This window comes from Peromyscus californicus, unplaced genomic scaffold (assembly GCF_007827085.1).
Source record: "Peromyscus californicus insignis strain IS unplaced genomic scaffold, ASM782708v3 Scaffold_20__1_contigs__length_68692818, whole genome shotgun sequence".
NCBI lineage: Eukaryota > Metazoa > Chordata > Mammalia > Rodentia > Cricetidae > Peromyscus > Peromyscus californicus.
Genome location: NW_026294503.1, coordinates 38,909,347 through 38,970,294, shown reverse-complemented (window position 1 = coordinate 38,970,294; position 60,948 = coordinate 38,909,347). Strand labels below are relative to the sequence as shown.

Genomic DNA, 60,948 nt, shown 5'->3' with positions numbered 1-60,948 from the left:
CCCGGCTGGGTCATTCTTATGCAGTCAGGGAGTCTCTCCCTCTTAATCAGAGAATGTAGTCCATGTACACTCAGTATGATTCAAGGGGCCACATCCCATGGGTTGGGGCCCCAGCTGAGCACCAGCATTCACCCGTCTCCGCTCCCGCCTGTGGTTATAATGTGACCATTTCGCTCCCTCTCCTGCCACCATACCTTCCCCACTAGGATGGACTGTCCCCTCAAACTGCATACTAAAATGAACCCGTCCTTAAGTTGTCTGGGGCAGGCATTTGTCACAGCAACAAGAAACATAACTAATATCACCACTGAGCTGCACCCCCAGCCCCTCTCCACTGAGTTGTCAGGTTGGCTTTGAACCCAAGCTACCCTTGAACTTGTGATCCGCCAGCCTCAGCTTCTAGTGTTAGTGTTACAAGCAAGCACCACTGTGCCTGGTATATATATATTTCCCCCAAGTTTCTCTGTATATCTCTGGCTCCCTGGTTGTCTTGGAACTGGCTCTGTAGACCAGGCTGGCCCCAGACCCACAAAGATCCGTCTGCCTCTGCCTCCCAAGTGCTGGAATTAAAGGCGTGCGCCACCACTGCCCGGCCTGGTAGGTCATTTTGTAAGCATTTTGTTTTGTAGCTATCCACATGGAGATGTCAGTAATGCTCAGTTGACTACACCACGGTCCTGCTCACCGCCTTTGAGCTGGCCAGCAACCGCCCAGCCTCTGGTTGACCACCATCAAACCCTGCAGAGCCATAACAGGCATACTCCTTTTGAGATGTGGTTTCTGTATGTAACATGCCTCAAAACACCTGCCTCTGCCTCCCGAGGGCTGGGATTAAAGGCGTGTGCCACCACCGCCCAGCCAGAACACATCTTCCCTTTAAGGAAAGATCTAGGGCCAGGGAGACATGCTCTTCACCATCAAGATGAGTTCACCCTTCCCTTACTGTAGTGCACTGGCTGTCACATGTCTTAGCCCAAGCTAGCCTCCAGCCTTCAGCACCTTGTTAAAAGCTAGAAACCAGCTCCTGTAGAGCAAGGCTAGCCCTTGAGGGCCTCTCTGGGAAAACTGCCTGACTTCTTGGAAATGGAGAGCATTCACACCATGGATGTCACCTTCCCTGTGCTCAGCACTGCAGCCAGAACACCCTGATTCTTGGGGATGAGGGGGACACTTGGCTGCGCTTCTGGTCTCTCAAGTGTTATGACCAGACACAAGAGTGTGCCTACAGCTTACAAGCACCAGCCAGAGCATGCCCAGTAAGCGGCAGCCATGTGAGTGTCCATGGCCACTGTAACAAGTGGTCACAGCCGGAGGGCGGAGGCAACAGAAGCCGCTTGCCCACAGCTCTGTGTAAGTGTGGAATTAAGGTGCGGCACGGCTGCAGTCCCTCTACAGCTCTGGTGAAGACACCTTCCTGCCTCTCCCCACTTCTGGTGGCTCCAAGCTTCTCCTCGCCTGCAGCTGACCTTCCTGTCTTCGCCCCATCTTCATATGACTCCTGTGCAGGTGTCTCTGCCTCAGGACATCGCCAAGGACCACACCTCAAGACCTCCAACAGCACAGCTACAAAGACTTTCCATTTAAGGTCATGTGCATGGATCCAGGGGGTTAGGGCATGGACAGAACTATTTGAAGGCCACCATTCAATCCTCTAAGGTAGCTTGCACAAACTTTACTTGCTTTTTCTTCATGTTCTCAAGAAAGCCCAGGGGGACATACCTGCTGAGCAGTTCCTGGGTGCCCAGCCATGTCCTGCATCTTCAACATGACCAGCCCTACACAAAGGAGCCAGTACTGCTACACAAGGTTCCGGTCTCTTGGCCAGGTCCCTAGCAAGCCCGAGTCAGCCTGGTTCATCAGCCATGCCCATGATCCAGGCTGCCCCTCTTAACAACACACAAACCCAGGGCTTCCTCAGCCTGACGCGTGCCTGGGGCGTAACACAGCATCGAGGAGCCGCATGGCCAGAAGACCCAGTTGTGTCCAAGGTACAGAAGAAACCAAAGGCACCAAAGTGCACTTTTTCATCTCAGCAATCCTTCACAAGGCTCTGACACAAATACAGAGCCGTGTGCTCACTCCAGCCCCCACCACTGTTCACTGCTTCTCCTTCTGATATAAATGGCTCTGGCTCTTGGTCCCAGTGGGTTGTCCCGCGTGAGGCCTTAGAAATTATCACCGCAAATGAGAGAGATGAATTCTGAGTTGGAACAACTTGACTGGTGCTTAGAATGGACAGAGAAACTGAAGTCCCCCATGTCTGCTAGGTATGGTTGGTATGCCTGTCAGCCCAGCACTGGGGTGACAGGCTGGAGCTAGAGGTTGAGGCCGTCCTGAGCTACACAGTTAGACCCTGTCTCAAAAGTGAAAATGATCACCTTCAAGGCATCTCCCAAGCTGAGAGGGTGTAGCTCGGTGCTAGAACCCTTGTTTGGTAGGAAGAGACCCCGGTTCTATCTCAAACACTGCAAAGAAAAAAGAAAAACAGACTTCCAGTCTCAAGACCTCTCTGCCAGTTCACAGCTGCCAAATAAAGCAAGCAGCAAGTATTAACAAAAAGGATTTATTATATTAATCCACACGGTGTAAATACCTGGTCCCACATGGACTGGCATTAAATAACTTAGAATCCATTGATGATCGACTTTTACAGCAGGCTTATCGTATTTACAAAGACAGGTTGAGCCTGTGCCCTTGACGCTGGCCACATTGTCTCTCTGGACATGTGAAACACCCCTCAGGGAGCACAGACTCTAGGGAGGGGTGTGGCTCTGAGGGCTCCTCTGCACTGTGTCCACGGGAGCCACACCTCAAGGGAACCAATAGTCAGGGGCACAGAACCTGCAAGCCTGGACCCACATCTTCGCTGGCATCTGCTCAAGTACCTCTGGACCCTGACCTGGTCTCAGAGACCGACATAGACCATTGGCAACCCCTTAGTGACTGCCTCTATCAGGGTACACATGGAGTCCTGAAAACCTGAGGCAGGGGATCTAGGGGGCTCCATGCAGAGCTCACAGGAGGATACATAGGGAACAGGCCTTATCCTGTCTGTGCCCAGCATCTGCACTGAAACCCACTGCACAGAACACTTCCAGACTGAAATAGGAGCAGTGTGGTGCAGAGGCCTCTGAGCAGACAGCTACCTACAGTTCAGTAGAGAAGCTCCTGTGTGTGCACATGCAGGAGACACACGAAGTGCAGGTGCATTGTGAGCCAGTGAGGCAGTTACGCATGCGTGTGCTTCTGGGACAAGCTGCCTGCCTGCAGTCATTTGTTTCTTCACCATTAAAACTCTAATGCAAAGACAGAGCCGCTCAGCTGCCCAGTTTCTACCCAGAGAAACCTGAGCAGTACTGTCCCCTCCCTGGGGCGGGCCTCGGTCACGTGCTCCGAAGGAAGATAGCCTGGCCAGTGCAAGCCGGTTCTGTCCATGTTTACCCTCAAATACTCAGAAGCCTCTCTGGAAGCCGGAAGTCAAGGGAAACGTGCAAGGCTCTATGGCTGACTGCCACATACCAGCCGTTACCATACGGCTGAAGCCCAAGGGTTTGCAGAGTAAACAAATGAGGAGTGAATGAGGAGGAGAGGCCAGGCAATGAGGACTACAGGTCACATGCGATGCAGCTAAACTGGCAGCTGTGGTGCTGGCTCCCAGGTGTAGATTCTGGAAGTTTCTAGGTAATAATGAGGTAACTTCATGGTGGAGGTTATCAGCAGTAAGATGTAGCTGCTCACCTAAGGGAGCAGTCGGAGGTGAAGGCCCTTGGGAGCAGACGACAGGCCCCCACTGGCCGCCGACACCGCTGTGGTGGGGGGCGTCCTCTCACAAGGCAGCATGCGTGGTCCAGCACACAGCTTTCACTCGACTTTCCAGATGGCGATCTTGCCTTCCTCGCGGCCTGCTCCACTCAGCACATAGCGGTCCTCGGCAGAGCACAGGGTCTTCACGGTGTCAGAGTGGGCCACCAGCTCCTTTTCCACTGCCATCTTCTCCACGTCCATCACGAAGATTTTCCCTCTGGGTTTCCCCTGCGACAGCCCCCTGCCACCCACCCAGATCTGTAGGGGAGAAACAGGGACACTCCTTGAAGCGGAACGATCGGTGACAAACGCACCCCCCAAACTCATGTCCTTCCTGCTGGCCAAGAGGCTGGGCTGCCTGGTGGGCCTAGGACAGACCTTCAGGTCACGGAGGTCTAGTCTCAGGCTTGAAAGGCCAGGGGACAGTGTGGTCATAGCTAACACTGTCTCTTGAACTTGAGATCTGCTGAGATCAACCTCAATTCTGAGTGTGAGAGGGCTGCCAGAGCCTGAGTGCTGAGTGTGCTGAATGTCTCACACCATCGAGGTCACACACTGGAGAACATTGACTCACCAGTGAAGCGTCCATAAAACGGAGCCACACCACTGTGGAACTTCCTCGTCACATGTTAGGCAGGGCTGGGACCTGTCACCTCTTTTTTTCATTCCAATTTCTCCCTTTGTGGACAGGACTGTCTACTCTTGGCAATAATACTCTTACTGTATTTCAGAGGCGGGGGGGGGGGGGGGGGGGGAGTGTCCCAGGACGGACCAAGTACACAGCCTTAATACAGTTGGAATGAGTGTTCTCCAAGACCCTAGCTTGGCTCTCCTGGGGCATGCTAAACCGTGTAGGAGGTGGGGCTTTGTGGGAGGTTTGAGGTCAGTGAAGGTGCCCTAGAGGGGACTGGAGGATTCCAGTTCCTTCCTGCTGTTTGCTTCCTGGCCAGAGCCTGAGCAGTTTTCTCCCACAAACACTCACCCACAGTGTTCCTCACCATAAGCCCCAAAGTCGTGGGTCCAATGGCCATAAACTAGAAACTCCAGGACAGCCACAGAAACCTTGTCAAGCTCTTGGCTGCAGGCCTTTGCTGTAGTGGTACAAGACTGACGAGGACCTGAGTCCCTCAGCTCTCCTCAGGTAGGGCATGGACCCTTTTGAGTCAGTGACAGAGTGGCCTGGAACTCTAGGGGTCTGGGGATGGTGTGGCTGTACTTTGTATGTGGGGAAGCTATAAACGGTTGAGTAGTGTCTCCCAGAAACTCACATCCTTTCAGAATGGGAAGTGGCTTGGAAATAGAGTCCTAGGTGACATGTGGCCAGGCTTCAGTGGACTGGGCCCTTAGGAGACACAAAGGTGCCACATGAGGACTAAGCCAGATGAGAGAGGCATATCCACGACCAGGATGGTCAAGCATGCCTCAGCCCCTGAAGCTGTGTGGAAGGCAGGTCTCCACTGAGAAGGAGCCACCCTGCCAACACCTGGGATTGGCACTGACTGGGCCCCCTGTCAGCTCTGGTGGGAAGTAAGGCTGTCATTCTCCAACTGAGCACTAGGAAGCCTGAGGCCCATGATAGTCTGCATCCCAGCCAGCCTCATATTCTACTCCTTCCCATTAAGAAGGGATGGAACCTTGGAAGAGGAGGCAGAGCCGCAGGGACAAGGCCAGAGGAACCCGAGGGGATGTTCCCAGGTGACTAGACACCTCCGTCTCACCTGCCTCTTCACACGGATCATGCAGCTAACCTCAGTGCAATCTCGCAAGTGTGTCTTCTGAGGAGGCTGGTCCAGGTCCTTCAGGTTCCAGATATACAGCTCACTGCATTCGGCAGAGGCCGCCCACAGCTGCTCCTTCTGGGATAGAAAGCACCGTGAGACAATGGCACTGTGACCACGACAGCCCAAGCCTGGACTTTAGCACACAGGCCTGGAGTACCTCAGGCAGAAGCTGGAAGGCCAGCAAGGGGGTAGGTGCCTTGTTCGAGTTGTTGATGCTCAGCTGCCGACGATGAAAGCCCTGCGTTGTCACCACCATGACGCTGTGGCCCGTACCTGTGGGAGGAAGAACCGAGAGATGGGCAGAGCACATAGGAGATGCAGGGAGACGCCCTGCTCCCTAAGACTCCCTAGAAAGGTCCTGGCTGCCCAGCCGGGGTCTCTCCCTGGGACCGCCGTGAAGCTCGTCTCCCAGTTCCCATGAGATGCTCCTAACACAGACAGGGTACTTCCCATTCCCCGGCTGTCACTTCCCGGTGATCAGGAGCCCAAGCCCAGTCCTGGGAGATGCTCTTAAGCATAGCAAGCAAGGAGGAACCTGGGTGGTAGGACTCACCAGGAATGATAACACATCCTGGCAAAGTAAGTTTTCTTAATTTCTTTGAAGGCCTGCTGCTGGCTGCCCAGTGAGGTGAGGCCGCGCAGTACCACCCTTAAGAGCACCCACGCGAAAGGGAAGCAGAAAGGGAGGCTGGAAAGAGAGCGGAGAAGATGGAGCTGAATTAAAATACTCAGTAAGGACAGCAGCAGGCAGGCAAGGGGGGGGGGGGGCAAGCGAGCAGGCCAACAGTCCGGGTGTGGTGACGCCCTGTGATCCAGCACTGGAGGTAGAGGCAGGGAGATGACAACCTGAAGAGGAGCCACAGCCACCTAGTGCCTATGAGCCCAGTGTGGTCACCGTGGGACCCTGGGAAAACAGACGAGACGGAAACGGAGGAGGAAGAGAGGGAGACAGAAGAAGGAAGAGCATGCAGAAATGGCGCGCTTAGGCCCAAGCCCATTGCTGGCAGCATTCAAGAGCCCTCACATCTGCTTGCAGGGAGGCCTCACACCACAGGCAACTCCGGTACCCCAGGATGTGCCGAAACACCCTGGAACGCGCGCGCGCGAGCCCCCAGCCTCGAACCTCCCCCTCTCTCATCACCTCTTGGCAGACTGTCCGACTTGGCTCTAGACACTGGGGTTCCCGGGATGGACCAGGAGCGGCACACGCGACAGTAGCTCAGCCTGGACAGGCTTACCCCTCAGAGGCAGGTGTGGCACACGCTCAAAAGAGGTTGCAGAGGGCAACCCAGGGTCACCGGGCCAGGCTTACCCCCATCCCCCAAGCAGGTTACCAAAAGGGAGCCGGGGAGTGACGGGCACATAGCGGGATGGTAGCCATCCACCAGCCTGTCAGGGAGGGATGGAGAGGAAGCCTGGAGAGTGGCAAGCCAAGCCACTAGGGCAGCGCGGTTGCTGGGAGAGGAGGGACCGTTTCAATCAAAGCTGGAAACGCACACAGGAAGGAAGGGAAAGGAACTTGACCCAGAGCAGGATAAGGGCGCCATGCTCACCGGCTGATGCCCTGAAAACTTACAACAGTACAGGCGGCCGCTGTGCAGGCTGATGGACGTGAGGTTCCCACCCGGCAGCTGGAACCGGCCGGTCACTCGCAATGTGCTGACATTCCACGCCAGGACCGTCCCATCCAGGCTACAGGAGTAGACCTCACTGAGGGATCAAAAATACATGTAGGCGCCTAAGAGGCCACGTGGCGCCGGGCCTCCAGACCTTGGGGGTAACAAAGCCACCGTCCATGATGGAGATGATGATAAGTAAATGTGACATACCAGGACAAGGATAGGGTCTTGGATGCCGGTTCCCCATTCTAGCCCCTGTGAGCTCCATGGGGTGTCAGAGCGCAGAACCCCCAGGGTCACCGTTCACGGCACCAAGTCCTAAGCAGGGCTGTCCGGCTCAGAGGGCCCGGGAGGGCAGGCTCACCAGCACCCAGGGGAGGTCATCCACAGTAGCAGGTTGGGGTGGGCAGTGGCCAGTGCTACCTATGACTCCTGCACCTTCCCAGCTCCTGCCATTCTCAGGTAAGCACTAAATGTCCAACTTGACCTGGGCCTGGGGGAAGAGGCCCCTCTGGCACCATTTTAGGGAACAGGGACAGGGGGTGGCATGGAAGAGGCTAGGCAGACATTGCCAGAGCTGGGGCTCCCCACACAGCTGGGAGACCCTGCCTTGCTCTTGAGCCTTCCTTGGGGGTTACTCTGTCAGGCCTGACCTCGCTGCAAGGCACAGTAGATAAAACAGCTCACTTGGAAGTTGGCATTCTTTTTTTTTTTCTTTTTTTTTTTTTGGTTTTTCGAGACAGGGTTTCTCTGTGTAGCTTTGCGCCTTTCCTGGAACTCACTTGGTAGCCCAGGCTGGCCTCGAACTCACAAAGATCCGCCTGCCTCTGCCTCCCGAGTGCTGGGATTAAAGGCGTGCGCCACCACCGCCCGGCTGGAAGTTGGCATTCTTAAAGTAAGTAAAGACAGCGTGACACAGGCTGGTATCATGGGTTGCACTGTGTCCCTGAGAAATGACACAGTGGGATCCTTGAACCCAGCACCTCAATTGGAAATAGGATCTCCGCAGATGTAGCCAAGTTGACATACCATCATTACAGTAGGCCCTGGCCTGATAGTATTGATGTCTTTACAAGTGGGAAACTTGAGCCCGGAGATGGCCACACACTGTGGGAGGCTGTGGTCAGATGAGGTTGGAATAATGAATCTACAAGCCAGGAGACCCCAAGGCAACCAGTATATCTGGGGAGCCAGATGGAGCTTCCCACCCCACTGCCGTGACTTTCCATCAAGGTGGTTTTGGGGAGACCGATACACGGGGGAGGCTGTCCCTCAGGATGTGACACGGACAAGTGAGGCAAGAAGCAGGTGGCCTTGGGTGACCTCCATGGCTTTTCCAAACCTGCCTCTGGATGCTGGCTCCACTGCGGGGTGAGTAGATGGGGGAAGCCTCGGGCTGAGGGCCATACCCCAGCTCCCATGTGTCCTGGGCAGCACCCTATACCCTCCCTGTACCCTCACACTGGCCAGGATAATTTGAGAGTTTTATGGGTCAAATCTCTCCCATGATGGCTTGGCCTTAGAATGGGGGGGGGGGGGTCATAGAGGCAGGAGCACAGGGGTGAAATGAGGTTCACATGTGACAGGAGAACTCTTACCTATCTACCCTCCAGTGAAGCCCAGAGCTGCCTGCCACGCATGCCTTTGACAGGGAGGGTAGGGCCCCCTAAAGCAAGCTGGATGGGTTTGAAAATGAAGGCAACTGGGTCTCCAAACCCACCCCAGGACACTCACAACACTAGCTTAGAGATTCAGCAGGGGAAAGTGCCCCCCTCAGCCTGCAGACAGCTGGCCTTCTGGTGACCTTCAGGGGCTTGGGGGAGGGATGTCCCACAATGTCATTTTAGAGATAGCCAACACCAAGAACTTAGGTGCTCTCTCATACAAGGCCAGATTTCTGATGTCCGGAAAAATGAGAAAGCCGGCCATAACCAGCACTGGCTGGAGGGTGCACACTTTCCAGTTTCTGCCAAAAGCATGGGCTGGTCTAAGTAATCTTGGCTGTAAGGCCGAGAGCCAATGGTCCCCATGCTGCTTCTGTCTCTTAAGAGGCTCCTTTCTCTTTACCCACAAGCAGAACCAGACCACACATGTCTTGTGTCTACTCCCCTTCCAGACACTTCTTGCCTGGCCAGGCCCAGGAGGCCCAGGCCCCCTTACCTCCCGCACCCCTGGGGGCCAAGCGTCTCCCTTCCCTACCCCATCAGGCCCTGGTACCTGGGCTTCTTTCCATTCTGCACCACCAAGCCAGTGACGGCAGCACGGTGATCCGTGAGCTGTTTGTTGCACGACATGCTGTGGACATTGATGATGTAGATGACGGAGTCCTCGGAGCCCACCCACACCTGGCTGTGCTCTGCCATCACCATGCAGTTCTAAAGGGGGCCACGACGGGAGGGTGCGTGAGACGTGCAGACCAGGTTCACCGTCTGCACAGCTACTACCAGCCCCCAATCAGCAAATACAAGCACTGATCCCCGCAGGGTCTTGTAAGGCCCAATCAGAACCTCGTTTAAGTCATGTGGGTTCCCATTTAAAGATGCCTTATTGAGTACACAGAAGTATAAACCATGGCGGAAAATACAGTCGGGGAAAGGATGGTGGTCCACAGTGGGAGCTGTAAGTGGCAGTGTGATTGCCCTGCCTCAGCAGGAACACACACACACTGGCCCTGACACTCCCACCGTCTGGATCACAACGGAGGCACCGTGAGCATTGATTTGGGGGTCAAGACACGTGTCAGCAGGTGGCTGGATTTGCCATAATGAAGATGGATGGTAGGAACGGCCAATCAAGCCGTCGGGGCCTCTGCAGAACGGCATGTTCTTAGGGGCTCTGGTGCCTCAAAGTCAATACTCGGTGATGCTAGGGCACGGACTGTCCGTTGAATCTCTTTGAACAGCATGCTGGGTTCAAAGCGCTGCACTCACCACTTTGGAGGCGCCCAGTTTAAAGCGGTGCTGGTGGATGGTCCAAGAGGAGGCATCGAACACGACCACTTTGCCTTCATTCAGGGCGCACCACAGCTTGGGGTGTGCATCTTCAACTTTCTCTGCAGGGTCCAGGCGCCCTGAAGAGGAAAGTAGCCCCAAGGCTTTTAAGTCTGTCAGATCAGTGACGGCGGGAGGGGCCTGCCTCCGACCACTCAGTTCTCTACCCTCCAGAACACCAGGGCAGTGCGAAGTGCTGGGAGAGTGGAGATGTCAGAATGCCACCCTCCCTGGAGAGTCTAGGCTCTCGTGAGCTAGAAGGGGCAGACAGAACTGTGTGGATCCACCAGGATCCACAGGTAAGCAGCAGTATGAGGACAGCTGGTGAGCACTCAGCATCAGAGGAAGAGGGTCAACCGGAGAAACCCAACTATGGCGTACCTACCAACTTCCATGGAGCGGGGTCACTTCGCTTCAGGTTGTCACCCACATTTAGTGGGTGGTATCAATTTATTTATTTAGGTTCATCTAGAATCCAGTCCACTTGGAACCGGTGTGGTGACTGACTGAAGTGGGTAGGGTTCCAGCTTCCCATATGGAACTAGGCTGTCCCACTACCCCATGGCTATACAACCATTAGCCAAGAGCAACCCCTTCAACCAAAGGCAAGAGCTGACACATAATACCGGAAATGTCACATACTACAGAGGGCAGGGAATGAGTATTCTGGGTCCCCAACAAAGTTATTGCCTAAGTATAGGGTGGTACAAGGCCAAGTGGGCAGAGTGGTCCTGACAGCTTTGCCCTTGTGGCTCAGGACTCTATCCTACAGACAGAAAGCACCCTCCCTGTTTATAGCCTGGGGCTTTCCCTTCACTGCCGCCAGGTGGACCTCCAACCCAAATCTAAGTTCATCACAACCAAAAGCAGTGAGAGGTCACCTTACCCGGAGTATACAGCAGGAAATCAACAGCTTGAGGAGCGGTCTCTCCGGCCGAAGGGTTAATCTTGTGTTTTAGAGTCTCTGAGGTTGTCTTTGGGACTGCCATGGGCACTGAAACACAAGCACATGAGTGAGGTTACCAGAGTCAAGGACGGTAGGACAACAGCGGCATCCGACTCACAAAGCTCTCCTGTTAGGAATTTGTTGTTTCAAACAAACAAACAAAAAAAAAACCCCACATGCGGCCTGAAGGGGGCGCTTTTGGAAACGAGCGTTAGAGGCAGTACCACCCAAGATGCCCTCTGGCTTCATCCCTGATGGGGAGCAGGGCTAAGAAGGCAGCTGTCATATACGTTTTCCTGGTTGAACAGTACACCACTGTGTCTAGGTCACATTTTCTTTGAATATATATATATATTTTTTAACATTTTGTGTGTGATGCGCACACCACAGAACACACGTGGAGGTCAGTGGACAATGAATGCGCGTCAGTTCTATCCTTCAACCATGTGGATCCCAGGGGTAGAGCGCAGATCATCAGACTTGGCAACGCGTGCCTTTGCACAGTGAGCCATCTTCCCAGCCCTAGGTCACAGTTCTTTACCCATTCATCTGTCTAGTTCCGTGACTAAGACTCTGCAAATGGTACCAGGATAAACGCCGGGTGACCCTTGCCTCTCTTTCTGCACAGTCCAACTCTTGATTCTAGGCAGTGCTGAAACCACCTTCCCTGGGGGTTTCTGGGACCACCTGCCAGGTTGAGGGACCCTTCCACTAACCCCCTGGGCTACCTCCTAGCCTCCCACCCCCATGGATCACCTGCCCTGCAGAGGAGACTATACCTTAGGGACTTGCTGGTGGCTCCCCCCGCCCTTTTTTCATTAAACTTCACATCTGGTGCGATTGCTATTGTCCTCATTTCTCAAAAGAAACTGTAACAACAGAGTTCCGAGCTCCAACCACGCAGGAAGCAATGATGGGACCCTCTGCCGCTGCCTCTCCACCCGCTCCCTAGGTGCTCCTTTCATTTTGTGTATTTTCAGACCTTCCCTCACAAGCGCTTCTAAGTCAAGCGTGGGATCTCCCGTCTCGAGTCTTCACTTGGTTCAGCCCTGCACTAGAAGGTACTTCTGGATTTCTTAAAATCAGGGTTAGGAGCTCAGCGTGACCTGAGCTCAGATGGCGCCTCCTGCGCCACAGGGAACAAGGTGACCAGGATAGAGCCTGTGCTGAGTGTTACCGTGGCGACTCTGTAAACTGTTTACGGAGGAGCTAGAAAGCCCTTCCATAAGCTGCTGGCAATGAGAAGGGCCTTTGTTTAAAGTTATGTAAACAGCTCAAGTGCAGTGTTTATTTGATTTTACTCCCATCTCGGGAAAAGAGCAGTTCTGTGGAGACCCAGGACGGTCAGCTAGAGCTGCCGGAGGGCTCGGTGGGTCTCCAGGCAACGTGGGGGCCCCTGAGCCTCCTGGCTGCTGTCCCAGCTCAGGCAGGAGCGGGTTCTATGACCAGAAGGCATCAGGGCCACACAGTCAGTGACAGATGTTACAAAGGGCAAGATGAAGATGGGCCGAGGTGAGTGAGCACACAGCCTGGCGAGTTTTCTAATTCTTGGACAGCTATTTTTAAAACCTGACGACACACCCAGGAGAGATTCCACGAACCTGCACAGGCATTCACAACCGCCTTTGTCAGTCAGGAGGCAGATCCAACTTAAACGTCCACTACAGAAGAAGGCTATAGAAAATGGACTACTGCCAAGGACACAGTGTTGTAGCCACTAAAGAAACGGAGGACTGGGAGATGGCTCAGTGGGTTATGTGCTTGCTGAATAAGAAAGAGGACCCGTGGAAAGCTGGGTGCAAGGATGTACCTCTGCAACCCCAGTATTCCTGTGGACAGACAGAGGGCAAAGACAGGAGACACACACCCCCACAGAAGCTTGGGGGACAGCTGGCCTAACGTACACAGCAGTAAACAAAAATGAGACGGCCCCCCCACCTGAAGCAAGGTGGAAGGTGAGGACCAACACCTGAGGCTGTCCTCCCACCTCCATACACATGCCATAGTTAGCATGCACACACACACACACACACACACACACACACACACACACACACACACACACACTTACTCACAAATAGATATGCACACCACACACATCATACGAAGTAACGTTTCCTTAAAGAAGCGAAGTGGTAGCACCGGCCGGCTCGTGAAGGAACTGAGGAAACACGGTACTGAGTGTAAGGATGGAGTCAGGAGGGCTCCCGGGGATGGGAAGCACCCGGGACAGACGAGATCACAGAGATCGTGAGCCAATGGCCACCAGGAGCACAGGGGCGACGCTAAGCAGGTGTGGGAATTCCTCTTGCAGAGTGCGCGTGTCTCAGAGCCGTCACAGGGAGGGTGGCACCCCTCTGTGAGACCTTAAACTTAGTAAGCCACATCTTAAAGGGGTCCAGCCTGACAGGGACATCTCAGTATCAACAGGACCTGAATGGCGTTTGCAGACAGTCCTGCTCCCTCAATCTGTGTTCCGAGGCGAACTTGCTGTTGTTTAAACGCCACACACTCTCTGTGGCCTCAATAGGTTCCGCCTGGGCGAGATACTGAGTTCCAGGGTGGCCTACGCTAGATCGACTCCCTGTCTCAAACAAACAATAAAAGGGCGAATACGAGAACAGTGTCGATGCCCAGAACAAATTAGGACCAGTGAGCGAGACTACTGCTCAGTGTTTAGACACTTTGCCCCCAAGCTTGACAATCTGAGTTCAATCCCGGAGACCCACGTTGTGGAAGGAAGAGAGAGCTGACCATCAAGTTGTCTTCTGACCTCCACCTCCACACACATGATGTGGCATATGTGCCCACACATCTCCATCTCCCTCTCCCTCTCCCTCTCCCTCTCCCTCTCTCTCTCTCTCTCTCTCTCACACACACACACACACACAACAAACAAACAAACAAACAAAAAACAGAGACAAAAACAAAAATATCAAAAGAACTCCAAACCAAATCACAAAACAAATGATAGCTGGGTGTGTAATCCCACCGTTCAGAAGACTGAGGCAAGGGGACCGTGAGTTTGAGTTCAGGTGGGCTACACAGGAAGACTCCCCCCCCAAAAAAACCCGAAAAAATAGCAGAGCAAGAAAGTTTGGTAAATGCCAACCAGAGGAAAAGCTTGAGGCACAGGCTTACAACAGACAGAGAGAGGCAATGGCCTCTCAGAACTCACTCTCCTTCTTCATCTTGTCAAAGTAGGCCAGCTGGGAGGCAGCGAAGATGGCATTATGTGACTGCAGGGTGCCAACCACGGCATCCATAAGCAAAACGTTGGTCAGTGCTTGCTGGACGTACTGCGGGTCCTAGGACAGAAGCGGATGTGTGTCAGCCCAGCCCAAATCCTGGACGTCTCCTGATTTGGCTTCCCTGAAGAAAACAGCACTTCTCAAAGAAGAGTGAACGCTGAGGGGTCTGGAGTTTGGGTCGCACAGTCTTTTGCTCTGAGTTACGGTAAACTGATTCTTGACCCCTGGAGCCAGCACATTTTCTTCTCTAAATGAGACAGGCAGGGACTCATGACTCCTCACCCCTGCCCCAGCCACACTAAGACAGCCACGCTGTGGCTGTACCCAGTGACAGGTGTGGGAATAGCCCCGCCATGGCCTTTCGCCATGGCCTAGCAAATGTGGCTAGGCCAGAGATCACGGAATATGGAACCTTGGAGAGGACAGAGTCCACTCCCAATCCATGACAGGGAATAACCCATCACAAGTGGTGGTTCCCCGCACCCCTGCCACCAGCCAGCCTGTTCCTTCTAAGATATTTCTCTGGCGACTGGTGAGGCGGTAAGTCTCTACATACCCTTATGACCAGTTCCTTTGTGAGTGTCCTCTGATCGTGGCCTTGGTCCATTGTTTCGGTTTGGTTATGTAATGGTTTGAGACATGGTCTTGCTCTATAGCCCAGGCTGGCTTCAAACTCCAGACCTTCCTAGCTTAGCCTTTGAGTACTAAGACAACGGGTCTGTGCTAGCACACCTGGCTCGCATAGCATATGGTTTCCTCGCCATTTAGATGGCAGGAACACGTCTCCCAACCCTATCCACCATTCACTGGGAAGACACCAGGGCGGAGGATGCACAAAGGTAAACTGAGTAAATGTGGGCTGCAGCCTGCATGTGCTCCTCCTCACACCAACCCCAAAGGCCACATGGCCTGAGGTAGGGTCACAGAGCCACAGCCGATTCTCCGTCCCTTCAGACGGTAGAACTCCCCTGCCCAGTGGTACCGGGCCTGAGCTGCAAACTCTGGGTGCCCGCTTCAGGACCCAATGCCGCCACCCGTGCCCACAGGACCACCCCCACTTCAGACCTTGTGGTCGTCCGCCAGCTTCTTCCCAGCCCACATCTCCTTCACCATCAGGTGCCAGACGTCACATTCAGACTTCAGGTTGGCTTCGAAGACTTCTTTCTTGGCCACCGTCTTGATCTTTAAGGTGGGTATCTTCAGGAAGAGAAACGCCACTGTGGTGTTTCTGACTTCCTGCCGGAGGAGGAGGAGAAGAGGAGGAAGGCTCAGAGAAGCAGCCTGGGTTGGTGGCAGGAGGGAAGCAGTGGCCGGAAGGCACGGCGGAGGGCAGGTTTTGCCATGCTGGGCACATGTGCCCCTTACAATCTTTCACTTTCCCTGGAGGACTTCTGCAGCAACCCAGCCAAGCAGGCAGGGACTGCAGCTGCAGGCCCTGTGGGCATCCCAGTGGCCACTGGGCCTGGTCCTTCTCGCTGTGACCTCTCAGGAGTTGAGAGCACATGACACCCCCAACTCACCTCTCCTAGGCCTCAAGTTTGGGACAGTGATTGTAAATATAAGGCACAAAATAATATCATCCGGGCTGGAGGGATGGCTCAGGGGTTAAAAGCACTGGCTGCTCTTCCAGGGGTCCTGAGTCCAATTCCCAGCAACCACATGGTGGCTCACAACCATCTGTAATGAGATCTGGTGCCCTCTTCTGGCCTGCAGGCATATATATAGGCAGAACACTGTATACATAATAAATAAATCTTTAGCCGGGTGGTGGTGGTGGTGGCGGCGGCGGCGGCGGCGGCGCACGCCTTTAATCCCAGCACTCGGGAGGCAGAGGCAGGCGGATCTCTGTGAGTTCGAGGCCAGCCTGTTCTACAGAGCGAGATCCAGGAAAGGCGCAAAGCTACACAGAGAAACCCTGTCTCGAAAAACCAAAAATAAATAAATAAATAAATAAATAAATCTTTAAATAATAATAATAATAATAATAATATCATCAGGGTTCCAATTCAGACCTGCTTTTGGGCGGGGGGGGGGGGGTTTGGTTTTTTGAGGCAGGATTTCTCAGTGTAGCCCTGGCTGTCCTGAAACTCACTCTGTAGACCAGGCTTGCCTCGAACTCACAGAGATCCACCTGCCTCTGCCTCCCAAGTGCTAGGATTAAAGGTGTGCGCTGCCGCCGCCCCCCAGCTCCTTCTTTTTTTAGAGACAGGATCTCACTATGTTGCCCACACTAGCCTCAGACTTGCAGAACTCCCGCCTCTGCCTCCCGAGTGCTGGGATTAATGAAACAAACCAGTACACCTGATTCAGACCTCCTCACTTTGGAGTAATGTAATGTGGCTGGGCATGGTAGCATACGCCTTTAATCCCAACACTCCAAGGCAGAATCAGGTGGATCTCTGTGGGCACTGCACAGTTCCAGGACAGCCAAGATTACATAGAGAGACCTTGTCTCAAAAAACTGACCAACCAGGCTGGAGAGATGACTCAGAGGTTAAGAGCACTGACTGCTCTTCCAGAGGTCTTGAGTTCAATTCCCGGCAATCACATGACTCACAACCATCTATAATGACATCTGGTGCCCTCTTCTGGTGTGCAGGCACATATGCAGGCAGAGCACTGTATATGTAATAAAGAAATAAATCTTAAAAATAAATAAATAGGGGTTGGGGATTTAGCTCAGTGGTAGAGTGCTTGCCTAGCAAGTGCAAGGCCCTGGGTTCGGTCCTCAGCTTCGAATTGAAAAAAAAATAATAATAATTAAATAAATAAATAAAATGTGGCCAGGTGTGTGGTAGCACATGCCTATAATCCCAATATTCAGGAAGCTGAGGCAGGAGGATTGCAAATTCAAAATCATCCTGGGCTACATAGCAAGACCCTGTCTCAAAAAAGCCAATTAAAATATAGTATGAAAACTGATAATAAACAGTACGTGTCCAGAAACATGCAGCCATCTCCCTGAGATGAATTCATTCCTAGCTTCCCGTCTCTGGTGAGAAGGTCATAGCCAGCCTTACCTTGTTCCTCCATACATGGTCACCGCAGTGGAATTGGGTGAGGAGTACTGCCCCAGGGGCGCCACATCACCCCCACTTGAGAGCTGAGCAGGTTGGGGTAGAGGAAGAAGGCACACAGGTGCCAACGATCACCTGAGGTAAACAGCTCGGGGACCGGCTGCCTTCTGCGCCTGGCACCAGGGCAGTCTCACCTCTATGTTCCTGAAGGTGGCGATCTCCACGTAGCCCGGCCGCCCCTCGGGGAGCAGGAAGAGGCGTTTCTGGGTCATGGCAATCTTGCCAACTCCACGGTTGGTCTTCACGGAGCTGGAGAGCTTGTACACGCATTCATTCTTATCCAGATGGTCCATCAGCAGGGCAGGCAGGCTGACCTCTTGTGCCTCTGCCTCCGTCTCCTTCCAGCAGTTGTAGAAATCTCGGAACGTTTCGGGGTCGATCTGCTTCTCGTGGCCTGAGTTTCACAAGAGAGAGAGTTCATGGGGCCTCTCACGCCTCACGCTCGCACTACCCAAGTCAGACAGCAGGTGGCACCAGCTCCCGGGACTCTCTGGATGGACCGTTTAGCTGAGGGCCTTTGCCTGCCCCAGCTTGTGGGGCGGAAGACTTAGGTAGAGGCCACCTGTCCCTTCTAGCCCACAGAGGAATGATCACCTGACCTACCACAGGTAGTCACAGTAACTGCCACAAGGGGACCTTTCTTGTGAGACAAAGTTGTACTGTTTCTGAGGCTGGCCTGGAACTCACTGAGCATCAGTACTTAGTTTCATGCGTGCTGAGAGTCTAGCCATTCTCCACTAGAGAATGCGCATAGAAGGCGCTTTCTTCTGGGATACAGCCCTTGCTCACACTCGCCTCTAAGACTTAGCTCCTCACGGTCCATGTCTAGCTTCTCACTGTCCACGTCTACCTCGGCCTGGTCCTGCCTGGCTTATGTGTCCTGAGCCTATCTGTTGCTCTGTGTCCTCTAATGGGTCCAGGCCCTCCGTCCTGCACAGGCCACGCTCCTCACTGCTGCTATCGCCACCCCACTGCTGGGCTGCTTTCCTCGGGCCCCACGACTGCTTTCCTGAAGCATATGCGGACCTTCCTGCTCCTCACTCAAACCTTTCCGGACTGTTCAACCGTACAGACCCCAAGATCCCCCAGACTGTCCCCTTTTCCCTTTCACGTCCCACACTCCAGCCATACCAAGCACTGCCCCCAAGCAGGCCACGTGGTTGTGTGCCTCCCTATAGACTCATCCTAACCGTCACACCAGAACACCCCACCTCTTCCTTCAACACCCAGGAAAACAGCCCCATGCAGCCTTCCCTAACAATGCAGGGAAGAACCCCATGCAGCTTTCCCTAACAATGCAGGGAACAGTCCATACAGCCTTCTCTAACAATGCAGGGAACAGTCCATACAGATTTCCCTAACAATGCAGGGAACAGCCCCATGCAGCCTTCCCTAACAATGCAGGGAACAGCCCATACAGCCTTCCCTAACAATGCAGGGAACAGTCCCATACAACCTTCCCTAACAATGCAGGGAACAGCCCATACAACCTTCCCTAACAATGCAGGGAACAGTCCATACAGATTTCCCTAACAATGCAGGGAACAGTCCCATACAGCCTTCCCTAACAATGCAGGAACAGCCCATACAGCCTTCCCTAACAATGCAGGGAACAGCCCATACAGCCTTCCCTAACAATGCAGGGAACAGTCCATACAGATTTCCCTAACAATGCAGGGAACAGTCCATACAGATTTCCCTAACAATGCAGGGAACAGCCCATACAGCCTTCCCTAACAATGCAGGGAACAGCCCATACAGCCTTCCCTAACAATGCAGGGAACAGTCCCATACAACCTTCCCTAACAATGCAGGGAACAATCCATACAGATTTCCCTAACAATGCAGGGAACAGCCCCATACAGCCTTCCCTAACAATGTAGGGAACAGCCCATATAGCCTTCCCTAACAACACAGGTCATGTTGGCGCACACCCACCAACTGCGCACATACCTCCCTCGGCACCAGTGAATTCCCCCAGCAGCACAGACCAACACTGGCCCTCCACGGCACACCGAGGACACCAGCTCACCCTCATAGCCACAGTCTGTGGCAGCCACACTCTGCCAGGCCTGTGGACAAACTAGGAAACTGACGTAGGAATTACGAACCCTGCCCGCTGGCAGCTGGTCCCTGCTTATGCAGAACCTTGTGCCCCTGTGCCCAGCCTTCAGAGGCCCAGGTCTCAGCTGGACGAAGTCCCATTGGGTCCACATCACCAGTCCCAGGTGGTAACAGTGTCACGGTGACAAGTGCCTGGTACGAGTTTTGCTGCCACAGTGTGGTGGGTGAGCACACAGCCATGTGTAAGGGAACAACTATGTGCAGACTGTGGAGGATGGGAAAGGTTCCGGGGGAAATTTCCAAATAGCAAGGGCAGCTGAGCCCACGGGAAGGAGGCCCAACAGGAAGGTCAATCATAAAGCTGTAAGGAAGCACAGAACAGTCTCATGGGGATCTCCACCAGGTGGCGCCATTTTCATTTTTTTTTATCTGCTTTCTCTTTCAAGGTAGTTGAATAACATGTATTTTAAATTCTTTTTGCTCTTCTTTTGCAGAGCTTGGGGTTGAACCCAGGGGCTTGCCCATGCTAGGCCAGTGTTCCACTGCGCTACACCCCAAGCTCCATGTAAGCCTTGAAGTCACTGGCTCCAGTGGAAAAATAATTTCACAAGGGGCGGAGGTATGGTACCCATCTGTATGACGTGGGGGGTGACCCCATGCACAGGACAAGCCTCTGCAGGCTCCTGCACCGGACAGGGAGTTCAGTGAGGTGATCGACAGCTTGAGTCATCCCCTGCCTCATAAAACTGTGACCCAGAGTCCTCCACCTTACAAACACTGAGTTCTTCAGCCTGTTGGGGTTCAGACTGACTGAGCCGGGGTCATAAGCACATGTTCTTCCCATCAGACATCATGTAAGACAGGCTTGCAGTCACACAGGGTGCAAGGAAGCACCCAGAAAAAAGAACAGGGGAGGTAGGGGCAAGAGTGGCAGGCCACATCATTGCTTGAGAGAGCGAAAGAGCCAGGGATCCTTCATGGACATCCTTCGGGACAGACCCTCTGGGCATCCACACTACAGTGGTCATCAGAGCCGCACACAGTAAGGCCTGTGCAGCCAGCACCCGAATGTCCTCGCATAGACAAGTGGCCCATCCTTGGAGGTGAGGGACTAATGTGCTCTGGACATGCTGAGTGGGAACAGCAAGACTAAGAACAGACCTCTTGCACCTGCAGCCAGCACCCCATTGAGCTATGGTTACCACACTGCCAGGACTACAGCAGGACCCAACTACAAGCAAGGGTGCCTCCCTACCGCTGTGCACACACCCACAGCCACTGTGTACACACATGGACCCCCACACGCTCAGTTGTCTCACAACCCCCAATAGTCTTCGGGCGCATGACCGTCACGCCCACAGACAGAATGCCCATTCCCTGTCTCCAACTTCTCCCAAGGGCGCCACTGTGAACCTCCACCCTGTCACCCACCGACCTCGAGAGCCCAGCCCCAGCTCGTCCCAGCATCACGCAGGCAGCGTCCCCATCGGAGCTGGCTGCAGACACTCCACGCTGAGGCGACACACTGAGGTGGCCCTCCTGTGAGCTGCCGTGCAGACTGTGCGCTCCTGTCAGCGGCGGACTTCACAAGAACGAACGTGAAAATGTGAATGATCGTTTTAAATACAATCTCAACTGTATTTTTTTTGGGGGGTGGGGGGGTCCAGTCACTGGGTTTTGAATCCAGGGTCTTACTCACACCAGACAAACTCTCTATGAAGCTATGTCCCAGCCCTCAAGTGTACTCTTGTATCTTACAAGTTCACTCCAAGATGGGAACATTCAGTGTTGCCAGAATTTTGTCTTTCAGCTCAGCCACTTGACTGAAATACACAGACAGTCACAGTAGTGACAATGGGGTCCTGCCCCCGTCCTGGGGCACTTCTCTCCCTAAGGAACCACATAAGGAAAGGCCACTGGACAGCTCCTCACGGGCCAGGCCCAGGGTAAAACAGGTGCCCAGCTGCTACTCACTTCCCAGGCTCTCTGGTAGCGAGGTGGCGATGTCACATGCCACCACTTGCAGAGGAAGAAGAAAGGCCTTAAGAGAGAGACAGGTGCCTGGCCGTGGTGGCGCACACCTTTAATCCCAGCACTGGGGAGGCAGAGGCAGGCGGATCTCTGTGCGTTCGAGGCCAGCCTGGTCTACAAAGTGAGTTCCAGGACAGCCAGGGCTACACAGAGAAACCCTGTCTCAAAAAAAAAAAAAAAAAAAGCAGACTCTCTTCCCTCACCAGCCATTGAGTAACTAGGTGACCAGACCAGACCAGGGCTGTGAAGGAGACAGAGGCATCACCAGGCATGCCCGTCTTGCTGCCGGGTGAGAAGAATAACCCTATGGGTCTGAATCACCCCATTTCAGGCCACTGTGCACCCACCAGACCCCGCAGTGTACAGGGGGCCCTTGGGGCATTCACATCCTCATGAGGTCACACAGTGGGAAGAGGAAAAGTACACAGAGCCCTCAGAGTCTTCCTGTGAAGGCCTTGTCTCCCTTCACACACTAGCACACCCATAGTTTATCTGCAGCCCCTAGCTCCCAAGCAGTGCAGGCTACCCCACAGAAGCCTACTGCACCTGGCTAGTGACAGGTGGCCCGCCATCTCCATCTCCTCCCCCAGACAGTTATTCCTCAGACCTGTGTGTATCAAGTCTCTTCTATAAGTGACATGGTGTTAGCACCATGTACACCCTCCCGTGTGCTCTAAGACCTTTCAGAGTTGTGTGCCCAACACCACGGAGGTTCAAGTTTACTGCTTGAGAAATGATGAAAACATCTGCCTGCTGGGTGGTGGTGGCGCACGCCTTTAATCCCAGCACCTGGGAGGCAGAGGAAGGTGGATCTCTGTGAGTCTGAGGCCAGCCTGGTCTACAGAGTGAGTTCTAGGACAGCCAAGGCTGCACAGTGAAATTCTGTCTCCAAAAAAAAAAAAAAAAATCTGCCCATGCTCACTCTCTAAATATTTTCTCTCCAAATATTTTCTATCTGCAATTGGTGGAGTCTGTGGAGGCAGAACCTGTGGATGGGCTGACGGGACTTGACTGGCCAGCAGAGTCCAGTGAACGCAAAATTCAAGAGTTTCAGCAGGTAGGAAGCGCATGTGGGTCCAAGTCTTCCTGCAGCAGTACATGGTCAGCTCATGCATGCTCTGCAGTGCTCACAGCTCTATCGGGGGACACCCGGGGTGTCCACCCTGGCAAGGAGAAGATGTCCAGAGCACAGGAAGCCCACTCACAAGTCAACAGCGGAGAGAGAGCTGTCCCAACACATAACTCAGGCAAAGGCTGAGATTATAACTCACGGAGAGAAGCCAGGATGGGGGCAGATGGTTGGGGACACCAGCTGGGCAGTGCCAGCTCACATTAGACAAGAAGACTGCGGTGAGGAGGCGCATATTGCCAGGCAGTGGGCAGCAGAGCTCACGGGTCGGGGGGGGGGGGGCAGCACACAGTTAGGGTGCTGACACTTGGCCCAAGCAAGCTTCTGGCTCTAAGCGGAGGAACCAACCCACCCAGACTCTAGGGACAGGTGTCAGGACCCTCCCTTTCAGTGTCTGGAAAGGCAAAGTCATAGGATGCCTTTCAGTTACCAGGGGACAGATGAGCTATGCTTCCTCCCACATGGCCAGCAGACAGGCAGAACAGATGCACGTGTCGGTACGGGTAACACGGATCAGGGAGAAATAAAATGGATCCCAAACTTCCACAGACGGCGGGACACAGTCCGTGAGTGTGAAACGTCACCTGGGTGCTGTCAAGAGACAGCTCGTCATCAGAGATTTTGAGCAGAACAGAAAGCAGTATCAGGGTTGGGAACAGTGTTTCACTGGAGACACAGAGCATAGCCAAACCCAAGAAACAAGGGCCCTGCGGTAAAGAGTACCAAGGCCTTTTTAATCAGGTGGGTTGCCCTGGCACCTGGCACTGTGCTTCCGTGTATGTGTGTGTGTGTGTGTGTGTGTGTGTGTGTGTGTGTGTGTGTGTATGTGAATTCTTCAGCTGAGCCACAGCTGTGCAGCCAATGTGCGGCCACTGGGTCAAATGCATCTGCAGAGCCAGTCAGCCTCATGTAGAACTCAGCCGTGCTGTATCACGCAGCGTCACCTGCAGCTCTGGGTCTGAACATGTGTGCACTTGGTGCTGTGCATGCCGTCATGCCACAGAACACCAGCGAAAGCTACCCAGAACACTGTGACTGAATCGGACTTGAAGCTGCTGGATGTTCCGAGTGATCACGTCTTTAGCACACAGGGTTTTCTGCTCTTACAGACACGCACTGACTTAATTACGGAAAACGGAGACTTCTAGTATCTTCTTACTGTCATTACTCGGCCAGTAAATAGCAAATTCGCCTATCTTTGCATTGCATTGTCTTAAAACATTTTACTTTACAAATTGCTTTAAGTTTGAGTTGCTGATTTGAGTTTCACTTAAAGAAAATCATTAAGTGAATCTTGACTTGGAATTAGAAGTTCAAATTTTTTTTTTTTTTTTTTTTTGGTTTTTCGAGACAGGGTTTCTCTGTGTATAGCTTTGCGCCTTTCCTGGGACTCACTTGGTAGTCCAGGCTGGCCTCGAACTCACAGAGATCCGCCTGGCTCTGCCTCCCGAGTGCTGGGATTAAAGGCGTGCGCCACCACCGCCCGGCTCAAATAATTTTTTAAACTAACCTAAAAGTACATCTGCCATTTTTTTTTACTAAGTATTTATGCAAAGTGGGATTCTAAGCATTGATGATTACAAAATCCAAACATCAACTTTGAGAAATATCAAAGATGGGTTGTGCCTTACAGAATCAAATTTTCAGCCAAGATTTTACAAAATTTAATTTTTTTTTCTTTTAAGACAGGGTCTCATTCTATAGCCCAGGCTGACCTAGAACTCACTATGCTGTCTAGGCTGGCCTTGAACTCACAGTTCCTCCCACCTCCGTTTCCCAAGTGCCAAGATGGCAGGTACCAGCCACAATGCTCATCTTCAAGGTTTAATTCTTGGCCGGGCGGTGGTGGTACATTCCTTTAATCCCAGCACTTGGGAGACAGAGGCAGGTGGATCTCTGTGAGTTTGAGGCCAGCCTGGTCTACATAATGAGTTCCAGGACAGCCAGGTATAGATAGCAAAACCTCGTCTAAAAAAACAAACAAACAAACAAACAAAAACAAAAAAAAAACTTTCTATGTGAAAATCAACAAGTACATTCATCTTATTACTTTGGAAATTGGCTTTCTTTCTTTCTTTTTTTTTTTTTTAAATAAAGATTTCATACATCCCAGGCTGCTCTCACACTCGTTATATGTCCAAGGATAACTCTGAACCTCTGATTGTCCCATCCCCATTCTCTAGTGCTGGGATTACAGGTATGAGCCACCATGCCTGGCTTATTCTAGGCACTGGGGTTGGACCCAAGGCTTCAAGTATGCTAGGCAGGCACTCGGCCAACTGAGCCACATCTCAGCCCTGCTTTTTAATCAGTGTTAATATTATACTGTATGCAACGTAATTATATTAAAATGCATTTCTTGATGATTATCAGTTAATATTTGTTTTGCACACCTGGTTCACATTCCTAAACACCTGGGTCTCATGGAAGATTCTTGGGTGAAAGTGGTCACGATCGTAAGTTCAAGAAGCCCTGGCTTAGGGAACAGTGATAAAGGAAAATAAAAAAAAAAAAGCTTGTCCATGTACGGTGCAGACACAGCGCTTTTTTATACTTTCAATCTTAGTTGGTCGAATTATAACTATAGACCTGCAGACCCAGGGGACATCAGTACCCAGGACCGCTGTGGGGTCCTCTTACCCATGGTCAGTGCGTCAAACAGGCGGTGGATGATGACGGTGTCCTTCACGATCCCCGACTCCTGGACCCGCTTCACGAAGTCGCTCAGCTGCATGTGCTTCTTGGGCAGTTCAAAGTTCTTCACGGCGTCATCTGCCTTGGGGGCCTCGCCCGGCTTGTCCAAGACCTCTGTGATGAGCCGCGTAAGCTCAGGGGTCCGCTCAGCCTGGGCCCGCTCCGAGGCCGACATGGATTCCACCATGCTCTTCACAAGATCGGCCGGGAAGATCCCTAGGTCAGTCTTATACAGGTTCTGGAAATCCAAGAGGGCACTCAGCAGCTGGCCCTGCATCACATGGATAAGGCCACGCAGGTAGATGTACCTGGCCAGGAGCAGAGAGTCACCAGGGCCCAGCAGGCCCATGGCCTTGCTCAGAAGTGTGGTGAGGTCTGTGTAGTAAGCCTGAACACACTGGCTCATCAGTGGGAAGTGGATCTCGGGGATCTTGAAGGTGTATGTTGACTTAGGGGTCACTTTGAGAACTGGAAAAAAAAATAAAAGGAAAGAGGCACATAATTAACATGGTTCTGGAAAAGGCGGAGAGGCACCCATCACGTCACTGTGTGCTTTGGACAAGAACCCATGTGCCTCTTCCAAGCCATTCTCCATACCCCAAGGGTGAAGAAGAACCCGTTTTGTTCCCAGAGTAACAATAACTATTCTCCATGGGGCAATTATGCTTTTAAAACTATGAATCCTAAGTGAAAATATTGGGGCTGGGCTCTGAAGATTAAGCTAATAACCTAAGCCAAGTTACACCTGCCAAGCAGGGCTCAGTGTTTGGAAGCCTTTGTCACCTGAACAGTGGTTCTGGGGAGTTGTAGCGCAGGGTTCCCGCCGCATAGATGCAGAAGGTGAGGACTGAGGGGAACAGAGCTCCTGCATGCTACAGGCAGATTTAAACCAGTTCCCTCCAAAGCGTGATCCAAAGCCTCCTGGGGACTAGACACTGACTGATCAGGAGTTGAAGTTCCTCTCCTTCCGGGAGCTCCCATGGGACAGGGGACCAGAGGCAGTAGCCAGGCCAGGCACACCAACACCGGGGTGGTGCCTCGGCTATGGAGGCTAGAGGAGGGTGGAGCTTGCAATGATTTCGGGGGTGGGGGACGGGGGTAGGGGGGGTGTTGGGTTCCAAATGAAGGCGGAAAAGGTAGGCTGTGTCCCAGAGTGAGTGTGCACACACCTGCCAAGCCTGGGCAGGAACAGCAGGCCCAGAAAGAGAACTGGTCTGCTTGGGGGGGTCACACAGCCAGGAAGTAGCTACAAAGGGGTTCACACCTCTGAGGGCTGAGACATTTTCATTCGCATACTGTCTCTGCCAGACAGAAACTCTCTGGGGACTCACAGCTTCCCGGAGATACCTGCAGCCTGAGCTAGGGGCAGCAGCCATCAAGGGCCTGGCCCCCAACGGTTTCTCCCACCCATTAAGGACTCTGTGGGGCTCAGAGTACAGGTAAATGGTGTAACACAGAACAGGGTGTGCCTTAAGAAGTTTACACAGAAATGCAACGTGACTCGTAAATATCTAACTGCACCCTTTAGGAAGGGACTGCTATCTACATAGGAGCATCGCATCACACATCCGCAAATACAGACATGCACTATATGCATAACACATGCATGTATGCATACATGCGCGCGCGCGTGCACACGCGCGCGCACACACACACACACACACACACACACACACAAGGCAGTGGGGGCATGGACACAAACTAATCTTTTAAAAAATAGTTCTTTTTGGCCGGGCGGTGGTGGCGCACGCCTTTAATCCCAGCACTCGGGAGGCAGAGCCAGGTGGATCTCTGTGAGTTCTAGGCCAGCCTGGGCTACCAAGCGAGTCCCAGGAAAGGCGCAAAGCTACACAGAGAAACCCTGTCTCGAAAAACGAAAAAAAAAAAAAATAGTTCTTTTTTTTCTTTCTTTCTTTTTTTTTTCTCTATTTTTATGGAGGCAGGATTTCAGTCTCACAATGATCACACTCCCATAGGGTAGCCTGAAATCCAGGAGGCTGGCCCCAAACCCACAAGCACCGATCCGACCCCGGCTTCCCGAGACGCTATGACTACAGGCATTTGCCACCACACCTGGCCAAAATAGTTTAAAATTTTAAGCGCATGCCCTGCCTCTGAACCAGGCTACCATCTGTCAGCTTCGGTGCCGGGAGAGCACACGCAGGAGGGTAGCGGCTGGACTTGCCTGGGCTGCTGCTTTTACAGCTGGAGGTGTCCATTATCCGAAGGGACGAGTTCCTGGGCGGCAGCTCGGGCAGGGAGATATCCTGCAGGTTGGGCATGCTGACCACCATGCGCCTGTGGGTGATGTGCAGGGGTGAAACCTTCCTGGAGGCCATCTTCTCCACAGTGGGTCTCCTTGGACTTATAAGCATCCTGTCTATCCTAGGGAGGAGCAAACGTTCACTTCATGGGCACCAAGCGTGAGCCTCCACTACCCACCGCACCCAGAGTTAACGAGCAAGGTGACAGAGCCACGCTGCAGGGTGCGAAGCTGTCACTAGGTCCAGCCTCAAGCAGCTCTAGGGGAAAGGAGAGGAGTCTCGGCGAGCCCACAATTCCAGAGACGGACAGGGCTGATACACCCACAAAATCGGGAAAAGCACCAGGAAAGGGCAGGGGGAGAAAACAGGCTTCTTGAATGGGGAGCATGGGAAGAAAGTGAAGGCGGACAGAGATTGGGGTGTGGTACAGGATGCCGGGCCAGGCACACAAAAGCCGCCCCCAGGAAACAGGGACACACAGAGGAGGCTCTGTATTTGAAGGTTCTCGGTGAATTGCTCAATAGCCTTCCAATTCATCATTTATATGTCCAAATAAAACTGTGACGCATGAGCCCTCAGTCCCCAGAAAGCCATGGATGCAGGACAGAGTGAGGCACCTGTCCTCCTCTGATTGGGTGTCGAGGTCCATCCGAGCAAAGGCGTCCATCCTGCCACTGAGCCGGGCCTTCAGGAAAGAGTGGAACATGTAGGTATCCAAAACCTGCGTGTGAGAAGAGCTGTCTGTCATGCTGTGCTCATGGTCCTCTGGCCTCCATCCAGAGCCTACAGCAGCCCCACTGAGGGATGACCTCTCCTGCACAGGCTCTGGGCTGGAGCCTGTGAAAACAGGGAGCTTCGCAATTAGTTCTTTTTACACTTTATTATTCTTTTTTTTTTTTTTTTTTTTTTTTTGGTTTTTCGAGACAGGGTTTCTCTGTGTAGCTTTGCGCCTTTCCTGGAACTCGCTTTGGAGACCAGGCTGGCCTCGAACTCACAGAGATCCGCCTGGCTCTGCCTCCCGAGTGCTGGGATTAAAGGCGTGCGCCACCACCGCCCGGCTCTATTATTCTTAATCATGCGTCCGTGGGTGTGTGCACATGAGTGTAGACGCCTGCAGAAGCCAGAGGGGGTCAGATCCCTCTGGCTCTGAGACTGTGGTGTGAGTCACCCAAGGAGGGAGCTGGGGACTGCAGCCACAGGAGAGCAGTATGCACTCTTAACCACTGAGCCATCTCTCCAGGGCTGCAACTGGTTCTGATGTACTCGGAGGCAGCTCCTCACCGGCACATGGAAAAACTCAAAAGTTAAGAAGCCCAGGCCACCCGGCCACAAGGACAGCAATGCCTGTAATGTGTGTGCCCCCGGCCCCAGGGGCCTCTGGACATTCCACAGCACTCAGACTGGCTCTCTCTGCTTTTGCAGTCTTCCTTGGCCAGGTCAAGAACTAGACAGCCCCCAGGTCTTGACTCCACCGGATATGTGGGTATGCCGTCTGGCTACAAAGCTCTGACTACAGGCGACCCCCAACGTAGGCAAAAAAAGGAGGTAAAAAAGGTGCCCAGATCTACCTGGGAGGATGGGGTCCAGAAAGATCAACGCCAGGAACCCAAAGGCAAAACAGTGTAGAAAGATGCAGGAAAGAGATAGGTCTCATAAAGATCGAAGGTAGCACTCTGTGAATAGCTAGAGGACCCAGAGCTAGTATGGATAGCCTTGCCCGGGATGGGCAGGACCACAAACTGACCTGGATCACTATAAGAGAGCCGAGGACACCAGGAGGGTCACAGGGCAGAAAAGGAGAGGAGAGGCACACAAGATCCACGTGGAAGTCACCATCACATTTACCCAATGGATGGGTTAACCTGTACCCTGGAGACAGGCGGTTCTTCCCACCTCAGAGGGGTCAAAACAAACCCCCAGGGGCTCCACAGGGATGCCCGCCAGATCGAAGGCCTGCGTGCATTGTATGATGGACAAACCAGTCATTAAAGGATGGGCAGAAACAGTGGGCCCCACCTCAAGCCTAGGATAATGTCAAGGAAGCTGCCGAGGCACGGTTAAGGTCAGAAAGGGCCAGCAGCGCTCAGAGCAGCGTGGCAGCAGCAGGAAGGGCCGAGCTCTCCTCACGGACAGAGCAGAGGCTGCCTAGGCTGGAGGGCGACGACAGGGAAAAGGGACTGATGCACACCCAAACATGCACGTGTGCCACTGTGCTGTAGGATGTTCTGTATGGCAAATGTGTTGCTGATTAGCCAATAAATAAAACACTGATTGGCCATTGGCTAGGCAGGAAGTGTAGGCGGGACAAGGAGGAGAATAAAGCTGGGAAGTGGAAGGCTGAGTCAGAGAGACACTGCCAGCCGCCATGATGACAAGCCGCATGTGAAGATGCCGGTAAGCCACGAGCCATGTGGCAAGGTATAGATTAATGGAAATGGATTAATTTAAGCTGTAAGAACAGTTAGCAAGAAGCCTGCCACGGCCATACAGTTTGTAACCAATATAAGTCTCTGTGTTTACTTGGTTGGGTCTGATGGCTGTGGGACTGGCAGGTGAGAGAGATTTGTCCTGACTGTGGGCCAGGCAGGAAAACTCCAGCTACACCACTGTCCATCAAACCCACATGCTTAAAACTCGTGTCTCTGGTTTAAAATGCACTCTGCTCCCAAGCTAATTTAAAAATGAGGCAGCCAAGGAAAGAAAACCAGATTAAAAACAAACTTTCTGAATAAGCGAATTCAACTGATAAGACATTTCAAGATCCCCCAAAAGCCGCCTTTGAGAAATGTTTCCACAAGGAGGAGGAAGCGGGTGGTGCCGCCCGAGCCCTGCCACTCACCTGCTTATAAAACTGCTGGTCCCCTGCTGCTCGCGTCTTGAGAAATTCGTCACTGTTGAACACGCGGTGCTCATAATTCAAGTGGTTCTTCACTTCCCTAGCGAAGAGAAGGTGGGCCGCGGGCTAAAACCACCACAGACGTGCAAAGACACGCTGTCCAGCAGCAGAATTATGCCGAGAAATACGTTCCTCACGACTGAATGTATCCCCGGAAAGACAGCATCAGGGTGGACTATGTGGCCGCCATCACTTCCCCAACTGGGGAGAAGCTGGGAGACAGTGCTGCCGCCGCCTCCTGGAGCCTCAGCTCTTTATGCCAATTGAGACTCAACAATCAGCTATCGGGGCTAGTCATTTTGGGGGTCAAGGTTGCATGCCGCCAACACTTCAGCCACCAGCCTGTCCCAGACAAGCCCCTCCTCCACTCCATAACCTGTCTCATGTGATAAACTCATGGGACTTCGGTTTACCATCTCCCCAAGCCACGGTGACATTCTATAAACAGTCGATGGCCAGCAGAGTGAGGGAGGTGGATGTGCCTGGTGCCTTCCTTTCGTTGTGAGTGAAAAATGCATTCATCTAGGGATGCAGAGTTTTACAGTCTGGAATCATATTTTCTTGTTGCTTTGTTTTGGGGTGGAGGGAAAAGTCTCATAGAGCTCAAACTGGCCTCCAACTCAGAGGACAGTCTTGCGCTACCGAACTTCCTATCTCTGCCTCCTTCCCAAATTCTGGGGTCACAGGTGCGCACCACTACGCTAGGCTAGAAAGTATTTTGTTGTTTAAAAAAATAATAATAAAGATACCCGACCACCTCAATCATAAAAGATTTATCTCCAAAGAATGAAAGAAACATATACCTAGGACCACACTTTGAGCAAAGAAATAATACAGTCCGTCTCCGACACACTGCCTCATTAGTTTCCCCAATAAATTTGCTTTATGTAAGTGGAGACATCAAAAAGACAAGGCTGTTTAAGTTTCACTTTGGAAATAATCAGAGCACCGAGATCGCCATAGTTCTGTGCTAACCCCTCTCTTGAGCGGATGCCCCTTCAGAACAGACCAGAGCCTGCATCAGAACCTCCTTTGCCACGGATGCAGGGAGCAAGCGGCCAGAGGGGGAAGGATGCTGCTGAGAAAGAGAACAGCTGGAAGGGAGAAAAGGCCCCAGGCTGTAATAGAATCCCTTAAGTGACAATCGGTTCCTGCGCTGTGTCATAGTCCACACACAAACTTGACTACTAGCCGATGCCAGTCCAGGGCTTAGGTAGTGCTGGCACACCCCAGGCAGTGGGCAATGGTAAAAGAGCCTCCCAGCAGTAAAGCCCGCACACTCATCTGTCCTGAGCACCTTGGATGCTGCACCATCCGGTGTGTGAGTCCCGTGGAAATGACCAACTCTCTCTTCACAGCTCCTAGAGCAGACCCTCCCTTGACTGACCCTGAGCCCTCAGCCAGAGCACACAGACACCGACCGGGTCCCCAGGCACCGTCTTCCAGGAAACAGCCATCCGAGTGGCCAGTGCTGAGAGAGACAGGTGGTCAAGGGTGGGAGAGTGCTGGGCAGGGTGGAGACTGGCTGGTCTGGTCATGAGGAAAGGCTGGGGAATGAGCTCAGTGGCCGATCCTAGACGCTGTGGTGATCTTTAAAATACCTGAAGATGCCGACGAGCAGCTGGAGGGCAATATGCTGGATCTTGCAGTTGAGAGTCTGCTGCCAGGCTCGGCGGCGGGCGAGGCCCTCATTCAAGTCTGTGCTGGAGCTCAGGTGGGCGAGATGCAAATCTGGGTGCAGCTGGAGGCTCTGGACTCTGGAAAAAGGCAGAGCAGAAGCTGAGTGTGACGTGAGCAGCAGCCAAGTAGACAGGTAGTTTAAGGTGCTCTGATGCCTGTCAACAACGTGGAAGAGCATTAAAAACTCGGGGCTGGAAAACTTTATTCACCTCCAGATAGCACATGAAGGCCTTGCTTCAGACCCAGGCCTACCTAAAAAGAGAAGGCCTTCTTCCAGGACACGAGGCACCCCCTGCCTCAGGGCTGCCAGGAGGGCCAACCACAGCTCCCGGCAGCATCCCCTGCCCAGGTAGGATCAGAAGCCACTCTGTGCCCTCCTTTCCATGTCCTGAGTGCCACCATTCATGGCCCGGAAGGGAGTTGGTCAATGGCTCATCTGCGGGTCCTCAAGCACAGAGAGGGGACTCGCCCAGAGCCACTGCCAAGCCTGGGGCCTGGCCTTCCCATCACCACACAAGCCTGTGTTTTGAGAGGGACTTAGGGACGTAGCCCTGGGCACCATCCTTAGCATTTCAAGGATATGAAATTTGCCCGAGAGGAGGCTCTGGGCATCAGCAAACAAGCCTGCCATTTTTGTTTCTTTGTTTGTTTGTTTTTGTTTTTTGAGACAGGGTTTTTCTGTGTAGTTTTGGTGCCTGTCCTGGATCTCGCTCTGTAGACCAGGCTGGCCTCGAACTCACAGAGATCCGCCTGGTTCTGCCTCCCTAGTGCTGGGATTAAAGGCATGCGCCACCACCGCCTGGCTAGCCTGCCATTTTAAACAGACAGAAGCAAGACACATTTGTTCCACAAATGTTCCTCACGTACCCACTGGAGGCCAGGCACAGTCCTGAGTGTGGACCAGACAGAGGCCCTACTCCGTGGAGCCTGTGACAGAGTAGAGGGAAACAGGAAACAGAGAAGCCGGCTACAGAAGGGGAGGTGACAGAGGGCCAGCAGAGATCCCATGGGGTGAAGCTATGAATGTGAGAAGGTCAGCCTATTCGAGGACAGTGCTCCCACAGGACGGTTGTACAAGACCCTGCTTTGTGAGAAGTAAGACACTGTGGTAGTGGGAGCCCCTGGGGGTGAGGTGGAGGAGAGGCTCTTGGGTGCCCACAACCCTCCATGAGCATAGTAAGCTTGCGGGGCCCAGCCTGGACCATAAGAGGCTGGTGCAGGTTGGGGTGGTGCTCTGGGTTCATTCCTAACGTACTGAGGAGCTGCCCTGGGTGGGTGTCCCAGCCCTGGCTAACCTGACTGGTGAGGCCTCACGGGACCTTTCCTCCTAACAGAGTTATGACAACTGCATGTTGACACCACACTGATTTTTGCCAGGCAGAGCACAGAGCAGGGCACAGCAGGGACAGAATGTCAGCGACTCCCCTGCATGGACCGCACCACGGTGCTGCCTGCAGTGACGTCTGCTGCGCCTTCCGTTCGGGGACAGCTGGGTGTAAGAAGCTGCCCACTCCCTGTACAACCTCATCCTTGTACACACACACACACACACACACACACACACACACACACACACACACTGCACAACTGAGAAAGTGGCCCTTATCGCTGACCTAAGGTGAAGAACACCTCTCATCACAAGAGCAATATGGCCCACCATCTCTAGGGGAATCTGGGAGAAAAGACTAATGCCCTGTGGCCTGTGCTGAACCCCCGTGAGATGCTCCCTCCTATAGGCTCATTCCGGGGGGTCCCTGCCACCACAGGGACCCAACCCCACACTACTTGAATTCTGAAAAGCAAGCCATGTCGACACTGCTAGATTCTCCAGCCAAAGCAAACAGCCAGGAATCCCAGCTTGGAATGACTCCTGCCCCCCTCCAGGGGAGTAGCCCTGCTTATCAAGAGGAATGTAAGAACCCACTCAGGAGCCTGACTCAAACCCCCAGTTGGCTGCAGGAGGACAGCCATGTTCCCCTGACCTTGACTTTGGAACCTTACTTTCTTTTTTTTTTTTTTTTTTTTTTTTTGGTTTTTCGAGACAGGGTTTCTCTGTGTAGCTTTGCGCCTGTCCTGGAACTCACTTGGTAGCCCAGGCTGGCCTCGAACTCACAGAGATCCGCCTGGCTCTGCCTCCCCAGTGCTGGGATTAAAGGCGTGCGCCACCACCGCCCGGCACCTTACTTTCTTTTTAAACATTATTTTTTAATGTATTTTTATTTGTGTTTTATGTGCATGGGTGTTTTGCCTGCATGTGTGCCTGTGTGAAAGTGTTGGATCCCCTGGAACTGGAGTTATAGACAGGTGTGAGTGCTGCCATGTGGGTGCTGGGAATTGAACGGGGTCCTCTGGAAGGAAGAGCAGCCAGTGTTCTTAACCCCTGAGCCATCTCTCCAGCCTGACTTTGGAGTCTGAGACCAGGGCCAGGGAAGGCAGATGCCACAGTGCAGCCAGCTCCTGACTTACCAGCAGGGGCATTCCCACCCACCCAAGGATGGCTCGGAACCTCTGCACTGTGGAGAAGATCTCAGGGCTCTGAAAGCGCTGAAATGTCCGTGAATTAGCCCTCTGGGGAGAAAGTCCACTGAGCCAACTCCAAAGAACCAGCACACAGTCAAGAAATGGGGCGGGGAGCTAAACACCAGTAGAACTGATGGAGGAGGTCACCCTCAAGACGAGCACCCTGAGTGTCACAGCATAAGGAACATCACTATCTTGTCATTAGTGGATGGAAGCACTTAACGATGTCCTACACGTATCTAGCGAATGAATGAATGAATGAATGAATGAATGAATGAATGAGCTTAGAAAACCACAGCACAGGGCACATGGGCAATGGACATAGCCTTGGGAACAAACCTTCCTGGAACCTTCCTGGGTTCCAACATGCCCTGACTCCATAAGGCCATGACTCACAGTTAGACAAGATCTGAATAAAGACAAATCACCGTTGTTTAAAAATATTCACAATGGCCGGGCGGTGGTGGCGCACGCCTTTAATCCCAGCACTCGGGAGGCAGAGGCAGGCGGATCTCTGTGAGTTCGAGGCCAGCCTGGACTACCAAGTGAGTTCCAGGAAAGGCGCAAAGCTACACAGAGAAACCCTGTCTCGAAAAACCAAAAAAAAAAAAAAAAATATTCACAATGGGCAGAGTGGCGCACACCTTTAATCCCAGCACTCGGGAGACAGAGGCAGGCGGATCTCTGTGAGTTCGAGGCCAGCCAGAGCTATATGGTGAGACCCTATCTCAAAACACCAAAAGTAAATAAACAAACAAACAGACAATATAAAAATTCAAAAATGATGTCCAAATCCTAAGTATGAAAAATACCCATCACAATAACAAACTAGAGAAATGGCAAACAGAGAATTGGAATATATGTGTGCTCAAACATAAACCGTTTCACGTTACCTCTGAATGAAGGTCTGTGCCAGCACAAGGGGGACATCGGGGATATCTATGTCCTCGTCAGAGGACTTAGTGATACTTCCGTGGTCGATGTCTATCAGGACCAAACCGTCAGCTTCCTGGAAGGCAGAGGTCAATGTGAGAGTCTGAGTCTGCACACACCTTTAAAATCCTTTAAAAAAAAATGTATTTGCATTCACTGAGACAGGACCCGTGTTCAATCCCCCGGCCCAGCGCAAACACCTCCGCCGAAGTGCAGGATGCCGGGAGTTCCGGCGGCGGTGGGTACATCTGATTAATTGTGGCTGTATGTACTTCACTACAGAGTCAGTTCTCTCAGCAACCTTCACTGCTACCCATCTCCGAACCTGCACGTGTCCCCGAACAGAAACTCTGTCCCTTTGGCCCGTGGCACCTTCCACTCTGCTTTGGGTCTCTATGAATTTGACCACTCTAAGGACCCCATGGGCGCGGGCTCACTCAGTGTGCCTTGTCACTCAGCGGTGTCTTGGAGGACTGTCTGGATGGCACCGGGGGTCAGAACCCCTTTCCTTGTGAAAACTGAGGAGTTCACGTGTAGGTGGGCCACAGGCTTTCTCATAGTCATGACGCCAAGACAGGTTGTCAAGTTTCCATCACCCCCCTGGGACAAATACTACACATAGTACTTCATGGCGCCTTGAAGGAACATTCCAGAACTCCACAAGTACACTACCCACACTCAATGCCCGGTGTATCATTTAGCTGTCTAGTCAGGTCTGCCACCAGAACCCAGAATACAAGGCTTAGTGAGCTCAATACAGGGATGGAATTTCTGAGGAAAAAAAAAAGCACATCGGGAAACTCTTGAAGTCTTATCTCTGAGGGTGGGCACTAGGCATGAGTAGCACTGGACCCCCAAGACTCTCAAGTCTGCAGAAAGAGACAAGGACACTTAGAAGATACCACTCCTGCTTGGCCCTGACCCCTCCACCCTTGGGTGACATGTGGAACATGTGCAAACACAGCATGTTTTGGACCAAAGTCTGGCTCAGCAGACATGGGTGCCCGGCTAGGCATATACCGTTAGCCTCTGTGCCAAGGCCAAATGTGCACAAGATGTGGCCTGATTATGAGACTATAGGGGCCCGCTCAGCTCTTTTCTGATGATCTCATCCAGGAGAAGCATAACACCAAACAAACCGAAAATGCTGCTCTTGGAATCTTCCAGAACAAATAAATCACCCAGCAAGTTTCCTGCAAGATTCCTGACCGGAATTACTAAGTAAATATGTCTGAAAAAAATAATCTTCCTGCCAAAGGAGCCCAAACAAGATGTCCTTTCATGAGTGACATAAAAAAGAAACACAATTTTAAACTTCATATTATGCCAATTTTTTTCTGGCCCACAAGGCACATGGGTTGAGGTTTTCTGTCCCTAACTCTCCTGAGGAGGTCTGAACGGCTTTTTCCTTAGCTATTTTTCCACACTGACTCACTGGTTTTGGCAAGAACACACAAGCCTGCCCACCCGTCCGCCACAGGAGAAATGGGACAGCCTGTTGGGTGGGGTGGGGGTGGGGGATTTCCTTTGAATTTCTAGGAAACGATGTGGAGGACAAGGAATCCGAAACAGCAGACGGCGGACCACCAGGGAGGGTGAGAAGAACTCGGTGTCCAGTGTATTCCCTTCTCTGCTTTGGTCCATACATAGAGTGCTCGGAACAAAAAGTTAAACGCAGGGCATGGTATACAACCTGGGCTTCAACAGTGAGTTCTGAACTATACAGCAAACTAGTGTCTCAAACTAAGACGTTTTCTCTCTCTCTCTCTCTCTCTCTCTCTCTCTCTCCAGCCCCTCCCCCCCCAATTTAAAATTAAAAGTCAGATGTGGCAATTTACTTTGTTGTTGTTGTTGTTTTTTCGAGACAGGGTTTCTCTGTGTTGTCCTAGAACTTGCTCTGTAGACCAGGCTGGCCTCGAACTCAGAGATCCACCTCTCTCTGCCTCCTGAGTGCTGGGATTAAAGGTATCCACCACCACCGCCTGGCTGGTAATGCAGACCTTTAATCTCAGTACTCCACAGTGAGAAAGGGGTGGAGACAGGAGGATTACAGTGAGATGGTGGAGACAGGAGGATTACAGTGAGATGATGGAGACAGGAGCATTACAGTGAGATGGGGTGGAGACAGGAGGATTACAGTGAGATGATGGAGACAGGAGGATTACAGTGAGATGATGGAGACAGGAGCATTACAGTGAGATGATGGAGACAGGAGGATTACAGTGAGATGGGGTGGAGACAGGAGGATTACAGTGAGATGATGGAGACAGGAGCATTACAGTGAGATGGGGTGGAGACAGGAGGATTACAGTGAGATGATGGAGACAGGAGGATTACAGTGAGATGATGGAGACAGGAGCATTACAGTGAGATGATGGAGACAGGAGGATTACAGCGAGATGATGGAGACAGGAGGATTACAGTGAGATGATGGAGACAGGAGGATTACAGTGAGATGATGGAGACAGGAGGATTACAGTGAGATGATGGAGACAGGAGCATTACAGTGAGATGATGGAGACAGGAGCATTACAGTGAGATGGGGTGGAGACAGGAGGATTACAGTGAGATGATGGAGATAGGAGGATTACAGTGAGATGATGGAGACAGGAGCATTACAGTGAGATGGGGGTGGAGACAGGAGGATTACAGTGAGATGATGGAGACAGGAGGATTACAGTGAGATGATGGAGACAGGAGCATTACAGTGAGATGATGGAGACAGGAGGATTACAGTGAGATGATGGAGACAGGAGCATTACAGTGAGATGGAGGTGGAGACAGGAGGATTACAGTGAGATGATGGAGACAGGAGCATTACAGTGAGATGGGGTGGAGACAGGAGGATTACAGTGAGATGATGGAGACAGGAGCATTACAGTGAGATGGGGTGGAGACAGGAGGATTACAGTGAGATGATGGAGACAGGAGCATTACAGTGAGATGGAGGTGGAGACAGGAGGATTACAGTGAGATGATGGAGACAGGAGCATTACAGTGAGATGGGGTGGAGACAGGAGGATTACAGTGAGATGATGGAGACAGGAGCATTACAGTGAGATGGGGGTGGAGACAGGAGGATTACCATGAGATGGCACTGAAGACAAGAGAATCACACAGAAGCTCACTGGATTCACAACATACAAGCAGAAACAAGACCATCCCGCAGATAAAGTGGAATATGAGAACTGACTCCCAAACGTCATCCTCTGACCTCTACACACATGCCACGACATATATGCCACTACCCCCTCACGCGCGTGCGCACGTGCGCACGCGCACACACACACACACACATACGCTAGTCTCCCTGCCCCTTGGAACTACCAATGCACACATAAAAGATGCAGATGCCGCCGGGCGGTGGTGGCACACGCCTTTAATCCCAGCGCTTGGGAGGCAGAGCCAGGCGGATCTCTGTGAGTTCGAGGCCAGTCTGGGCTACAGAGTGAGTTTCAGGAAAGGTGCAAAGCTACACAGAGAAACCCTGTCTTGAAAAACCAAAAAAAAAAAAAAAGATGCAGATGCCATTAGTAACTGGAAATAAATGACCATCGGGCGGCACTGAGCTACCAGGCACTCACCCGCCGGAGCACCAGCATCAGAGACAGGAGCAGGAGTCACCAAGGGCAGGAGATAGGACTGCCTGCTGCGTTCTCAAGTCCAGCAGCTGCCTTGAAGAGGCTGCCAGTGTCTCAGATGGTTAGCCATAGAGCTGACTCACTCAGTGGCTCTGCTCTGGTCTGTATGCCCAAGAGAAAGGAGACCTTCGCTCACACAAGAAACTTTTGGACAACCATGTCCTCAGCAGCACTGCCATCGCAGCCAAAGGGGAAGTGACCCCAGTATCTGTCAACCGTTTTCAAGTCGACAGTTGTCCATCTACCCAGGGTCCATGACAGATCACAATCTAAACACATATCACAGCCAAACACTGGAATCCCAGCACTTGGGGGGCCGAGGCAGGAAGAATGCCAAGACTGCCCTGAGCTACAGTGAGTTCCAGACGGACCTGGGCAACAGCGTGAGGCTCCGTCACAAACAAATAAACACCATCTCCAATTAGCATCACAGTGACCCTCCATTATACACCTACATGGAGTATGCCAGGGGCTACTCCGTGTCTCACTTGGTCCTCACTGTAGCAATAAGATTGGCAAACTTGCTGTCCTTTGATGGCTAAGAGAGGAAGAAGTTAGCTACTTCAATAAGCGCAAGCCACACAGAGTGACCAGCCAGACCCACAGATGCCCCTAACACTGGGAGCAGCCCTCTGTACATACATGCCAAGTGTTAGCAAAGCGCAGTGGATGCATTTAAAACAACAAGGCAGAAAGCATGCTGCGGGCACAGGAGAGTGGCCATCTACAAGCCAGCCGTGGTGTGACAGGCTTGGAGCCCTGCCCGCAAGGACATGCCCCTGCCTCCCTTCACAGATGAGGAAAGAGGCCGAAGACGGGACTGATTGGCAGCAGAGGTTAGAGGTCACAGCCTTCCAGTGCCCCAATGTCTGTCCCCACAGAGAGTCTATCGCAAGCCACGGGTCCTGCTCTGAGCCTAAGTGGGCTGGAGGGTAACACAAGACTCTGGTCTTTGAATTGCAGGGGTCTTGATATCAAACACATCCCAAGAGCGAGAAAGAGAGCAAATGAGACTGCACGGTGCGTGCACATGGTCCAGGGACATAAGAGACCTGTGTCGTCTGCGCAGGTCCCTGCAGACAAAACAATGACGCGCTCCAGCACTGTGAGCATTTTCTTCCTTGGCTTTTCACTGCACAGGTTGCAGTGTAGGAGACACAGAACACTTTCAAGCGCTTTCAAATGCAGCTTCCCACCACCTGCCGCGCCATGGAGTCACGTGGGTTTATTCCTGCCCCCCCCCCCCCCCAAGTCGCAGCTCTCTCCCTCACCTTTCTGACTTCTTCAAAGTGGTCCAGGTGACAGCCCATGAGGAAAGATGTGGGCGCCATGACGAAGTCCAACATCTGACCGGACAGGATGGGCACAAAGGTGTGCTGCCACTGCAGGGGGTGGAGGTAGACCACGAAGCACTCGGCGATGAGCGTCAGCAGGGCCCAGTCTGAGGAGAAGAACACGATGCGCTGTTCCGTCAAGATGCAGGTCAGGATCTAGGGGAGCGAGAACAGTGTTGGCTTCCGGTTGCTTCTGGCTGCTTTGGGCTGGACATGGGAAGCTCCTCCCCCAGAACCAGGGGTTACTTTTAGTCTCATCCCCCACTCTGTTTACCAAAACCAAGGCCAAGGCTGCTTACAGACACGTGTGCTGCGGCAAGTGTCCGCTCTAGGCATAGGGCACAGACACTTTGAGCGCATGGGTTCCTGGTTTTATGCCTTTGGGCGGTTCTGGGGTTCACACTGAGAGCTTGAGGTAAGGGCCCCATCCCTTGACGCTGCACGGAAGCCATGGCCTGCACTGTCAAGTGCAGTTTAATCCTGTCTAGCCAGCAGTGCTCCTGGCACCCACACACCTGCAACACCTTCTCAGGCCGGAAGCATAGCAGGGGCAGATGAAGGTCCAGGTCGATGATGGGGCTCTCGGGGTCCGCTCGAGAGGGAAACACAATTTGCAGTGGCTTCATGTTGAATATCTATGAGGACCAAGAGCCACTGTTAATTCAGAGAGCTGTCTACAAGAGCAGTCAAAATCCCCCACACTCGCCATTTGGGCCCATTAGAAACCGTTGTGAGAGCCAGGGATTGGGGGTAGGGGGTGCACGCCTTTAATCCCAGCACTTGGGAGGCAGAGGCAGGCAGATCTGAGTTCAAGGCCAGCCTGATCTACAGAGCAAGTTCTGGACAGCCAAAGTTACAAAGAGAAACCCTGTCTCAAAAACAAAACAAAACAAATAAGCCAGAAGGTGGTGGCGCCGGCCTTTAATCCCAGCACTCAGGAGGCAGAGGCAGGCAGATCTCTGTGAGTTCAAGGCCAGCCTACAGAGCTAGTTCCAGGACAGCCAAGGCTACACAAAGAAACCCTGTCTCGAAAAAAGGGAGAGAGAGAGAGAGAGAGAGAGAGAGAGAGAGAGAGAGAGAGAGAGAGAGAGAGAGAGAGAGACGGAGGGAGGGAGGGAAGGAGGGAGGGAGAGGGAGAGGGAGAGGGAGAGAGAGGAGAGCTGGCTGACTGAAGAACTGAATTATGGGCAGGCAGACCTCTAGCCACCAAAGCCCAGGCCTGGTTCCAATCTAGCCTCTGCCTCCTGACCTACGGAGATGAAAGAAGCTACTGCCACACACTCTTACTGGCAAGAACAGCACCATGCCTTCCCAGCTCCCAGGGGGATGGGGACAGTCCCTGGAGCCCTCCTTCTCTTACGGTGCTGCTTCATTTCATTTTATTCCAGCCATGAGAAGAGATACTAACCAGCTTCACCGGGGGCCCCTGGGGGCCTGCAAGAAGCTAGTAAAATTTCTTGGGCTGGAACCCAGCTGGGGAAATACCTATCTGCTGTTTAAACAGCACAGTGGCTCTTCTAAGAACAGAGGCCAGGAGGCTGGATACTTTTATCAATCGGATGTACCAGTGAAAAGACAAAAAGTAACTCCCGAAACTAACACCCAAGACAAATAAATGAAAAGAAAGCTTTAAACTTATATAAATGAAAAGGACTTCCTTAGACGGAAAGTTGGGCTTGCAGTTTCTGAAGAGTGAAAAATGATCTCCTGAGTTAATACTAAACTGGTCCATCACACATGGCCAGCTCTGCCGGTCACGAGCCCCTCAGCCAAACCCCAGTCCGAATATCTAACTTTTTCCTGTCGAGGTGAGTAGGTAAAAACCGTTTGACTCCAGCAGAGCAATGTCTGGAGAGCAGGTTAAACATGGGTGAAACCGGAAACAGCTTAAAACATTTTGACTCAGCGCTCTTCAACACACCACAGAAAAACTCAGGACAGTGCCAGGTCTCATTTACCAAGTGGAGCGGCCCGGGTGGTGGGCTGGGTATTAACGACAGTCTCGCAGCAAAATCTTTTATGTGATTGTCAACTTCAAAATCCTTACAGAGCTTCAGATGAGTCAATAAACTGAAATAAAAAAAAAAAAAAGTCACAAAGTAAAACAACCGTCAGAGTGTCACTGTCCAAGATTGCCAACCTCAGCTATTTTGTTTTGGGGTGCTAATCATTTTTGTGAAAAAAAAAATGGCTAGAAAGTGTGTGTGTGACTGCATGCACGCTATGCTTCGGTGGGGAAGGCTGGAAACACGAGACTTTGAGCTCCTGGGGGGAGGTTCCAAAGTGTATTTTTTGTTTTTGTTTTTGTTTTTGTTTTCGAGACAGGGTTTCTCTGTGTAACAGAGCCTTGGCTGTCCTGGAACTCTCTCTGTAGACCAGGCTGGACTTGACCTCACAGAGATCCACCTGCCTCTGCCTCCCGGGTGCTGGGACCAAAGGCCTGCACACGCCGCCACACCTACCTGGTGCAATCAGACTTTTAAAGTAAAACTTTAAAATGTAAGGGGTGGCCAGGTGTGGTACACATGACTGTGATCCCAGCATTCAGACTCGGGCATGAAGAACCAGCCTAGGCTACATAGAGAGATCCTGTCTCAGAAAAAAAACAACAACAACAAAACACTGAGTCAATCAAGAAATAACAAAATAGGTAAGTGACAGCCTGAGGGCAGAAGCCTGTCCCATGTGAACTGATCGAAGGGTGGGAGATCTTGGAAGTAGTCACATGGGATACAAGTGGGGAACCTATAAAGAAATGGCAGGACTTTCCCAATACCCCACTGCACCTCAAAAAAGTTGATTTTCAGCCGGGCGGTGGTGGCGCACGCCTTTAATCCCAGCACGGGATTAAATCCCAGGCAGATCTCTGTGAGTTCGAGGCCAGCCTGGTCTCCAAAGCGAGTTCCAGGACAGGCGCAAAGCTACACAGAGAAACCCTGTCTCGAAAAACCAAAAAAAAAAAAAAAAAAAAAAAAAAGTTGATTTTCATAACTGCATGTAAAAGTGCAGTTGGTACCTGAGGGGACTTGTCACCTGTCAGTGATAAGTTGGCCCAAAGGAGGGAAATCTGACCAGGAGAGAAAGTGACCCTGCCTAAGGAACTATACAAGAGCCTGGAGGTGAAGATGTGTGGTGTCCTTAGGGCTAAGATATGGAGTCCATAGGACTGAGTACCCATGGGGTCCCTCCTTGTCAGGCAGTCCCCCAGGAAAGACAGCCCACCGATCACAACCACAGTTCAAAGCGTTTCTGCTTACACATAAATACCAAATAATAACTACTCACAGGTCTTACGTCAGGACGTAGAAAAAGCCAATATTCCATATTTGAACTTATTGTAAAAATATAATAACGCCGGGCGGTGGTGGCGCACGCCTTTAATCCCAGGGAGGCAGAGCCAGGCGGATCTCTGTGAGTTCGAGGCCAGCCTGGACTACCAAGTGAGTTCCAGGAAAGGCGCAAAGCTACACAGAGAAACCCTGTCTCGAAAAAACAAAAAACAAACAAAAAAACAAAAACAAAAACAAAAACATAATAACATCAAGGTAAAATTTTAAAGTTAAACTGCCTATCATCTACTGTCCCCAACACAAATGTATCTGTTCTGATGTGTATTCAAAGCCTGTTGAGACATGTCACTCTGGTTGGTTAGTTGAGGCAGGGTCACCTGTAGCCCATGCTGGCCTCACACTTGCCAGTTAGTTAAGGATGACTTGAACTCCTGACCCTTCTTCCTCCAGGAGGGCTGGGACGGCAGGGGTGGGCCACCACACCCCTCGCACGGCACATCCTGCATTTCTGCCGTCTGCTTCTCTCCAGCTGTTCTCCACTTCTGACAGCGCAGCAGTGGCCACAGAAGGAGAGAGCTCAGAAAGCATGACAGTGGACCTTCTGATGTCACATGTCTACACTGGCACCCAGCAGGAGGGACTGCCTCCACATGATCAGTCAGCCGCTGAATTGGCACCAGGAACTGGCCTAGGAAGAATGAGAAAGTGCGCCTTCCCACTGTCTTCCAAAGCAGCGCCTGTCCTCAGCCGTGAGCTTCTGTTAGCAATGGGTAAAAACCACCACGTGCTCTGTAGAACAGGGCCTAGGACGTAGCAGAGCGGTCTATTTCTGAGAATAAAGAGCATCAGTGAGGAGGTGAAGAGGGACCAGTCTTAAGGCCCCTCATCAGTCCCTGGGCTGGCAGACCTTTCCTTGTTAAACATGCATTTCCTCATCTCAGTCCCTCACTAAGACCAACCAAGTCCTCTGTCTGTAAAGACACTGTCTGTCTATGGCAGACGCCAGACTGAACTACGCCCGAGAGGCAGCTCTGTTTGAAAAGTGAACCACGATAACGCTGGAATTCAAATATGAATGCTGGGAATTCACACCGAGATTCCTGCTCAGCCAGCATGCATTTGTCTCACTCTGTGACCTAAGTGTAGAGTCCAAAACAAGTGTCCCTTAAAAGACACCAAGTGCCATTATTTAGCCACTCAGTGACTCTGAGAATTGCTCTTCTGTCTTGGGAAGGGGATCATGCTGCCTGCCACCACCTGTCTTCAGTCAAATAGTAGCGTCAATCCCAGGACCATGACCTTTTTAAATGTGGCCCAGGCTAGTCCCAGACTCCCTAAGTAGCTAAGGATTACATTTGATTTTCCTGCCTCTGCCTCTGCAGTGGTGGGGCTGCGGGCATGCCCTACCAGGCTGGGTTTATGTAGATGCAACCAGGTCTTTGTGCATGCTAGGCAAACAACCTACCAACTGAGCTACATCCCTAACCCTTGAACCATGGTTTCTGAAGCTCCAAAGCATAGGGCTCTAAACCTGGCTCATGCCTAGGGCAGGACCCCATCCCACCTCACAATGGCAGCCTTTGCTTACAGGCATTCACTGAATCCCACCAAATGCCTTCCTGGTCTTTCAGAAAAGCCTTATGTCCTCAGAACTCCCACTCAATGGCAGCAGAAAGGGTTATTGATGCTGCCAGGATTCGACATATTTGTGAATATCACTAAATCATCCAGCAAATGGCAGCCTGCTGATTCTCTTAGGTCATGAGGTCTAAAGTTCTCTTCATATAGAGTTCTCTTTTTATTTTTATTTTATTTATTTATTGTTTTATTGTTGTTGTTGTTGTTGTTGAGACAGGGTCCTACTCTGTAGCCCAAGCTGGCCTGGAATTTACTATGTAGAGCAGATTGGCCTCAAACTCAAGGCAATCCTCCTGCCTCAGCCTTCCAAGTGCTGTGATTAAAGAAAGGCATGCACTGCCATACCCAACTATGCTCTTTTAAAAAACAATAATAGTAAAACTGAAGCCCTTAGTGCAGCCTTCCTCCTTCCATCCTGATTACACATGTGTTGATGGAAACCCCAGGCTTCCCACAGTGCTCCTGGGCCCAGCTGACCATGCTCCACCAGAGCTAGCTCTTAATAACAACACTGACCCCCAACTCACCAGGAGAGGCAGTCCTTGAGGGAGTTGTAGTACGGAAACCGGGATACCACGCACACCGCAGAGGGCACAAAGTGTCTCGCCGAGCTCACGCTGGGCTCCCAGTGGGTCTTGCCATTGTAGAAACAATATTCATCCTGGACAAAGGGCAGCAAGGACATGTCACCTCCTGTGCTGACAGTATGCAGGCCTAGACAGCCAACAGTCGGCATCTCATACAGAAATGACATGGAAGGAAGGGTCTCCACCAGCTCCGGCCTTCCAGTTCACATAGACAGGCCCTGCAAAGGTCACGCTACGCAGCACTGGATTATCAAGAGCAAGGACCAAGTAGCCACCCCAGAGAACCCCAGCCTTGGGATGAGCAGAGACATACCACTAAAACACAAAGGCACACACAACACAGCTCTCAGTGACTTGAGTCCATCACAAAAGGCCCAGCACCAGGCACTTCCACATCCTGGACTGTGCAGAAGACAGATCCAGAGACAGAAAGCAGCTGAGTGGTTGCTGGGCTGGGGGAGGGAGGCGGCAGTGAGAACTGAGTGAGCATGAGCTGGGAGATGAAAAGTTCTGGAGGTTGCATGCACTGGGAACACTATGTTGCAGAGTCACGCAATGGCTGAAAAAGTAACAGGTGTATTATTACACCACAATAAACAACAACAACAACAACAAAGGCCCACCCCAAACCCAGAGGACAGCAACAGATCCACCTACATGCAGGGGTCGGTAGTACTGGGCGACCACACCATAGGTTCTGTTCCCACAGACATCCGTGAGGACCAGGAAGTGGATGTAATCCTCCTTTGGTTCTGAAGCCACACACACGCCCCCTGCAGGCAGATCAGAAAGAAAGGGGAAGCAAGATTGGGTGGCTGCTGTATGCAGCAGCAGAAGGCCTAGGGAACCCATGAGCTAATGTGGAGAGCACACTTCACCTAGTAACCACCACGGGCTTTGATGCTCAAGCAATAGCCTGCTCTCAGGCCTGTTCTATCCAGCCCTCTGCTTCCAAACTTCCCCAACCTGTAGCTTTTCACAGTCCCTCCACGACACATGCGTAGCACAGCAGCATGGACACCATATTTCTGGGCAGAGCAGATTAACCTGTGTCTGCTTCTTGGTTATGACTCCCGCAGCCAGGAAAGGGCAGCAGGCTTGAGTGGGAACCAGAAACAGAACCCGATCCAGCCCTTGGGCTGAGTATGCCACACCAGCCATTTAATGTTTCTTAAGGCCAGCGGGGACATGAAGTCCAGACACAGAAGCACTCTCATCGGCTGGCACTGGTGAGCTCAGAGATGAATGGCAACCTGTTCCTCGCGTTTTTTTTAATAAACAGGAAGTAGGGGACAGAGAGGGAGGGGCAGGCACCCTCAGGGCTTCTCAAGCTTTAACTTCCCCAGACCAAAAAGACTGACTTCCAGGTGCCACGAGTACGTCTGTGATCCCAGAATTTGGGAGGCTGAGGCAGGAGGATTGAGAGTTTCAGCCAGTCTGGAATACAGAGCAAGATCTTGTCTCAAAAAAACAATGACTTTAAAAAAAAACAAACAACCCGAATCCCATTCTCCAACCCACTGTTGTCCCCAGTGTGGAGATCTCTGGAGCAGCACACTCAGGGAGGATACAGTCCGAGGACACCACAGGTTGCTATGGCAACATACCTGGGAAGCACAGCTGGGGCAGGGCAAGGAGGTCTACATCCCCTGGGATGGTGACATCCTCAGAATCGGGCCCCTTTGAGTCTCCAGGGTGGCTCTTCCAGGACTCTATCCTGGGTTTTTCTCTCTTCTTCCGGAAGGACCGCCTCCTGGCTTTGCCGAGGGTACAGCTGGCCCCGGCCACCTGGCCATCGTCTTTTGTGGTGAAAGGAGGTACGAAAACAGACAGAACTTCAGGGGCAAGGGAAGAGATGCTCTTCACTCCTCGTTTCTGGGCAATCTAAGAAAAGGAAGACAAGAGTCACCATGTGTGGTTGGGGAGACAGCAGAGAGGGGAGTTTGGATCCCCAGCGCTCACCCATAATCCCAGAGCTCAAGAGGCAGAGACAAGGGATTCCTAGGGCAAACTAGCTAGCCAGATTAGGTGAATTGGCGAGCTACAGGTTCAGTAAGAAACCCTGCCTCTAGTGGGTAGCTGTTCTGTCTAGGACCTTGAAGCATCACCCCTAGAGGCATCAGGTAACTGCTCCATCTACCTATGACCTTGAAGTACATGCCCCTGGGGCGTGGCCTTGTGGACCCTTAAGACCTGGGATACATGTAGGCATAGCTCTCTGGATGCTGAGACCAGGCGGAAAAACAGCATGGATCATAGCTCAGCTTTCCAGGACCCGGTGATAAATCTCCCATGCTGTACTGTTTTTATCCCCTAAAAAAATTCCTTGCCTTTTAAACAGACTCCATGTGTTTCCCCCACAATATGCCTCAGTAACTAAAGTGGAAAAAAGTGATCAAGGAAGATATCCAGTATCAACCTGTGACCTCCACACACACACACACACACACACACACACACACACACACACACACACATTAGCATAGCTAAATGCGAAAAGAAAAAGTCACTCCTTGTGTCTACCCGCATTCATGACACGTGTTCTAGGTGGGCATCCTGTTTGCATCTCTGATTCTCCTCCATGCACACAGGCTCCAGCAGAGGAACCCTATCCTTTCAGGTTCGGGTCAGCAAATGACTCTTTCCAGAACTTCCCAGGCCCTACACGTGCCCCACAGGCTGGGAATTCAGAAGCAACTTGTCCTGTTGGTACGAAGCACCATAGTTCAGAGCCAGGTTCTGTGATACGCAGGCACAAGTTTAAACGCCGAGCTGCTGGAAGCGAGCCCCTCCATCTGCCTTCTCCTCTCCTAACTGAGTGGAAGCACTCAGGCAAGCAGATAGGTCAAGTGCTCAGTCAGGGGGCTTCCCCCCAGTACTCATGTGTGCCCTACACAGAGTAGCGAGAGGGCAGACACCGAGAAGTTCTCAACTCTGTCATACGGCACAAACACCTGCATCCGTGTTATACTTTTCAGGTCCCCTGGGACACTGCTCACATTATATCCAGTCCCTGACAATACAGGCAGATAAGCACTTGCTTAATATGCAAAAGGCCTGGAGTTCCATCTAGTACTGTAATGCAATGTAAAGCTGGTAGAGGATGTCAGGCAGGGGTGGGGAATGGGCAATCACTGGTGCCTTAGGGAGGGTACTGTCCCAAAAGCAATGAGATCGTGACCAGCAAAAAAAAAAAAAAAGGAACAACCACCAGTCAATATTTAGTAAAAGTCAGAGGATCACCGGGGCATGGTGATCTGTGACCCCCACAACCTGAGAGGCGAAGCAAGGAGGACCTGAGTTCAAGGTCATTCTCAGCAACATAGTGAGTTTAGGTCAGCTGAGCTAAAGGTCTCATAAAAAAGTGGGATGGGTGGGCAAGATGGCTCAGCAGGTAAAGGCATTTGTTACCAAGCCTGAGGACCTGAGAGACTGCCATCACCCGAACCCCACATGGTGGAAGGAGAGAGCCAGTTGCCACAGGTTGTCTTCTGACTTCCACACACATGGTATGGCACTAAATGTCCCCACACATGGCACACGCACGCGCGCACACACACACACACACACACACACACACACACACACACACACACACACAAATTTTAAAGTGTGTGTGTGTGGGGGGTGTCAGAGGAAGGAATGAGAGCTCCCTCCATCCAAAGTTGTTCCGTGAGCAACATGTTCTGTCAGCAAAGAGACTGAACTCGCTGCCGTCACGTGCTGTCACGGATCTCTTCACCGTGACAGTAATCCGATGGGATTAAGGACCAAAAATACAACATCTATGTCTCCAGTCACAGAGGCAGAAAGCCTACTGCCTGAGCCCACAGGTCTGACGTTAGCTGAAAACACCATGCTCCACCTCTGCCTCCTTTAGAGCCACGGGGACAGAGGGAAGCGTCCCTACACCAAGAATCATCTCCTTGTCAATCACAGTCGCCGGAGCAACCGAGTTTGCCCCAGGTAACACGGGAGACTGTGGACTCCCTTGCTTCCATCCTTCCTCTGCTCAGTGCTCCTGCCTGGCCCATTCCAGGGCTCTCTTCCCAGATTGGAGTCCTTAGGCTAACTCCCGACTCCCGAAGCTCCCTCTGTGTGACGATATATCTACAGCAAAGGCAGACAGCTCCCAGGCTCTTGGTCCAGCTCAGACACTCCAGCTGCCTCCCTGAGCACCCACTGAGGATCAGGGTCCCTTTCAAATTCAAAGTTACCTGCTGGTTTCCAAAAAAACCCTATCTTCCATCTACAATTTTTCTTTTCTCTCAGCTGTTAAAGAACGGCTTCTGTTGGGGTGAAGAAACAACCCAGTACAGACACACAGAGAAGAGCAGAGAGAGGGACCTGGGAAAGCCGAAGCCCCACCTCCGATTTCTTTAGTGAGGATGCAAGAGTCTGGGCTTGGGGACGTAAGACTCCAACCTGTAGACAACGCATCATCCTCTCGCCACGAGCAAACTCCACCTTGTCACAGGCCTGAGCAAGGCTCGCAGCCGCCCATGGCGTCACATCTGCAAACCAGCACCAGACAGCCTGTGTCTCAAAGTGGGTGCATGTGACCCACGAGCAAACCTTTCACGGTTCTGCCTGAAGGGTGAAGACACCTCGCCCGCCTGGTACAAGACTGCCACCAGTGTCGGCATCCAGACTCTTCGGAAGGGAGCTAGCCACTCGATCTAACAAACACACTAGGTCACTGGAGGGAGGCAGGGTCCCTACACACACCTCTGTCCCTGCACCACACTCAAGTGTCTGAATGTCACCACCATTATCCCTTCCCATGTGCATATCTCATGTGTACATGTGTCACACAGTATTATGTGAGCAAAATGACAGCCTGTGCCCCAGGCTAAGGAACCCCAAGGTCATGCACAGCTTACCCTCTCAGGCGTCTTGAAGCGGACAGCACCTCTGTGACTGACTGTTGCTCTCCGATGGCCTGACACTCTAACATCCTGCCCATTCCACCTCCTCACCAGAAAGACCTTCAGCCCTCACACCCACCATTCACCAGACAGGAGCTGGAGGGTGGGCTGTGGCAGACCTGTACCACCAGAGTACCTACAGGCTCTCCTCCTAGACCTCCCCCTCCAGATCACCACCTCCCACAGGATCTCCTTGCAGACCTCAACTTCTCAGTGTTCTGGGTTTCTCGGTCCCACCAGGGCTACTCCTCCATCATCGAGGTTGTGAGGGTAGGAAAGTCAGAGAATGTGATACAGTTCTGTCTCCTCCGAACAGCACAAGTAGCTCTCTGGTGGTGATGCTGTTCCTGGGTTTGTGTTTCCAGCACTTGATAAACTCTGAGCCCCTCCCCCACCCCACCTCACCCCCAGTCAATCTGGATCAAAGCCAACGCCTGGTGTCAGTCACTTAAAATGGTGTACTCAAGGGTCTGGAGAGACGGCTCAGCAGTCAAGCACACTGGCTGCTCTTCCAGAAGTCACATGTTCAATTCCCAGCACCCACATGGCAGCTCAGAACCATCTGTAACTCCAGTCCCAGGGGACCTGACACCCTCTTCAGTCTTCCTTGAGCACTGTAATGTACACACACACACACAAACACACACGCACGCACGCACGCACGCACGCAGGCAAGACACCCGTAAACATGAATAGATCTGAAAACACATTTAATAATGTGCTCGGCCAGGAGTGGTTGCTGTCTTAGTCAGGGGTGCTATTGCTGTGATGAAACACCATGTCCAAGGGAAGGAAAGGGTTTATTTGGATTAGGCTTCCACATCACAGCTCATCATCAAAGGAAGTCAGGACAGGAAATCAAACAGGGCAGGAACTTGGAGGCAAGAGCTGATGCAGGTCCATGGAGGGTGCTGCTTACTGGCTTGTTCAACCTGCTTTCTTATAGAGCCCAGGGCCACCAGCCCAGGGATGGCACCACCTACAATGGGCTGGGTTCTCCCCCGTCAATCACTAAATAAGAAAATACCCTATAGACTTGCTTACACCCAGATCATATGGAGGCATTTTTCACTTGAGGTTCCCATTTCTCCAACAACTTTAGATTGTGCCAAGTTGACATTAAACTAGCCAACACAGTGGCTCACCCCTTTAATCCCAGGATCCAAGGGGCAGAGGAAGGAGGATCTCTGTAAGTTTGAGGCCAGCCTGGTCTGCGTGGCAAGTTCCAGGACAGCCAGAGTTACATGGTGAGACCCTGTCTCAGAACAAAAGAAAACAAACAAAAACAAAACAAAACAAAAACAAACAAACAAAAAAACAACCTAACATCTTGGGGGCTGGAGAGATGGCTCAGTGGCTAAGAGCACTGACTGTTCTTCCAGAGGACCTGGATTCAATTCCCAGCAGCCACATGGCAGCTAACAATGGTTTATAGCTCTGAGATCTGACACCCTCGCACAGATATACATTCAGGCAAAACACCAATGCAAATAAGATAAAAATAAATTATTTTTTAAAAAAAATCCTACTGTCTCAGCAGTCATTATTCATGGAAAACACTTTTGTCTTTCTGATGTGATTAAAAAGACAAGACGTTTCCCCATTAACAAGACATTTTACCATTCAAAACTGAAGCACTAGATGAGGAAAGCCTTTTCTGTACCTCCAGGCCTTTCTGCATCGCCTAGGGTACTTCCTCACATTCTTGACACATACATAAGCTTGGGACATGTTTTCATAATGCAGTTACCCAATCCAAACTGTTGCCTCGATGTTTAACTTTGTGGTGGGGCTAGTCAGCTTTCTTTGAGGTTATATAGCATTAGCCAAGTGAGCATCCAATGATGCATCCACCAGCCCCTCTGAAGACATCCGGATCACTGTAAATATCACATCGTGCTGGGAGACGGCAAATGACAGAGTCACTGAGACAGCTGCACACATCTGGGTCCTCGGTTAGAATAAATTCCACAGCTGGGCGATAGTGGCGCATGCCCTTAATCTCAGCACTCGGGAGGCAGAGGCAGGTGAATCTCTGAGTTCGAGGCCGGCCTGGTCTACAGAGCGAGTTCCAGGACAGCCAGGACTACACAGAGAAATCCTGTCTCAAAAACAAACAAACAAAGCCGGGCGGTGGTGGCGCACGCCTTTAATCCCAGCACTCGGGAGGCAGAGCCAGGCGGATCCTTGTGAGTTCGAGGCCAGCCTGGACTACCAAGTGAGTTCCAGGAAAGGGGCAAAGCTACACAGAGAAACCCTGTCTTGAAAAACCAAAAAAACAAACAAACAAACAAACAAACAAAAAACAAACAAAAAAACCCAAGACTATATTCCTGCAAATGGAAGGTCCAACCATTAATCGTATACTGTATGTCTGCTATTTGGTAACGCGTTGTACCTGCTCTCACTGCAAGGCTAAGAAGACAGTACCACAGACTACGCCAACTGAGCCTAAGCTCTGCCAGCCCAAAGTGAGCCAGACAGATGGTTATTTCCTGCATTCCCATTTATTAAACCTCTAACCAACGGTCATTTTTAAATGCTAATTAAAAGGCAAAACCCAGACCCACCTTACTCATGGGGTGACAGATTTATTCCTAAGTCCTGTCACACAGCAGTGTTGCTTCTTCTCCCTGGAGGATTGGCTATCACTAGAGAAATCAAAGACACTCACAGATGTTTTTTAATGTTCTAGAACTGGGCTATCCAACACAGTCACAGCAGGAGTCCACTGGAATCAAATGGAGTTAAAACTGGGCTGGACAGGTGGCTCCACAGTTAAGAGCACTGGCTGCTCTTGCCGAGGACCTAGGTTCAAATCCCAGCACCCACAGGGCAGCTCACAACCAACTGTAACTCCAGTTCCAGGGCACCTGATGTTCTCTCTGTCCTCTGCAGGCCCTGCACACACATACATGTATGTATGATGCACATACATACATACATACATACGAGCAAAACACTCATACACATGAAATAAAGGGAAAATTTTAAGTTGTTTTTTTAACAATTCAAATAAATAAGTTAAATGTAAAATTCAGTGCACTGGCCATACTTCCAGGGTTGGGTGGCCACATGTGGCCAATGACTGTAGTATTGGACAGTGCAGATGAAGGACATTGTCATCATCCGGGAATTTTCCTCGGTACTGCTGCTCACAGAACAGGAAGCCACTCCACTGGAATGGTGCGGATGGTAGTGTGAGCACATCATGCACCCTTGGGTGAGTTGACAATGGATCCTCTCACATCCCAGCAACCAATAAAGGGCTCCATCCTGAGCCAGGGGGGTGGGGGAAATCAAAACTAACCGCAGTGATTCACAGGGGGACTGGTCAGCTCTGAAATATTTGGCAGGATTTCCAACAAAATGACTAGTCCTCACCCCCATCTAGGAAATATAACAGGGCACCCTCAAAGAAATAAGCAGGGCACTATGTCTCTTGACCTTAAACTGGGTATTTCTCATAACCCTTGTCTTCTGTATGCATGTGTCACCAAATATGAATACCCAGACTACAGATGAATAGTAACTTATTTTTCTGAGACAGGGTCTCTCATAGCCCAGGCTAGCTTCTGAACCTACTATGTAGCCAAGGCTAGCCTGAGCTCCTTCCTGATCCTCCTTCTTCTACTTTCCAAGTGCTAGGCCTGGGCCAGCAGGCCCTAAAGGTTTTTGTTTGTTTGTTTGTTTTGTTTTGTTTTTGAAGACAGGATCTCACTCTATAACTTAGGCTGGACTACTTAGAACTCAACAGCAATCCTCCTGTCTCAGTCTCCCTCCCAAGCGTTGGGATTACAAGAGCAAGCCACCAGACCCAGCAAAGTGCCAATTTTTTTGTTTTGTTTTTGTTGTTTTGTTTTGTTGTTTTTCAAGACAGGGTTTCTCTGTGTAGTCCTGGCTGTCCTGGAACTCACACTGTGGACCAGGCTGGCCTCGAACTCTCAGAGATCTGCCTGCCCCTGCCTCCTGAGTGCTGGGATTAAAGGCATGTGCCCCCACCACCCAGCTGTTAAATGCCAGTCTTAAAAAGCAAAATTAAAAATTATTTTAAAGCCTTGGACATTCAAAAAAGAATTGCTGCAAAAATTAAACTAATAAAATCTGTCTGGCTAACTGTAACGCTGATGTTGATATAAAGTGAAACTACCCCAAAGTTTAGCCCACCTCTCAACTCTCTTTTTCCCCCCTCCCCAATCCTGGACTGTTTTTTGTTTTGTGTTGTTGTCTTCCTCTCTTTGAAATCCCTAGCAGAAGCAAGAGTACAGAATGAGGAAAACTAAAATGAAACTTCCCCCTCTCACTTAACCTGGAGGATGCCACCACCTGCCTAATTCAGGAAAGTACCCTTGTGAATACCCGAGCTGACTCAGCCAGTTCTCAAAGGCATGTCTCACATAGGCAAGAAGTACACTGCAAGACCCAGGAAGCAAAGACAAGGATGCCCAGAAGACCTCAAGTGAAACCAGGTAATTTCCGTACTAAGAAAAAGAAGGCAGTTCCGTTTGGTAAATTAAGAGACGGAAAGACGATGGCACCGTACAGAGGACAAGCTGGCATTAGAAGGGACGGGGGGAGTGAGAACTCTAAATCATTTATGTGGATTAACGCCACTTGCTGGGCACATTGGCCTGTGGACGAAACTATCTAGGCTTTAACACTCATTTGGTTACTTTTACTAACGTTTAACTTTTCTTGGTGACATCCATTTTGCCGCCACTATTCATTGTCCCCGGATAGACAATTGTCAATCAATAGGCATGCCTTTATGCTTTTCCATGTGGTCATGTGTAAACACTCAGAGGATTTATCCTGACACTTAACGGGACACTAGGGAAATCTCTGGAGAAAATGACAGTTCACAATCATGCTGGGTCAAAAGAAAAAGAGAGGCACCCATGGATTGGGAGAAAACAACCTGGCTTTCAGAATTAAGAAAATGCAGCATAAAAATAAGGAGCATGAGGTGTTCAGAAGGCCCTGTCTTTCCAGAGACAGTGAGATAAACCTACCTTTGGCTGCTGGATGCAGCCGGAGGGAAGGGAGGAGGGGCTGCCCAGCAAGTGAAGAAAACAGCTTTGCAGCTAGCCAAACTAAAAGCGGACTATTCAAAGCTGGTGGTTGATTCTAACGCCTGAAACCTCACTATTCAGTGTGGAGTACAGAATCCACTGCTTCGGAGGCATTGAAGCTCTGTGCGGTGAAGGGAATCGTTTAGTCGAAACTCGGAGAGGTTCTTGTCTAGTTGACCGTGAACTCCTCGGGTCCCCTCTGGGTCAGCACCTCGCCCCAGATGGTGGCATCCTGAGGGCGAAGGAACGCTTCAACGCTTCAGTGCACAGAAGCATGTCTGCACCACCACAAACACTAGGTACAAATCCGGCTGGTCCCCGCCTCGAGAGGTGGGTGGGCGCGGAGGGAGGGGAAGATAGCTAGTTGCCTCTCTTCCCCACCCTGAACTAGCGCTCGGCCCCTACAGCTGGGACTCGACCCCAAGGCTTCGGCGCCACAAGAGTGTGCAGCCACCACCGAAGCCAGCCCCGCGCGCACCCGGCGGGCGCCGCTCCGACCTCCACCCCGCCTCAGTTTCCCCTCCCGCCCCTTACCTGCTCCAAGCCGCGGAGGCTGTCCTGAGAGGCGCCCAGCAACGCGCACAGCTCCAGCAGCCCCGAGGGCAGCGACAGGTGTCGCGCCGTGGGCTCCGCCATAACCTCCCCGCCACCAGCCCGTCGCACTGCGCTCCGAGCCTTTGGCTGCCCGGCCCCGACCCGGACTCTGACGGCGTCCGCGCCGGCAACCCAGACCCCAACAGAGCGCCTCTGCAGTCGGGTCGAGCCAGAGCCCGCCCGAGCCTCCGCGCCTCCCTTAGGCTGGTTGCCAGCGAGCAGCGTCCGCGGAGCGGGGCGGGACCTAGAGCGAACGGGGCCGGTCCATGGGGAGAAGGGGCGTGGTCTGTGGGATCTGCGTGGGCGGGGCCTAGAGGGGCGGGGCCTGTATAGCAGGAGTGAGCCTTGCCTGTGATTTGGCAGGGGCGGGACTTCGCTGGGGGCGTGTCTGGCCGGACCTGGGTGGGTGGGGCCTCTTCAAGGGCCGGTCCGTCTCTGCCTGGGCTTCTGGCGCAGTCATTTCCTAAGCAGACCCGCAGGTCCGGCGCGTGCGCAGCCCCTGTGCCGGCTCGGTCCCTCCTCCTGTCCCCCGGAACACAGGAAGGAATGGGCGGTGTCCTCAGGTGCCCGTCCACGTCATCCAGCCCCCGAGGCTTTTCTCCAGCGATCCAGGCCCACCCTGCAACGAGGAAGGGTCAAAGGGCTGATCTCCCGCCACCTCCAGGAAGCTCTCCTGTGCCAGGACGCGGAGTGGCCCCGTGGACAGCTGGAAGAACCGTCGGGAAGGGAGTATAAAGATCCACTCCTGGTCAATAACTGCACGGTTAACCGCAGGCCGCCGCAGTAGCCTGGGTTAAATTCGGCAGGAAACGGGGCGAGGTGGACGCTGCTGGAGGCAGCAGAGTCAGAGGCCTGTTGGGCCCCCTTCTAGCTCTAGGCTAATTCTGACCCCTGTTGACCCTGAACCTCTTCCAGCCTCATACTGGATTCAGAGCAAAGCACAGCCTTTCTGCCTGGGCAGGTTGGTGCTGGTCATTGGCTTTGGAGGGGACTTTGGTCCCGGCCGGCCCTTCCTCCCAGTTGACCTTCCTCTATGGGCCCTGTCATGGGAATGTTTAAACTCAAGGGGAAAAGAGACCAAGGGAATTTTCCAGGACTTTTATAAAAAACGAAAAAAAAAAAAAACAAAAACAAAAAAAACACTGAAATGCTACTAGTAATCTCAAGTATCTATTGTCAGCCTGAGTGAAGGAACAGTAACTGAGCAAGTCTTGGGAGCAAAACCTGGGTCAGTTGGCTGGCGGTAGGGGTGCAGAACAAGGAATTCTAGGTCCCAAGCAGAGCAGGACCTGGTGACCACAGCGTGACATCGAAGTAGCCTAACCAGCCTATAGGCTGCCTGACTTCTGGGGCCCTCATCCTTGTCCAGGAACCCAAACAAGTTGTTAATGTCACTGACGTCAAAAGAACAGGTTTTACTCCTCCTTACTTGACTGTTCACATCAGGCCCTCATCTCAGATGACCTCCATTAGGCACAAGCCCTGAGAGGAGCAGACTTCACAGGGATCCATCAAGGGTCCTGGGCCACTCTGGAAGCAATCAAAATCTTGAGTTTGTTTGCAGGGCCCTGGCTGGAGTCTGTGTGTGTGTGTGTGTGTGTGTGTGTGTGTGTGTGTGTGTGTGTGGTAGGTAGACCCAGCATCTCTGAGCCTCTGCTTCCTGTTTGTGAGTACTTGGCCAGGGGGTAGGCCAGGATTCAGTTGGCAGGGACTCTGTAAGGCTCAGGGCAGAGCAAATCTGATCTCTGTCCTGTTTCCTCCAAGGCTTGGAAGGGTTTGAGGAGGGGAATGCCAGACTTGGGTGGAAAGGCCAGGGCTAGGCTCCACGGTTTCTCTTCTGTGGGCTTCCCTCATCCTATACCAGTCAAGCCACATAAATCTCCCAGGGCTCCTGGCTCTGTACTTTTTTATTAAATCCCCATGGCTATTCGGGACCAGTGGTTTGCTTTTGTAATCTCAACAATCTGGAGGTGAGACAGAGTATCATAAATGAATTTCAGGCCAACTTAGGCTACACAGCAAGATCCTGCCTAAATAAAAAATAAATAAATAAAAATCCCCATGGCCCATGCTGCAGGTACTTTCCAAGTACCCACAGGAAACCTGCCATGGGGCTATAGTTGTGGCTCTGTGGTAAAACAAAGTTTGTGGCTTGGTGGTAAAGCCCTTGCTTAGCACGTACCAGCACTACAAAACAAGAGTCCCCTTGCGTTCTCAGGCACTTCAGGACGCACAGGTTATGGTGTCACGTTGTGCGCAAACAGTCCTCAAAAATGGCCTAGAAGTAGCATTAAGAATCTCCAAGTAGCCAGGAGGTGGTGGCGCACGCCTTTAATCCCAGCACTCGGGAGGCAGAGGCAGGCGGATCTCTGTGAGTTCGAGGCCAGCCTGGTCTACAGCATGAGATCCAGGAAAGGCGCAAAGCTACACAGAGAAACCCTGTCTCGAAAAACCAAAAAAAAAAAAAAAAAAAAAAAAGAATCTCCAAGTAGCCAGGAGGTGGTGGCACACGCCTTTGATCCCAGCATTCGGGAGGCAGAGCCAGGCGGATCTCTGTGAGTTCCAGGCCAACCTGGTTTACAGAGTAAGCTCCAGGACAGGCACCAAAACTACACAGAGAAACCCTGTCTCGAAAAACACAAAACAAAAAACAAAAACAAAAATGAATCTCCAAGCACAGCCAGGCATGATGGCACATGCCTTTTTTTTCTTATTAAGAAATTTTCTATTCATTTTACATACCAACCACAGATCCCCCTGCACACACCTTTAGCCCAGCACTCGGGAGGCAGAGGCAGGCAGATCTCTGAGTCTGAGGTCTTTTCTGTTCTAAGTAGTGAGTTTCAGGTCAGCGAAAGGGACATAGGAAGGGCTTATCTCAAAAAGAGAAAGAAACTAGCCAGCTATCTGAATGGAAAGTTTTTATGTGTCAAAAACTACTACCAATACAGTGCAAAGGCTCCTCCTAGACTGAGAGAAAATGTCTGCGGCCATTCTGAGGCAGGATAGAAACCCAGGAGGAGCTCCTGGCATGAGAAAGGGAAGGAGCCCCTCACCCTGGAACCCAGGCCAGCGGGGAAGCAGGAACCCAGTACAATTAGCCACTTAGAGCCGCTCGCCTTTCCCCGGCTGCGACTCTGAAACTTTCTAGGAATCTCACCAGAAACTGAATTTACAGGAAAAGCTCTGCCAGCCAAGACACTGTGCAACCCCAGTGGTTCCTGGTTTCACTTATCAGACTGTAATTCCATCCCAGGCGTCCACAGAGCCACTGACCTCAGTCCTCGGAAGACACAGAGGGAGAAGAGAGGGACTCCTAGCAACCTTTTGAGACGTCACTCAAAGAGCCACCGAAATGGTCTATGTGGCCAGTGCAATGTGAGGGCAAGCAATCGTGAGTCTCACCTGAGGGGCCTGAATCGACATTAGGTGTCTTACTTTCCACTCTTTCTCTGAGGTCATGCCCAGTGCTCTTGGGTATATCTTTTTTTTTTTTTTTCTGAGCACCTCTCTCATAACCCTCCTGCTTAAGCCTATATTAAAATGTCCTTGTTTAAGATGTACTTAGTTTAGCCGGGCAGTGATAGTATACACCTTTAATCCCAGCATTCAGGAGGCAGGTGGATCTCTGTGAGTTTCAAGGCCAGACTGGTCTACATGAGTTCCAGGACAGTCAGAGCTAGAGTGAGACCCTATCTCAAAACAAACAAACAACAACAACAACAAACGATTTTGGGGGCTAGAGAAACAGCTCAGCAGTTAAGAACACATACTGTTCTTCCAGAGGACAGGAGTTCAATCCCCAGCAGTTATATCAAACAGCACCTGTGACTCCCACTCCAGGAGGATCCAATTCCTCTGGCCTCTGTGGGCACCTACACTCACAGGCACATACCTGCACACAGACACAGGCAACACATACACATACACATAAAAATAATAAAAATTAAATTTAAATATTTTTAAAGATTTATTTTTATGTTATATGCATGCGTGTTTTACTTGCACATATATAGGTACCCTGCGTGAGTGCAAGTGCCCACGGAGGCCAGAAGAGGACACCAGATCCCCTAGGACTGGAGTTACACATGGTTTTAAAGTGTGTGTGTGTGCTGGTACCAAACCTGGGTCCTCTGCAAGAATAGCAAATGCCTGTAGCCACTGAGTCATCTATCCAACCCTAAT

At 51.8% G+C, this 60,948-nt stretch overlaps 1 protein-coding gene across 2 annotated transcripts; it reads right to left on the bottom strand.

Annotated features, from left to right (window-relative positions):
• Window positions 1-2,547: 2,547 nt before the first annotated feature.
• On the bottom strand, window positions 2,548-57,018 carry Dennd3 (DENN domain containing 3). Of its 2 annotated transcripts, XM_052747990.1 has the most exons (23): window positions 56,704-57,017; window positions 47,777-48,053; window positions 46,827-46,942; window positions 46,110-46,243; window positions 42,613-42,724; window positions 41,170-41,289; window positions 40,592-40,810; window positions 35,640-35,755; window positions 32,148-32,303; window positions 30,490-30,586; window positions 28,268-28,371; window positions 27,572-27,771; window positions 25,333-25,854; window positions 17,603-17,862; window positions 15,457-15,627; window positions 14,319-14,448; window positions 11,081-11,188; window positions 10,135-10,274; window positions 9,422-9,579; window positions 7,162-7,295; window positions 5,743-5,858; window positions 5,523-5,660; window positions 2,548-4,062 (listed from the first exon to the last, which is right to left on the bottom strand). In XM_052747990.1, exons 1-23 carry the CDS (start codon window positions 56,803-56,805, stop codon window positions 3,862-3,864), a joined length of 3,831 nt encoding a protein of 1,276 aa, XP_052603950.1. In that variant the 5' UTR covers window positions 56,806-57,017; the 3' UTR covers window positions 2,548-3,861. The 2 variants fall into 2 exon arrangements, 1 of the variants encoding a protein (XP_052603950.1); XR_008220534.1 differs by lacking the exons at window positions 2,548-4,062; window positions 5,523-5,660 and adding an exon at window positions 6,139-6,273 and having other exon boundaries at window positions 5,745-5,858; window positions 56,704-57,018.
• Window positions 57,019-60,948: the final 3,930 nt, after the last annotated feature.

Excerpts from the sequence above, each read along its gene's own strand:
- Dennd3 (XM_052747990.1), bottom strand. The coding sequence starts at position 56,805 with ATGGCGGAGCCCACGGCGCGACACCTGTCGCTGCCCTCGGGGCTGCTG. Across the intron at positions 28,372-30,489 it reads ACCAGCAGTTTTATAAGCAG|GTTTTGGATACCTACATGTT; the intron begins GTGAGTGGCAGG and ends TCTCACACGCAG. Across the intron at positions 9,580-10,134 it reads AACTGGGCGCCTCCAAAGTG|AACTGCATGGTGATGGCAGA; the intron begins GTGAGTGCAGCG and ends GGCCCCCTTTAG.